Source organism: Helianthus annuus, chromosome 11, assembly GCF_002127325.2.
Source record: "Helianthus annuus cultivar XRQ/B chromosome 11, HanXRQr2.0-SUNRISE, whole genome shotgun sequence".
Classification (NCBI taxonomy): Eukaryota; Viridiplantae; Streptophyta; class Magnoliopsida; order Asterales; family Asteraceae; genus Helianthus; species Helianthus annuus.
In genome coordinates, this window is record NC_035443.2 from 186508853 (window position 1) to 186569800 (window position 60948).

At 36.6% G+C, this 60948-nt stretch overlaps 2 protein-coding genes across 2 annotated transcripts; both read left to right on the forward strand.

Annotated features, from left to right (window-relative positions):
• Positions 1–4657: 4657 nt before the first annotated feature.
• Positions 4658–7755, forward strand: LOC118484215 (receptor-like protein kinase HERK 1). The gene is made up of 2 exons (XM_035980218.1): positions 4658–4819; positions 6747–7755. Exon 2 carries the CDS (start codon positions 6751–6753, stop codon positions 7753–7755), a length of 1005 nt encoding a protein of 334 aa, XP_035836111.1. The 5' UTR covers positions 4658–4819; positions 6747–6750.
• Positions 7756–8242: 487 nt separating this feature from the next.
• On the forward strand, positions 8243–45665 carry LOC118484216. Its single transcript, XM_035980219.1, has 8 exons — positions 8243–8251; positions 8805–9821; positions 10820–10891; positions 12490–12561; positions 14633–14707; positions 26545–26616; positions 43241–44227; positions 44741–45665. Exons 1-8 carry the CDS (start codon positions 8243–8245, stop codon positions 45647–45649), a joined length of 3213 nt encoding a protein of 1070 aa, XP_035836112.1. The 3' UTR covers positions 45650–45665.
• The last annotated feature ends 15283 nt before the right edge of the window (positions 45666–60948 follow it).

Below are 60948 nucleotides of genomic sequence, written 5' to 3' on the forward strand. Positions count from 1 at the left end.
GGTTTAATTGGATAGCCAAACAGAATAAGTCAGTTTAAACAGATGAACACGTTCGATTATACATACATCTACTTTGGATCGATTCGATTATACCAAAAAAAAAACCACCGTAAAACACCATAGCTACTTAACAGTGGCAATAACTCATCTTCCCATTTTAAAATTACTTATGTGACGAAAGTACCTACCTATATGCTAACGAAGGAGAAAATTAATTGATTTTTTTGGCAACCGATTTGCGTTTGTATACACACACCATTATATAATAGACGTCCCTTTCAAAGAAAATTGTTAGAAAACTCCACTGATAATCCCCACTTACATCAAAGGAAGAAATAAAACAAAATGTAAGCGTCACTACATAACATTATAAAACTTTGCATAAATTATTTTGTATTAATAAATAAATTCATACCTAATTACACTAACAAATATGAAAAAGTGATTAAATTGTTTTTATTAACTCATACATGATATAATATATCTCTGTTAGAAAACAAAAAGAAACACATATATTTTAAGAAACACATTTCCTTGTCGCATGACTCATCTTTCCACTTTGGAATTATGTATTAGACCAAAGAAATTACGTATATAATTGTAAAAGTGAAAATCACGGCAATTGGTGAGATAGAGTGATTGGAGAAAGAAGGCTAAACTTCTATTGGTTTCACATTGTTATTTCTAAAATGGTTAAATTTGATTATTAAAGGCACACAAAAGGACGCAAGAAGAAAATTTCTACTTTTAGAGATCTAGAGAGCACAACTTGGCATGGATATGCTAAGGGACGCAAATTGCCGTTTACACTAGTTAAACACTCTAACTAATTAACGCAAATGTAGAATACTAAAACATAAATTTAATATCTACTCATCATCGTCGTTGAAGTATGAAAACTTCCCTCAAACTTACGGATACAAGTACCTGTCAAAGCCCCTAACAAGATAAAATAATACTTTATTTTGAAACCAGTTTTCAGTAATGTTTATATCAGAATATTCACAAAAAAAAAAATTAAACGACATTGTGTATTTAATTTTTTTTAAAGAGCTAAAGAGCACAAGTTATTGAAGAAAAATAAAATCAACTAATAACTAAAGTTTTGAAACCATTCAAAATTTCTTTCTACATGACTACACTCACAGTACTCACGCTATTGTGGTGTGATGTCCACTCTATAGCTATGAGGCCACATCATTTCCCATGGGTGTCGTGATGACCGCGCTAAATACCCTAACATACAACCTATATTGGAAAAAAAATCAACCAAATCAATGACAATAAATAGTTTTTTCAACCATCATGTACTAAATCGACCCAACTGTTAGGGTGTAAGGGGTGCTCACCTAAGAGGTGAGTCCCCTCTCTTACGCCCAACCAATCCTCGTGTGTCACGTCAACTCCCCTCTTAAACTCCCCTAACACCCTAAATTGATGGCGGCACTCCCCTCTTAGGTGAATTGGTTTTTTTTTTTTTAAAAAAAAAAGGAAAGAAAAGCATTGATTGGTCGCCGCCTTTCTCTCTCCTCCCTCTCTCTTTGGTGAGCCGCCACCGGTTTTCTTCCTCTCTCTACATCACCGCATGGATGGCGGTGCTTTTGCCGAGCGGGAAAAGGGGTCCCCGATATGAAATCGGTGGACACCCCGGACACCCTTACTACTAGCCATTCAATTGTTTATGTTCTATGCATCTCATTTCGCTTCTACCTAAGGCTGCTCAGAATATAGGACAAGATAGGAATGATGAAGTGGAGCTTGGGTACCGAGTGCAACATCGTCCAGTCCCATAGTGTATAATAGCAAACAAAACCATCATGGTTCTGGATGGCCATCATGTTCATCCTTAATCTCTTTCTTTCTCTTGATTTATATATTTTAATTATTAAATCCTTAATCTCTTTCTTTCTCTTGATTTATATATTTTAATTATTAAAAGAATGGTTTTAGAATGTGTGGGATTTTGAGTACCCATTTCCATGATTTAAGGATGAAAAAAATGGTTTAGTGGACCTAATGTTGACAAAAGATGGTGATGGTGATTTTGTTATTCCTAACAAGTAACACTTATTTGCAAGAGATTAAAGAAAAGGACAATTTCTATAGCCTACACCAACTTTGAATTAAGACTATGTGTTATGGTTTTAATATTTTTCTGTCTATGTTACTGTTACGTATACAAGAGTTCTCATTCACTTGTTTTCACTTTTAGTGTGTAACGGTTTCATAAATTTTCACTATCTTAACACATTAAGAAAATATTTAAGTTATATAAAAATATTGCTTTTAAAAAAAGAAATGTGTTACAAGGTGTGATGTGAATTTTTGTGATTGGAGCATGAAATTAACTCCTGATGTGGATTTTTGGTGTAGTAACCATGAAGCTTCACGTTTGAATTCACAAACCTTAGGGACGGTGTTTGGGCGTGAGTGAGGGTTAACTATAGGTTCAATATTTTTGTCTTACCAATTTGACTCTTTTTTTCAAATAGAACGATATCTATAAATAATTAAAATTAAATCCATATTATATTATATTATATATAAACTACTAGGTTAGTTCCCCGTGTGTTACACGGGTTGAACAATTTAAACTGTATAATAACAGGGTCGGCCCAAGCCCAAGTATTTTGAGGCTTGGGTCTCATGCCACCAAATGTATAGGGCCTCAAGATTAAAAAAAAAAAAAATATATACTATATGGGTATGAGCCTTGTTATTAAAAGGTTGTAGCCCAGTTGGCGCGCATGTCATCTGTGTACCTTAAGAGGGTGGGTTTGAATCTCCTTTAGGCCGATCGACCGTCGTTTATTCTTTTTGGATAAGATAAAAAATAGGCAAGAAGGGCCCCGATTTTGAAACTTTCTTTAGGCCTCTAAAATGGTTGAGCCGACCCTGTATAATAAATATTTCTTGTAAATGCAAATCAAAGACGGAAACACTTATATATATTTGATAAATAATGAAACTAATAATAATAGTAAAAAAATCACATACATGTGTATACTCATTTAAGTAATCGATATACATTTGATGTTATCCTATATTTTTTGTATTCAATTAACATTTTTCTATTTAGTATTATTTACAATTATTAGAAGATATATATGAAAGAAAAGCGGGAAAACTTAAAAAATATGTGTCTTCAATAAATGACACGTGTCACTATATATTGAGTATAGATGTTACTGAATTTTTTTAAGAATAATTTTTAAGTTTGACATATATATTCAAGCTTATAAGTATATAATATAGTCATGAATTTTTAATAAATCCAAAAAAATTATGTGATTAATGGCAAAGTGTGTTTTAACTAAATCCTAGAATTTAAAACATAAAAGACCAGGTGCAAAAAAGCGTGAAACCCTTTAAAACTTCAATAAAAGGGTTATAGTTATCAGATAAACATTTTTCTATTTAATATATTATTTCAATTATTAAAATATTTTTCTATTTAATATTATCTACAAATTAAAAGATAAATTGTTAAAAGATAAATATGAAAGAAAGGCGGGAAAACCAAAAAATAGACGCCTCTAATGAATGACACGTGTCACACATTGGTTTACTTTATTAGGTGTGAAACCCTTTAAAACTTCAATAAAAGGGTTATAGTTATCAGATAAACATTTTTCTATTTAATATATTATTTACAATTATTAAAATATTTTTCTATTTAATATTATCTACAAATTAAAAGATAAATTGTTAGAAGATAAATATGAAAGAAAGGCGGGAAAATCAAAAAATAGAGGCCTCCAATGAATGACACGTGTCACATATTGGTTTACTTTATTATATGTATAGATAAAACAAAAGTTCCATCCAACTAAATACACAACAATCCTTCAAGTTTTCAACTTAACCAAACCAGTCCCTGCCTCTAAATTTTAGACTAGGGATGAGTACGGTACCCGTTCGGTACCGAAAGTATCAGGTACCGAAAACGAAAAAAGTGGGTACCGGTACCGAATATACCGGTACCGAAAACGGAAAAAGTGAGTACCGGTACCGAATATACCGGTTCGGTACCTGTATTTACCAGTGTTTTACTCGTAAACGATATAAATTCACGTTTTGACGTAATTTTTTTTAAACGAGTTTGGTCAAATATAATACGTTTCATGCTTATTTTTGCGTACGTTTTCGGTTGGTCTATGTCTTGACGTAAACTGTGTGTGTTCGGAAACGAGTCTATTCAAATATAATACATTTTCATTTGGAGGTATAAATTTGAGTTATTGTACGTTTTGACGTCACTAAGTCTTGATGCAAAGGTAGTGGCGATGTAGTGGTTAGGTGGAACGCTTACTAAATGAACCAACTCGGGTTTAATTCCCTTTTTTTGTAACCTTAATGTTTTAGATCGGATATGTCGAAACACACGTTTTTAGATGGTTAATGTATCACATAACGTGTCTCAAGCTATAAACAACTAAGTCGTCGCCGCAGTAACGCCAGCGTTTGAAACAATCTAGTAAAAAGAAAAACATAAAAATTAAAATTGTATTATTATATTAAATTTGGAAAATTGCAGGAAGGTACCTGCAACACTCCAATACTCGTGATGTGATGTCCTATTTAGTACCATCATTTCCTCTACTTTTTCATTGACCAACTTTGCCTTTTCCCCATCATTCCTTTCATCCTCTCACATCCTTAACCTGCCACTTGATCACTTGCTTGCCGCTGCAGTTACAACAGATCCGGCTGTCGCTGCTGCTACTATATATTATCTCCTTCTCTTTCACCACCGCTCGCTCGCTGCTACTCTTCAGATCTGCTGCTCCGTTTCATATCCGTTTCTACTCATCACCAGGTTTGACCCATTTTGACAAAATGTTTGTTGCTGAGCTGGTTTTGGTAAATCAACTACACAAGATTACAACGCTTTTGAAATCTTAAAGAGAATGACATCATCAACTTTTTGAAATCTTAAAGAGATTTCATTGATAGTCTGCTTGCTCGTATTTATAAGTTACATTCTCATTCATTTGTAAGGGTGAGAGGGGCCCTCTCTCTTACGCATCACCAATCAGCTAGTGCCACGTCAACTCCTCTCTTAAACTCCCTTAACACCCCATTTTGATGGCGACACTCCTCTATTAGGGAACTTGGTTTTTTTTTATTTGTTGTAAAATTATACATGTTTATAAAATAAAAAAATATTAATAAAAATAAAAATTAAATAATAGACATTTCATTAAATTAAATAAAAACAACCTAGAAAAATAAAAATTACATTCAAACTAAAAAAATAAAAATTACATTCAAACTAGAAAAATATAAAAACAAACTACTCGTCGTCGGAACTTACTTCAAGTTGAGGTAGATCTAAACTTCCGAGATGCTCAACGAGATCGTGTTTTAGTCTCAAATTCGTTTCTTCGTCAATGAGCTCGCTATAAGCTGTATCATCGAAGACGGGTTCGACTGGAGGATCTTGAATATGTACCGGTGCTATCGCCCTTCCGTCGTCTTTTATAATCATGTTATGTAAAATAAGGCACGTATACACGATGGACCTTATGTTTTTCACCGTTTTCGAACGCATTGTACGATTTAGTATTCCCCACTTCGCCTTTAACACACCAAACGCCCGTTCCACATCTTTTCTTGCGGCCTCGTGTTGCCTCTTGAACTTTTTTTCATTCGGGATGTTGCAGCACGTTGATGTCGTTTTGTGAACCCGCCGGGCCACAAAAAGCATGCCAAATCCACAAATCTTGAGACGCCACCGCTTCTAACATAACCGTCGGGTATTGATGATCGCCTCTCATATATTGTCCACGCAATTCTGTGGGGCACATTCTCCAGACGAATTGTGTACAATCTAGACTACCCAACATACCAGGTAGGTGATGCCTATCCTCATGAGCCTGATACAATAGCGTAACGTCGTGGCTCGTTGGTCTACGTAAGAATTCACCGGCATACATTTTACAGACCGTCTCGCAGAAATATTCAAGGCACTCACGAGAGGTCCTTTCAGACATATTTAAATACTCGTCGTTTTCGTCTGGTGGGTTACCGGTTGCAAGTTGTTTAATCGCCGAAGTAACCTTTTGCAACGGCGTGAAACTTTTCTTCATTCTCCCGTCTAAGCCCTCTTGAAACCACTCGTCATACGCTTCCACGTCACTAACATATTTTAGGAACAAAGACTTGGACATACGAAATCTCTGACGAAAAGTATCGGCATTAAATTTTGGATTTTCAACAAAATAATCGGCCATGAGTGTCTCATGGCCCCCCTCACGATCTCGACGGACTATTTTTTTAGTAGACGATGCCGTGTCTAGTAGCTCCGCTTGTTGGATGAGATTTTGGAAGAAAATTAAGCTACCATCCCTTGCTTGACGATGCATCTTCATCGTCGGGAAAGTCGGGTAGGGGAGAAAAAAACGGAAACTTGGAATCCATTTTATGTTCTATTTGATAGATTTTTTAGAGTGAGTTTGAGAGTGGTGGGTGTGGTAAAAAATTTGATTAAGTTGGTTATATTTATATTGTTAAATTTTTTTTTTTAAATATGACCGTTGCCCAACGGTCCTTCATTGATATTCGTGCAATCAAAGCGGTGACTCCCCCCGATTCCCTTCCCCGAATCGGGTCCCCGCCTTGATGGCGGCGGTGTTCCCGATCGGTGGATAGGGTCACCGAACCACTCCCCGCTTGATGCCCCGGATACCCTAAGTTGTAACCCCCTCACTGATTTTTCACTCTTTTTTTTACTTTATAAACAGAATCATGACAACATCAATTCCCAAGTTTGCTCACTTACAAATCCCACTTGAAGACGTAGTAAACGCCACCAACAACTTTGCTGATGATAACATCATCGGACGCGGTGGATTGGGACATGTATACAAAGGACAACTCCAGCGGTCCGGGGAGTTGATCACCATTTCTGCGCTGAGGTTAGATCGTAAGCACGGTGGAGGAGTCGTCGAGTTCTGGACCGAAGTTTCAATGCTTTCAGATCTCAAGCATCCAAATATAGTCTCTATTGTCGGATTTTGTGATGAACAACATGAGAAGATCATTGTGACCACTTATGAGGCCAAAAATGGAAGTCTCAAGGAGCATCTAAGCAACCCGAACCTCACATGGACGCAAAGATTGAAGATATGTGTAGGCGTGGCTCGTGCGTTGAGTTACCTCCATTATGACGAGGGGCGTGGCTATGGTGTTATACATCTTAACATCAACAGTTCGACAATTTTATTAGACAAGAACTGGGAACCCAAGTTATCCGGTTTTAAAGTTTCTATCAAACAATCACTTAACCGAATGGACCAGGTCGTCCTTTCTGAACCTATTGGCACAATAGGGTATTTGGACCCAGAAATTGAAAAGTCCAAAGGGGTGACCTGCAAGTCGGATATCTACGCATTCGGTGTTGTTTTATTCGAGATATTGTGTGGGAGGAGAGCATATATTAGGAACGATGCTAATAGGTTACTAGCTCCATTGGTCATGCAACATTATGAAAACGACACGTTGCCAGATATAATCCATCCCGATCTAAAGAATCAAATGTCCGGATACCAAATATCCGTAAGATCACTCAGAACATACTCAGAAACGGCATATTCTTGCTTAAAGGAAGAGCGATCACATCGCCCACATATGCTCAGTATTGTTAATAAACTTGAGAAAGCATTGGAGAAAGCATTGAAGTTTCAACCACGACCTGAAAATTTTGAAAGACCTTTTTTGGCTTTTTTGTTTTTCTTTACGCCTTTAAGTTAATTTTCCTTTGTTGTTAATTTGTTTGCTTCAAAGATTATCACTTTAAGATGAAAAAAACTGATATTGCCGTGTAATATTTGTTAATTTTTAACAATGTAATATTGTTAATTATACTGTAAAATTCACTGATAGTTACAACTAAAATAAAATTAATTAAAAGAATTGCTATATAACAGTTGTTTATTAAATAAAAAATGTTTTTATTGTAGCTATAAAATTGCCTATGATCTGCGATTCTAGACGTGAGTGGCCTTTTACCTATAGGTGCGCCAGGTGGGGTCTGCCTATGTTGGATGTTCAAAATAATATTGCTAAATATACTTTAAATTTCATTGTTGTTAGTTACACTAAATGAAACTTTAATTAAAATTATCTCAAAATCACCATATATCAATTGTTTATTAAATGTTTTTATATTGTATGTTTTAATTTCGAGTACTGATATTTTTAAATCTTTGTATTGTTTCTTTGTGATATAATTATTAAGATGTCTTTGGTACCCATATATATCACAGCCATTATCTTACCACCGCCACTACCCACAAAATTATTTTTAACGAAAATAATAAGAAAATTGTACTTTTGTTCTATTAACTTTGACAATTACCCTTATTCTCCTTTACGTTTAGCATTTCTTACGTATCCATCCTTTCAGTAGATGGACTTTAGAAGGGGATGTTAAATGTAGAAACGATGAAAAAAATCCGTAAGTTGCACCCATTCATCCCAAATACACTACTTTATCTAATTCATTCCCCCTTTTAGAATTTTATACTCGATCAAAAAACCTCTGAATCCCAAATACCAAATACCAAACTAAAGAAAAAGAAACATCATCCATGGAATCACTCAATTCATGACCCCACATTTTCTTGTTTTCATAGAGCCTTCAGGATCCAATCCAAACTGGGGTTCTCTCATTACGCTTCTCAGTTACATAGAGCCTTCAAGATCAATTTTATTAACCACAATTCGTTCTCATGTATCTAACTAGGTATATATAATTTCATAATTTGTAATTCTCTTTTCCCTTTGTCACATGTTTGCAGGGAAATAACTTGGAACACTTGAAGATTGAGCTTGATGATATAAAGTTTGCCACCCATAATTTTTCAGACACATATAAAACTGGCTCTGGCGATTTCTATACTTGGTACAAAGTAGAACTCGGCCATTTTGAAAAAGAAAACCCTTCCTCCATAGAAGGGATAAGTAAAAGTAAACTATTTAAGAGACGCAACTCAATTGTTATAAAGCGCTTCCTTCCTAAAGTTGATGAGCTCGAAGAAGAATTATTTTTCACAGAACTTGAAGTGCTTGCCAGTGCTAAGCATCACAACATAGTCACTCTAATAGGATTTTGTGTTGAAGGTTTTGAGAGGATACTTGTCACCGAGAAATTTTCTAATGAATCACTTGGTCATTATTTGGGTAACGCAAAAAAAATGCATAATTTGACTTGGGAAAAACGTTTGAAAATCTGCATTGACGGTGCGCACGCACTGAATTACCTTCATTATGAGATGGCAAATACAAAAATGATGATACACAGTGATATAGATCCTTTTAGATTTGGGTTGGATGAGAATTGGAGGGCAAAGATCGAAGACTTTGAGTTGGCAGTATTCCTGCCTCCAAATCAAAAAGATGAAGCTCTATGTAAAAGATCATATTTTAAGTCAACGTGGCACGTGGATCCAGAATATGCGAAGACTGGTAAGCTAAAAAGAGAGTCGGATGTGTATAGCTTTGGAGTAGTTATGTTTGAAATTCTATGCGGAAGAGAAGCTGATGACCAAATTTACCTTACGGAGAGTGAGAAAGGGCTCGTTGATGTTGCAAGTCAAAACTTCTCCAATGGAACAATAGAGGACATGGTTGATCCTACACTAAAGGAAGAAACCGGTAAAAAGAGTTATAGTCCAATTAGAGGAGCCGATAAGGATTCATTGTACACATTTTTAAAAGTCGCAAACCGGTGTGTGGCGGAGACTCAAGACCAACGCCCAACAATGAAAGTTGTTCTCACCGAACTTGAGAAAGCATTGGTCTTTCAAGTAAGTCAGGTATGTTTGTGTGTGTGTGTATAATCATGGGGTGCATATTATCTTAATGCATAAGAAATAAGTAATAAGCATATACAATGCTACAATTTCTTTTGGCTAAATTATTACACAAACAGAATGGGTCCTGAAAATATCCAAATAAGACAAAATTGAAGAGAAGAACCCTGTCATTTAAACACAAAACCTTTCAAAGATTAAAGCCAACCTATGATAATACTATTGAAACTTAAGCTAAACTTGTTACAAAGACATCAAAGTTATCCACAACTGAAATTGTATGTCCATACTTTTTGTTAAATTAAGTAAATTTCTACTTTATAAGAACCCAATCTCTAGTGCTTCCATTTAATGAATTGGTTAGCGAGGCTGCCCCTTGGTTGAGGCTTATGGGACTTAGATGGGGACCTCCTTTGATGAAGGTCTTGCTGCCCTTGCTGATTGGCAGCCCCTTGGGGGTAAATAATAATGTGCTTTTGTCACTTCCTCACCTTTTTATTTGGATTTGAAATATTGCATGTTCTATAACTTTATATGCATTGTTCAACGCAAAAAAAAAAAAAAAAAAAAAAAAAAAAAAAAAAAAAAAACTAATTCAGTTTACATCCATATCCTGGATGAATTCTCGCCACCAATCGTTTTCGTGTATAGAAGTTACAATGGAATGCCCACTTTCTTTGATATTCATTATTTTGTTACCAAATTTGACTTGTATATGGTATTAATTCTATATTATGTTAATTTCCTTTTCATATTTATTATTTGGTTACCAAATTTAACTGGTAATTTATGTCTAGTTAAATTTATATGATGGTTTTTATTTTTAAGGTATCGTCTTTAGACATCAATCTCATTGATATCTTATCATCTACTATATTATCAATTATTTCATTGTTTTATAGTTTTCCTTAGCAAATATCTTTCACAGCCAATTTGTAGTTTTATCAGAAATTTATAGTTTTGAGCATTAATTTTATTTTCTCAAATACTATTTCTTAAAGGAGGAGCAAGTACAGGAGCCAAATAAGGACCAAGTTGTCGACGAACTTCAGATAACAACTTTTCAAGTTCCTGTAAGACTTTCCTTTTTTTTTACTTCATCTTTTTGGTTAGTAATTTTTTTATGAATGAAACTAAATTATAATTTGATAGAGGTAATCTGTCATTGTAAACTAGTAAGGTGCAACCCGCGCTGTACCACGGGGAAAACATGAAAAAGGATTTAAAGTATATAGTATATTCGGCACATTTTTGCCATCCCTATGACGCTTAACCCTAAAAATTAACTGGGTTTGTAATAAAGGACTTAACCTGAAACAAAAAGCACATGTATGTAAAGGTCAGCGGGTGAAATCTTAAACGTCAAAGATACCTATGAAATCACCCATTACATAAGATATTCTATTCCCTCAAATTCGTTCCATCCACCACCCTTGGGGTCTGTTTTGGTATGAGGTAATGGAATGGACGAGGGAATGCATGGATCATTATCATTTAATGTCTTGTTTGGTTATCATGTGTGAATGGAATGAATTATTATTATGTATTGTTTGGTAGGCAAGAAAAACATCCGCGGTGAGTGGTGGTCGGTGGTAGTGATTGTGGGTGGTTATAGGTGGTGGTGGTGGGCGGCGGCGGCGTCGATGGGTGGTGGTGGCGACGACGAGTGGCGGTGCGGCGACGACGACGAGTGGCGGTGGCGGTGGTTGGTAGTGGCGTCAACGATGGTTGGTGGTGGCGTTGACGATGGTGGTGGTTGGCGGCGACGGTGGTGGCTGTCGGAGTGGCGGCGAAGGCGGTGGCGGGTTGCGGCGAAGGTGGTGGGTTGTGGTGCTGTTGATGAATGGTGCAAGAGGGGATGGAATGGAAAAAAAAACATGGGGGTTGATGGAATGATTTTGAGGGAATGAAATGCCTTTTGGAATGGGTGATTCCATTCCATTGACCAACCAAACATCCTTTTCTTCATTCCGTCGTAATCATCTATTTCATTCCGCCTCTCATTCTTGCATACCAAACAACATAGTCTAGCCATAGTGGGGTTAGTGCCCTCTAGTTGGGAGGGTGTGAGATTTCTTTCTCAACTGTTAAAGACTTAAAGATACTCACTGTTCAAAAAAAAAAAAAAAAAAAACTTTCAGCATTAACACTTGTAGTCTCTTAACTTTTAATCGAGTTTTACGTGTTTAATTTTTTGTACATGTGTGTATAAATTTAAGTTGATTTAGGTTTCGACGTTACTTTCTCCTGGAAATAAGTTTGGTCAAATATAATATGTTCTTATGCTTATTATTATATACATTTTAGGTTGGTATACGATTTGACGTATGTTTTTTTTTTTTTTTTGGAAATGAATTTGGTCAAATATAATACGTTTTCATGCTTATTTTTATGTATGTTTTTATTTGGTCAACGTCTTAACGTTAATTTTTTGAAACGTCGCGGCAACGTGTAGAGCACTTTACTAGCTATATTACCTAAATAAACATGGTAGATGGTTTTTATGGTAATATCTTTATACACCAACTGTCAACACCTTATCATCTATTATAGTATCAATTTCGTCATGTTTTTTAGCAAGTAGTTTTTCAACGCCAATTTATAACTTTTTATCACGAATTTACTAGTTTGAGTAGCAAATCTATTTTCTCTCTCATGTTATTTTTTAAAGGAGAAACAAGTACAAAACACAGATAATGACCAAGTTGTCAACCAACTTGAGATAGCACCTCAAGAACTTCATGTAAGTCCTTCCTTTTTTATTTATATTTTCACTTCACCTTTTTTGAATTATGAGTAGATACCTATGAAAAGATAAACTTAGTGATAAGAAATAGTTAATAATGAATCCATGTGCATCCTAAATTCGAAATGTGTGGATGGCACTACGCCACACAACGAGAAAATCATCACATCATATCACGTGCGTGAATGTAATAACATAAAAAAGTGGAGATGACATGAACTTCTCACACCTTCCGGATGATGTCTTGTAATTGGTGCCACAGCAGAATGCCTCCACACGGAGACAACTCAATAGTCCTCTCCTATCCTAAGTAGTTAATACGGTAAATATCAGATATTGGTGAGGATCAATATTTGAGATATCGGTTATTATGGTGGGATATTGGTAATTTTAGTATCATGCTAAATTTATAAATATAGCAATTTAACACTAACAATTCAGTATGCTCTCATACCATTAAGTAATTAACCTTTTCCAACTTGCAAAATGTTAACAATTGTAGCAAGTAGTAACTGACTAAGACTTAAAACATTAAAATTTAACAATAATAACTAACAATTAAGACTCAAAACACTAATATCAACAATAAGAAGAAAGACGAATGGTAGAAATAAGATGAAAGGTACTGATATCAGAAAAATCGGTGATATATCGGTCAAATAACGATATTGCCAATATTATCGATACTGATATTCGGACCAATATTTTGCACTGATATTTCGGCAGGAGACCGATAACCGATATATATTAGTGATATATCGAGATATTAACTACATAACTTGTATCTACAAATGAACATATAATCCAACTCCCACACCACGAAGTTGATAGCACAGACACGATTTTAGAAAGTTTCCAAAGGTATATTTTAATTAAATATATTTCTCAAAAGCTTATTTAGTTGTTTTGTCTCAAATAAAAGGAAGACACCATAACCAATTTCAAAAGCAACATAAGATGTAACAAAAGAGAGTAAAGGTAATAGTAAAAGTAGTGTGAACATCCATAACCCAATATCACACTCTCATTATGTGCGAAAACCATGGTGATCACTTCATGTTAGGAAAAGAACAAGATTATAAAAAGAAAATTACTATTAAAATTGAAATATTTAAAATTATATTGTTTTTCAAACTCGACCAAACAAAGTAAAAAAAAAGAAACAACTCAAAATAAATAAAACTCATTAATAAATAAATAAAACTCAAAATAAATATTGTTTTTCAAACTTGTTCCAATAACTCAAAATATGATTGATATCTAGGCATCCTATATGATGTTGTCATGAATCCTGAGCGTGGTTGCCTGAAACATGTAGAATTAAGAATGGTTACCTAGCTAATGAACTATAGCTCAATTGGTATTGGAAGGGAAGTGAAGATTTTGGTTTGAGGCTATAGCTCAATTGGATTTTACCGCAGTGAGCTTTTGGAAGGCATGTTTTCCCCGGAACCGTGATAGTGGACAACCTAGAGCTTGTCTGCGGTCGCAGGCGTATGAGGTTGCATTTTGGCAATGGGTTACCTCGGGTAGCCGAGCATTTATTTCGTTGGCCGTTTAAAGAAAGCTTGGTTACCTAAAAACTCATTAATTGATATCTAGCCATCCTATATAATTAAGGTTTATTATTATGCTGTTCAACAATTGGGACGGTTCGCCCATGCATGTTCCATAACTTTATATGAATTTTTCTTTAAAAAACTAATTTTCATTTTATGTCCTGGACGAATTCACACCATTCAATTTCTTTGATAGAATGTATATGAATATTCCAATTCAATTGGACAAGGCATACGATATTTATGGTATTTATGGTATTATCTTTGATGGTATTTATGGTATTATCTTTTTACTGTTAAATTCATTTGATGGTATTTATGGTATTTATGGTATTATCTTTTTACGTCAAATGTCAACACAATATCATCTATTATATTATCAATTTCTTCATTGTTTGTAGTTTCTTTTGCAAGTAGTTTTTCAACACCAATTTATAGGTTTTATCACGAATTTTACCGGTTTTAGTAGATAATCTTTTCTCTCTCATGTTATTTCTTATTTCTTGAAGGAGAAGCGAGTACAAAATACGGATAATGACCAAGTTGTTGACCAACTTGTGATAGCACCTCCAGAACTACTTCCTGTAAGTCCTTCCTTTTGTTTTGTTTTTTTACATCTTTATTTTCACTTCACCTTTTGTTTAAATTATGAGTAGATATTTATAAAATGGTAAACTTAGTGATAAAAAAGTAGTTATTATAAAATTATGTGAATTCTAATATATAACTATTATATTACATAAATAAGTATGGTAGATTGTTATTAAGGACTTTACTTGATCAAATTCGGAATTATATACTACATACAAATTGAATTGGCAACACCAGAGTGCTTTTTTTTAAATCAAATTCAGCCACGTACAAACTAATTATTTTTGGTTTCAGAATAAACAGCCAAATTGAATCCACGTGCATCCAAAATTCAAAACGGGTGGATGGCACTACGCCACACACCGAGAAAATCGTCACATCACATCATATCGTATCTTTCTTAAGATGCCGCGTCCTGAATAAGAACAGGCGGTATGGGGCCCGTCCCCGGTACGGCGAGGCCTGGCGCAACCGCCCCCTCCCGGTCTGTCCCGTCGCCAATGTCGGAAGCTTGCCGCGTGAGACGTCCCTACTCTCTTTTCTTCTTTATACACACACATATACATACATACACACATATGTATATTGAGGCTTATTCCTCATACCCTAGGTCCGGCCCCTTTAGGCTCATCTTCACACCTGCTTACGTAGACGCCTACGTAACGGATCATCCTTTGAGGACTACACTCCTTCACATCCCATAGTCTAATCTAAACGCTCTCGCGCGAGAGTGTAATAACATAAAAAGTGGACATGACATGAACTTCTCAAAATTTCATGGTTGGCGTCTTGTAATTGATGCCACAACAGAATGTCTAGCATGCCTCTACACAGAGCTAACTTGACAGTCGTATACGAGTGAACATATAATCCAACCCCACATCAAGAAGAAAGTCAGATGATAGCACACACCATTTTAGAAAGTTTCCACGGGTATATTTTAATTAAATATATTTCTCAAAAGTTACTATATGTTGTAATGTAGCCTTCCTGCTAACAAGAGAACCAAACAACTTAAAAGCATATCTAGTCATTGACTTTCCCTTATTCAGATCTTTAGCAAAATCTGAATAACCCAAAACCTGTTCATCAAAACTATCTCTTCCAAACACCACACCTTTATCTTGTGTACCTCTGAGATACCTAAGTATCCACTTGACTGCCTCCTAGTGTATTTTCCCAGGATTTGAAACATACCTGCTGACCATGCTAACTGCAAATCCCAGATCAGGTCTTGTGCAAATCATAAGGTACATTAGGCTTCCAACTACATTTGCATAAGGATACTTCTCCATAATTTTCTTTTCATCTTCAGTTTGAGGAGAGTCTCTTATCAAAGCTTAAAATGTTGAGCCAATGGTGTTGAAACAGGTTTACTATCTTCCATAGCAAAGCTTTCCAACACCCTTTTAATATATGACCTTTGAGTCAAATACAACAATCCCTGATCTCTATCTCTGAGAATCTCCATACCCAGAATCCTTTTAGCCGGCCCCAGTTCCTTCATATCAAACTCTTGGTTCAACAAATTCTTTGTATCTTTGATTACCTGTTGGTTCTCACAAGCCATCAATATATCATCTACATATAACAATAGATACACACACTTTCCCTGCTCATACTCTCCAATGTACACACAACTGTCATACTTACTTCTATTGAAGCCATGAGAGACAATATAGTCATCAAATCTAAGATGCCATTGCCTAGGTGATTGTTTTAAACCATACAAAGACCTCAGCAACAAACATACCTTATCTTCATGTCCTTCAACTTCAAACCCTTGAGGCTGCTTCATGTATATCTAATTGCTCCAGCTCAAAATTTTTGTATGCAGTTAATGCCAATATTACCCTTATAGAGGTATGCTTTACCACATGAGAAAAACTTTCATTGTAATCCACACCAGCTCTCTGTGTGAAACCTTTAGCCACCAACCTTGCCTTGTATCTTGGCAATTCTCTTGGCATCCATTCTTTAACCTTCTAAATCCACTTACAGGATACAAGCTTCTGATCCTTTGGCTTATCCACTAACTCACAGGTTTCATTTTTATACAAGGACTTTATTTCTTCTTTCATTGTCACTTGCCATTTGTCTTTCTCAACAGAATTAATGGCTTCATTATAAGACAGTGGTTCATTTATACTATCATGTTCAATAACACTAAAGACAAATGCAGAAATATCCTCTTGTGTTCTAAACCTTACAGGTTTCACTATTTGTCTTCTTGTCCTGTCTTTAGCAATGCATTGCCATGATGACTGATCACTTGTATTCTCTGATGAAATATGACCACCTTGACCCACATTAGTCTGTTCAGAACTACTTTCAACATGTTCACTTGCTTCAGGTTCACTTGCCATAGGCTCTACCTCAACCTGAACTCTCTTGACTCTTTTATCAGATCCATTGATCACATCCTTGTATAACATTTCTTCTATGACTTTAACATTTCTGCTGTTAATAACATTTCCGAGCCTTGTTCTCTAGCTTACCATTATTTACATATGAATAAGCTAAAGAACCAAATACCTTCAAGTCTTCAAAATCTGTTACAGATAGACCTAACCACTTCCCCATAGGCACCATGATTTCAATGGCTGAAGATGGTGACCTATTAATGACATGTGCAGCAGTCTTTAAAGCTTCAGCCCAAAAACTTTTAGGTAGCCCAGATTGATGAACCATACGCCTAACTCTTTCAAGTAGGGTCCTGTTCACCCTTTCTACAAGACCATTTTGTTGTGGGGTTCCAGGTATTGTTAGATGCCTAGCAATACCTTTGTTTCTACAAAAACTGTGAAACTCATTACTGCAGAATTCCAGACCATTGTCTGTTCTTAGTTTCTTTACCTTTCTTTCAGATTGTGTCTCTACAAGAACTTTCCACTCCTTGAATTTTTCAAATGCTTCATGCTTGTGTTTTAAAAGATACACCCAGCCCTCCTTGAGTAGTCATCAATCAAGGATAAGAAATACAAAGCTCCTCCTAAAGACATGGTTCCTGTTGGCCCCCATAGATCTGCATGAACATAATCTAGGACCTCTTTTGTGTCACAACCCCCGTCCCCTTACACAAAGACAGGGACGGGCGGCCGCGGCCAGTTTCGGTGGTATCCTATTATTGTCTAATTTGGCAGCGGAATTTTCATTAGGACCGTAGTTAGGAAATATTTTATCAGAGTAAAATACCACATTTTCATATTAAACACACGGGATAAACCCAAGTTTGCAGTACACTCAGTTTCATAGGAATAAATCCTATTTTTATTTAATAAAAACATCTATTTTATTTTAGGTAACTTTATTGCCACTTTTCCAAGCCTTCAGTGCTGTCCAGCTGGCTTCTATTTGGCTTTTACATATTGTTACCTGAAACGCGTTTAAAAACATTTTGTCAGTGGGAAATACTGGTGAGTGAATCCAGTTTAATCAAGTTTAAATAAGAACCATTGTACAGTATTGAGGGCGGTCTCGCAATTACATTTATTTCTAAGTTATACCAATTACCACCCACGGTACTGTCAAACCTGACTTGTGGAAATGTTACTCCTTGACCAGGTGGTAACAAATCTTGTATACAAAACCCCAACATACCGACGATAATTGTATCCTTACAAATACTCAATAACTGCTTAATATATAATTAATTAAGTGAGGTTTTGTAAAAACAGTTTGTAAAAAGGAGATTACTCACATTGCTGTCTTAGATTTTCTGTAAGGGTTTCCTGGGAATTATGGTGTTAAGGTTAGTATTAGGTGAGCAAGTGGTGACCGTGGTATGCGCCTACACACCGCAAGTGGGACTAGGAGAACAAGAGAAAAAAGAGTTCTGGGATTGTCTAGATGTAGTAGTAAGGGCCATACCTAGGGAAGAGAAAATTTTTGTGGGAGGAGATTTTAACGGGCACATTGGTAAGGACAGTGATGGCTTTGAGTTAGTACATGGGGGTTTTGGTTTTGGCGATAGGAATGACCCTGGTAGAGACCTTCTAGACTTCGCTGCAGCTCATGACCTAGGTATTATAAACTCGTTCTTTAGGAAGAGGGAATCTCATTTGATCGCTTTTAATAGTGGAGGACGTAACATGCAAATCGACTATCTGCTAATGAGGCAGGAAGATCGACGGATGTGGAGGGACTGCAAGGTTATACCAAGGGAGACTGCAGCGGCTCAACACCATTTGTTAGCAGATATAGCCATAAAACCAAGGCTAACTATGGGGGAGAGGAAAACCCGACCTAGGATCCGTTGGGGAGACCTGAAAGGAGAAAAAATTACGGTGTTTAAAGATAAAGTTCACACGATGACATCGATGCAACTAGGTGACGACGCAAACCGGATGTGGGAGGATATGGCGACAACGATCACTACGGTGGCAAATGAGACGCTAGGGGTAACAACAGGAAAGACTAGTGGGCATAAGGAGTCCTGGTGGTGGAATGGAGAAGTGCATGCCAAAATAAAGGCTAAGCAACAGAGTTTTAGAGATCTTTTGAGGTGCACAGTTGAGGAGGAGCGGCTGAGGGTGAGGGAGATATACAAGAAGGCAAAAAGGGAAGCGAAAAAGGCGGTGACCGAGGCAAAAGACACAGCATATAAACAAATGTATGAACGTTTGGAAAGAAAGAGGGGGAGCATGATATGTTCAAGATCTCAAAAGCTAGGGAGCGAGGAAGACAAGACCTAGGAGTAGTAAAGTTTATCAAGGGAGAGGATGGATGTGTTTTAGTCAAGGCACATGACATTAAGTTGAGGTGGCAAACCTACTTCCGTAATCTTTTCAACGACGGTAGGGCATACCAACAAGATAGCAGCAATCCCAGGACCCAAAACCGACAACAGAATAATTGCTACAGCAGGAGGATCACACATGAAGAGGTGAGGATGGCACTTAGGAAGATGGGAAGAGGCAAGGCAGTAGGTTTGGACAACATACCGATTGAGGTGTGGAAGTGTTTGGGGGAAGAAGGAGTCCAATGGTTAACACTTTTGTTCAATAGTATTTTCAAGACTGGAAAAATGCCAGATCAGTGGAGGAGTAGTGTCGTGGTGCCTCTATACAAGAATAAAGGAGATGCTCAATGTTGTGGGAACTACAGAGGAATCAAACTGCTAAGTCACACTATGAAGCTCTGGGAGAGGGTAATTGAAACTAGAATTAGAAGAGAAACGCAGGTATCAGTAAACCAATTTGGATTCATGAAAGGGAGGTCAACTACAGAAGCGATACATATTCTAAGGACATTGATGGAAAAATATAGAGCGAAGAAGCAAGATTTACATATGGTGTTCATTCAGCTTGAAAAGGCATATGACACTGTCCCACGGCAACTAATTTGGGATAGTTTGGAGGGTCGAGGGCTACCTAGGAAGTATATAGACATAATTAAGGACACTTACGATAGAACAGAAACTAGTGTTCGCACGCCTGTAGGGGATACAAACTTCTTTCCTGTGGAGGTAGGACTCCACCAAGGGTCTGCATTGAGCCCTTTTCTTTTTGCGGTGGTCTTGGATGAGTTATCCAAGTTGATTCAGGAGACAGTTCCGTGGTGCATGCTTTTTGCAGACGATATTGTGTTGATTGCAGAAACCAAACAGTGCCTGAACGCGAGGGTAGAGGAGTGGCGAGTCGCTTTAGAGGGCAAGGGCCTAAGGATTAGTCGATCTAAGACTGAGTATCTCCACTGTGATTTCAGTAGTGTAGCCGATGACAGTGACATCCAAATCACCATTGAGGATCAATTGGTCCCACAGGCAACTAAATTTAAATATTTGGGCTCGTTTGTACAGAGGGATGGTGACATAGATAGTGATGTTACCCATCGCATACAGGCTGGCTGGTGTAGATGGAGGGCAGCCAGGGGAGTATTGTGCGATAGGAGGTTCCCAACTAAACTAAAGGGGAAATTTTACAGGGTAGCAGTTAGGCCAGCTATGCTATATGGAACAGACTGTTGGGCTATCAAGAAGACGCAGGCACGCAAGATGGAGGTAGCAGAGATGAGGATGCTGAGGTGGATGTGTGGACACACGAGGTTGGATCGGATAAGAAATGAGGTTTTTAGGGAGAGATTAGGAATGGCTAGTATATCGGACAAGATTAGGGAGGGGAGATTGAGATGGTTTGGGCATGTGAAGCGGAGGCAAACGACAGCACCAGTTAGAGTAGTGGAAACTCTTACTGTAGAGGGGAGGAGAGGAAGCGGCAGACCGAAACTGACATGGGAAGAGCAGATTAGGCATGATTTACTAGAGTTGCATCTTTCTGAGGACATGGTCCAAGATAGGACTTTGTGGAGGGGTAGAATTAGGGTTAAGGACTTCTAGAGGATATTGCAGTAAGGTCTTAGGTGTTTTTTAGGGACGTAGGTTTTTCTTTTTCTTTAAGTGACTTTACCAGTGATTGACTTCTTATGTATATGCCCGAATGATATTGTATGCTATTATACATTATTTACATTATACTGTGTCACTCAGATCCCTTTCTTAGTATAGGTGACTTCTTTTATCTATATTCTATTTTTCTATATTCTTTGACTTGATGTGTTGGTTTGTTGTTCGTTTTGGAGCTGAGGGTCTCTTCTGGAAGCAGCCTCTCTATCCCTAGGGATAGAGGCAAGGTCTGTCTACATCCCACCCTCCCCAGACCCTATGAGTAGCTTTGCTATTTGTGGGATATACTGGGTATGGTTGTTGTTGTTGTTGTATCTATAAATTACACAAATGCACACGTGCTAGTATAATAACTCATTTTAAAATTAGTAATACCCTCCCCGAGATGGCATTCCAACGACTACGTCGGGAAGAACCACGACAGCCGTTACGGAACCCTAGATCAATCGGGCAGAGTATCTAATATGTATCCAGGGTAGGGTTATGATACTTACAACGTAGCAGAACCTCGTTATTTAGGGGGTATTATACCGAGTATAGCTTCTACTACTTCAGAATTTGATTAGAAAGAAAAGAAATGAGCGAGTCAACTGAAAATCCAAGGCCTCCTTTATATAGGGTCTGATTTGGACCTTCTCGCGGCCCGCATAAGGGTAGCCAAGGGGCTACGCGGCCCGCGTCAAAGATGGTCAACGGCGTAGGTGATCCGGGTCACCTAGTAGGTTCAACACGAGTCGGACACGTGACAGCACCGGGTTTTGCCACACTTTCGATCTCTAGCGGCCCGCGTAAGATCCTAAGGGTTCTACGTGGCCCGCGACAAGGCCAAAAATTGATTTTTAATTATTTTTAATAATATTTAAGGTATTCGGGGTCCGTTTTCACGTATGGGGTGTTTTTAGGAACATATTGGGATACTCTAAATATTTTTAGGGTGTCGGGAAATATTACGAGGGTGTCGGTTTAGGGTTGTTATATTTTGACCTATGAACCCCCCTTGAGAACTTAACCTTATCTGCCTTTCCCATTATACAATTCTCACATAAACCAAATTCATAGTCTACCAAGTCTTTTATCACACCTTGCTTTATTAACTCCTTCATTCCTTGACTACCCATATGGCCTAACCTTTTGTGCCATAACATGGCAGTACTTTCTTTCTTTTCTGCTACTGCAACTTCACCACACATAGCATGACCATCTAAGACATAGATGTCATTGGCCCTTCTTGTACCAGTTAAAACTACCATAGACCCTTTTATAACTCTGGCCTTTCCATGCTTAAGACTAACAGTATAGCCATTACTTTCACAGGTACCCAAAGAAATTAAATTCTTGGTCAATTTAGGAATATACCTGGCATTGGACAACTCTACTTCAGTGCCATTGGTAAGTTTAAGAACAATTGTGCCATGCCCTTCTATCATACATGCCCTGTCATCTCCTAGCTTTACTGAGCCAAGATTTTCTTTCTTGAACTCCTTAAATAAACTTGTGTTTGGAGTCATACGATAAGATCCTCGAGAATCCATGATCCAATCATCTTTAGGACCATGATCTGTGACTACTAGTACATCTGCACTATCATATCCATCTAAAGATTCTTCAGAAGTCTGATGATGGCCTTGAGTCTTTGTTGAACTTGAAGATGAATCAAACTTCTTTTGCTTCTTGTTTCTTTGTGGGCAATCTCTTTTCAAGTGTTTCTCAGAACTACATATGAAACACTTTCTTTTAAACTTTGACTTTGATCTCTCTTGCCCCTTTTGTTTGAATGACCTCTGTTCAGTTCTTCCCCTTACAACCAGACCTTCACCAACATCTTCTTGTTCATCAGACTTCTTCTTCAATTCTTTAGAATTTAAGGCAGCTAAACATCTACCATGGATAACGAATCCCTCCCATACATAAGAGTATCCACAAAATGTTCATATGAACTCGGTAATGAAGTCAAGAATATGATTACTTGATCTGCATCATCTATACCTACCTCAATGTTTTCTAAATCAATAATGGGTTTATTAAACTCATCTGTATGATCTTCAAGGGACTTACCAGAAGCCAAATTGAATGTATATTTCTTTAGATACAACCAATTAGCCAGTGACTTCGTCATGTACAGGCTTTCTAGCTTGGTCCAGATTCAGGCAACTGTAGTCTCCTTTGAAACCTCCCTGAGTACTCTATCTCCGAGACTCAACACAATCTCGCTGTGAGCCTTTTCCAATTATCTCCTTCTTCTCCTTGTCTGTCAGATCTCCTGGAAGCTTATCTTCCCCTTTTAGGGCATCTACAACCCCATTATGAACTAATAGGGCCTTCATCTTCATCCTCCACAGGCCAAAATCGTTTTTACCGTCAAACTAATCAAGAACAAGCTTTGTTGTTGATCCCATCATGAATAATCAAAATTTCTGATCAATCTTCAATGAAATTCTCTCAAAATCGAGCCACCGTGGCCCTGATACCAATTGTTGAACAATAACACAAGAATCTCACCAACGATTAACACTCAATTCATTATTCAAACAAACGATTCAAGAAGAATTACAGACTCAATACCTAACCCTAATCCCCAATCTACCTTTTATACAGATTAGCAACAGCTAATAACTGCCTAAACAGACATCTTAACGAACATCTTTCTAGATTGACACTTATGACACCTGCGCATTATTAAACATTCTAAATAAGAACATGACTTATGCAGAAGTTACACAACAGACCCTCTACTTACAAAAACAGTCTAAAAGAAGTTAGACTTTCTCCAACTTATCCCAACAATTATGTTGGCCGTTCAAAAAAAAAGATCAATTAAACTATATATATATATATATATATATATGTATGAATAAAAAAGAGGTTATAAATGAACTATATATGAATACAAAAAGGATAAGTCCTTACTAATATATAACAACGTTAAGAGTATAAGTCAACGAAAATGTAATTGTTTTTAACATCAAAACGAAGCCATTTTATTCAATACCACCAAACATACAGCCACATGATCCACCCTAGCAAGTAGTTAAACTGGCCAAAAATAGAAACAAAAAACAGAGTAGTTGCAACCCATAACTTGTAACACCAAAACCTTTCCGTTTCTACCCAACCATATCCTCCAAATTGTCATTAAGAAAACTGCATACATGGCTTCCTTTTTGTTCTTCGACCCTTTCGCCGACTTGCATAAGTCCAGCATTTGATTCAACGACACAAACTGGAATGGAACTGGAACCTCCAGCCATACACATATACGTGACCACATTATTCTGGCCCAAATGCACTCAGCAATGATATGATATGGTCCACCGATTCCAACCCCAAATCATCTCTTGCATCTCCCATCTCCCACAATTATACATCTTCTTGCAAGAGCATTGTATGTAGGAATACTTTTACTAACCATTCTCCACACAAAACAATTTACCTTCAGGAATGCTATTGAGCTCCACCTGAAGTTTCAATATAGAGAACTCCCCAGCCATGTTTCCAAACTCCCAACCTTTTATATTCTGATTCATCAACATATCTCTTAGCCAAGCCGCTTGGTTAATCTCTTTGATCATGTCGAATAGCCTTCTCAACGCAATGTCCCAAAGTATTCCATGTTCGGTCCTTCTATAACTTTTATTAACTCTGACTGATTTTACCTTACGTATAGAAAACACATCGGGAAATTAGTCATTTAGCTTGCAGCCTGGAATCCAGTTAGGAAGCTAGAATCTAGCTGACTCTGCCTTCCCCACTTAGCATACATACTTTATTTCCAGATCGATGCCCCTGTTGCAAAATTCTCTATTTATTGACCCAATAGCATTCCATACACCAGGCAGAGTTTTCTTACTAGGAACCAGCCCCCCGAGCTCCTTCCTTTCATATTACATCAATAACATTAACCCAAAGCGGTTCCCGGATGATTTGTAGCCCCACCACCATTTTGAGAGGAGGCCTAAGTTCATATATTCAAAGTAAATGTAATCGTCGTACTATTTTTTTTCGCAAAATCAAATCAAGATATGATACAAACATACATACCTTTTCATGCTACCCTTCACGCTGGTGCGAACAACACTTCTTTAGCTTTTCAACATTCAAATGGCACAATTACTCAAAAAAGAAAGTAACTAAATGATGGATCTTCCAACTTCATGCTAGATTTGAGCAAAATTCATGAAGTGTACAACCAAAATAAAATAATATATGGATAAGAACCCTTAAACCAAAATCGACGATGTATAAATTAGAATCACGTATTGTTGGGTGAATTGGTGTGGAGGCTCGATCAAGGGAGGGCGGCCAACCCTAGCTTTGAGTCGGCCCACACATCTTTATTTGGCAGTTAAATTAGGATTTCAATTTAGTCAGCCCTAGTTATCTCTATGTGGGCTTGGGCCTAACTTGGGTTTCCAAGCCCTAGATTAGTCTCTATATATTGATATCATTGTACTTGTAATTCCTTGAGCACCTGAATGATAAAGAACGATAGTTGCAGCACAGTGGACGTAGGTCAGCCGACCGAACCACTTTAAATCTTCGTGTCGTTTATAGCTTTCGTATGTGTGTGTTCAGTTTCGTGTGTGTATTCAATCCTAGTGATACTAACAACTGGCATCAGAGCCAAAGCTCTTGATCGGGATTACACGAGAACCACCACCTTCAGTTCTTTCGCCGTCAGCCACCTAGTCAACCATCGCCGCCACCCTAGCGACGCTAGGGTTCTGCCGCCGTTGCAGAAGAAGTTTTGGGTTCTGTTTTTTCAAAAGCTTTAACAACCGGTCATGAAACCGTTTTCATTTGAAGATTGGCCCCTTTCTTGAAGCTTATGGGATTTCGATGGATGAATCCCAAGCCCTTGTCGATTGGGTGCCCCCTTAGGTTTAAAAATAGTGGGTTTTTGTTACTTGCTCACCTTTTCATTTTGATTCAAAATGTGTTCATATTCCATAACATTATATAGATTTTCCATAGAAAACTACTAATCTTCAATTTACACCCGTATCCTGGACGAATTATCGCCACCAATCATTTTCGTGTGTACAAGCTAGAAATGAAACGTCTCGTGTATACAAGCTACAAATGAAACGTCCAATTTCTCTGATAGAATCTATATGCATAGCATTTTAATCAGACAAGGCATATGATATTGTTTCTATCATCTCTTAATTTCCTTGTCCGTACTCATTAATTTTCTACCAAATTTGACGTGTAATTTACTGTTAAATTCATTTGATGGTTTTAACTATATATTATCTTTGAACACCAATTTTGTCAACATCTTATGATCTATTATATTAGCAATTTCTTCATTGTTTTATAGTTTGTTACTTACTTAGTACATAGTTTTTCATCACCAATTTGTAGTTATTATTTCAAATTTACAGTTTTGAGCAGTAACTTATTTTTCTCTGAAATGATGTCTTAAAGGAGGAGCAAGTACAACAATCGGGTAAGGATCAAGTTGACGACAAACTTGAGAAAGCAAGGCATGAAATTCTTGTAAGACACTAAGACCTTTCTATCTTTCTTACTTCATTTTTTTTGTTAGTGAAATGTTTAGAAAAGATAAAATCCATAAATTGAAATACATTAGATAAAATTTGAATATGATAAATTTGGAACAATCACGTTTATCATTTACCAGATAAAAAACAATAGAGATACTCAATTATTATAAACTGGGTTAGAAACTTGTGTATTATAGAGGGTTGAGTTAATGAGATATTAAATAGTTATTAATAAACCTTAAAAATAAAATAAATAGTCGAGAAAATAAGTATTAAGAAAATAAGAGAGACTCTGAGATGGAGTTAACCCAGTAGACTAAAATGAAAACATTAAAAACCTTTGGACTAAACTTAACCAGCAAAATAACATAAACCAGAAAAACTAAAATAACGTTTAACACTAAAATTTAAAAGTCCAAAATATTTTTTCTAATCAACCCCACTAATCCTTATTTAAATAACAAAATAAATAAAGTTATACACCTGACAAGTCGTCACACCGGAAAAGATGATTTGAAAATGGTTGTAACTATTGCTATCACCGTTTTGCCAAATACTATTTGTTTATTTAACTCCAACCTTTTGTCTGGTTGACCGGACCAAAACGCTGCGCTATGGCCACAGCTCGACACTGCAGGATATGCATGTAAGACAAAATAGTCTTTTTTAATGTGCATATAGGCATTTGGGTGTGCCAATAGGTACACCCCTCTTAAATTCATGAGAGGTAGCTTATTTGAAAGGTGGCTTTCCTTAAGTAGAATACTGCCAGCAACTTGCTGTAAGATATGTATGCAAATAAAGAGATAAGGTTGGTCAACTTAAGTCAAACAAGCAATGTTTTTATATTATTGAGTAAACTCTCAAAATGGTCTCTAAAGTTTGGTGACTTTTGTCACTTTAGTCTAAAACTCAAATCTTTTGAATTTGGGTCCTAGTGGTTTTAATTTTGTTGTCATTTTCATCCAAAATCTAGTAAGATTTTTCAGTTAAATCTAGTTTTTTTTGTTGTCTTTTTTCTCCCTTTTAATGAAGGGCAAAATGGTTAGATTTTTTTAATTCGTTATAATAAAATGTTAAAATGTCATTTTGCCATTCACTAAAAGGGGAGAAAAAGACAAAAAAAAAAAAAAACTGGATGTTAACTGAAATATCTTACCAGATTTTGATTTTGGATGAAAATGGCAAAAAAATTGAAACCATAGGGACCTGAATTCAAAAGGTTGGAGTTTTGGACAAAAGTGACCAAACCTCAGGGACATTTTGACTTTTTCTTAGGATTCAGAAAGCAAACATGTTTGCTAAATAAATCAATTGATATTAAATGAAAATGGTAATAAAATTGAAATTTAGAGACACAGATTCAAAAGGTTTAAGTTTTGTACTAAAGTGACAAAAATGACTAAACCTCAGAGACCATTTTAGCAGTTTACTCCTTTGAATTAATAGCACTAATAATTATATTTTATATAAATTATATGTAGAAAGAATGTAACAAATAATAATAAATATAAGACATGAAAACACGTATTACAAATATCCCCACCAAATTATGAATTTTGTCCTTGAAATTGTTCCGTTCGCTTCGCTGAATGGACGAGGATACTTTGCTTTTATTTCTTTAGTCAATTCCCATGTTCTTTCTAGTCCTTTTTGACCTTGCCATTGCACTAACACCATTGGTATAACTTTCCTTCTTAATTTTCACACTTGTGTATCCAAAATCTTTACCGGTTGTTCTGTAAAATAGAGTTTCTCATTGACTTGAACATCTTTTAGTGGAATAGCTTGAGTTGGGTCAGCCAAACACTTGTGTAAATTAGACACGTGAAAGGTATCATGAATTCCTTTCGATGTCTCGAGTAATTTTAACTTGTATGCTACACTCTGACTTTAGAAATAATTTTATAAAGACCAATGTATCTTGGGCCGATTTTCCTCTTTTCCTAAATCTCACAATGCCTTTCCATGGAGAAACCCTTTAACATAACATAGTCTCCAACTTTAAATTCTAAAAGTCTTCTCCATCTATTAGCATAACTTTTCTGACGATCTTAAGCTTCTTTTAATCGTTGCTTAATTTGTACTATCTTATTAGTTGTTTCTTGTATAATTTCTGGGCCATACAACTGACTTTCTCCTACTTCGGTCCAACAGAGTAGGGTTCTACACTTTCTACCACATAAAGCTTCAAATGGCGCTACTTTGATCTAGCGTGGTAAATATTATTGTAAGAAAATTCAATTAATGGTAGGTGAGTATCTTAACTACCACCAAAGTCAATTACACACCCGGCTTCAATTGATTCAAGTGCCTAATTCTTTCTAGAAACAAGTCCAAAACCTTGATGTGAATCGAATATCTCTATTATTGACAGTGGCACACCGTGTCGGTTAACAATTTCATTTATATACATTCTAGCTAAACCTTTCTAAAGAGTAACTTTCATTGATGGGTAGAAAATGTGCTAATTTGGTTAGCCTATCTACTATAACCCATATTGTATCATGCCCTTTCAGTTTCTTTGGAAGTTTAGTGACAAAATCCATGGTTATTGTCACACCCCAACTGATGGCGGAAACATCGGGATGAGACGAACAAATTGCTCAAAACATCATAACACTATGTGGCAATATAAATTAAAAATTGGATTTCATAAATTGCTAAAGTATAATACAAGAAATCAACGTAATTGTTTCAAATGTACAACATCAAAATAGTTTAATCTAGGTGTGTTTCTAAGTCCACTTAAATCTTGTTTCATCTTGTAACATCACTTCATCAATTAACCTGCAACATGTATTAAAATAGTGTTCAATGCAAAAGCAAAGGCGAGTATACAAGTTTGACTTCATAGCATAATAGAATAAAAACTCATATCCAACATGTTACATAATGAATAAATTTACTAGCAATGCAATTTTTGGCGTACAATATGATCAAACCCATGAATACAACGCATAAAATAGCCTAATCCCAATAGTTTAGCGGGGTGGTAATGTTTAACTTAACAATACCCAATAGAATAGAATAGCGGGCGGGATGTTAATCCTATAGCGCTATAATTGTTAAGGTGGGCTAGCAAAGTTAATGAGCATACAACGTTCCAAATCGTTCATAGAGCATACAAGCATAGCAAATATTCACAATAGTTTCATGTGTCGTTCACAGATAGAGTATGTTTTGTTTAAGCATAAAAGTTGTTTTGAATAGGCATACATGTTGCATCCCAAAGTGTAAAGGGGAAAAAGGGATCGAGTATACTCACAATATTGCAAATTCTTCCGATTATCCGATTATTGACGAGTGAAAGGGATATGGAAGAAGGAACACCAAGGTCACCGTGAACTGCTGTCGTCCGTCATCGTCGATCACGGATGTGGACGGCCGGACCCGAGAACGAGGTGAGAACGAGGGGGGTGCCGTTTTCAGCCATCCACATCCACCATCACCGCCGCCGCGAGCAGCGGCGCCACTCTTTTGTTCGTCGCGGTTTAGGGAGGGAACGAGAGGAAGCAGAGGGGTGTTTCACCAGAGAAAGGAAAGGGCTGGTGAGTTGTGGATTGAAGGATGTTGGTGCTTGCCGGAAATCCGACCGGAGAAGATGAGGGGTCGAGGGGGTGAGCTCAGATGGTTGTTTTGTGTGTGTAACTTAGAGAAAGGTGGAGGGTGTTGTGTGTGATTTGTTGCAAATGCTCAGTATGTGTGCTTTGGAAAGAGGTGAGTTCTCTATGTTTGTTTGATTCAGTTGTAGAGAATCAAAGGAAAAGGAAGGAGGATAGGGTCTAGACACAAAAGAGAGGGAGAGAAGTTGCTGAACGGTTGTTACAAATTTATTTAGGGTTTTACTAGCCATATATACTTAGGGTTTAATTAGTGGGTTTGGGCTTGGGCCCAAGGCCGACAAGCCCAATCCCCGTGTTTAGTGGCCTGAATTCTCTTTTGAACTCGTTTTTAAAATATGAGCACTCCGTAATGTCGTAAAATGATGGTTTAGTATTTTTAAAACACATAAAAAATTTGGTCGGTTGCGTAAAAAGCGATGTTTTCCGTTTTTAATCCATTCTTCGATATGATTTTCGACCGCGATTCTAAACACAGAAAAACAATCAAGTCATTTCTAAAATGAAAAAAAAAACGGAAAGAGCGGAGCGTTACAGTCTCCCCTACATTAGGAAATTTCGTCCCGAAATTTATTCAGAAGGAAGACTTGAAAGGGTTTTGGCAAACAGGAGGGGATTGCTTAAAATTGAGGCTTTGGAGTTGATACAACATAGGATAATTGAGGTATAAGGGTGAACGATTGATCTAATAAACGAGTATGAGTATAAGAGTAACATAAGTATCGGGTAGACGAAAGTAGTGTGCAAAAAATGAAGTCTCGTCGTGGATAATCGGATATAATGCATTTGTAAGATGTTTATAGTTTGTATTAGGTCCAAAAAGGTCTGCAAAACACTGAATTTCTCACGACATGTTTTACGAGAGTTTGGTAACATGGTGAAAACACTTATATATAGGAAGTACCAACGGCGTATCCACCATGTTTTGACCACATTACGTCTGTTTCGTATTCGGTGTCATGTTACGTTTCGTGTCTTACCATACGCAGTAGCACATTCTATGGTTCTCATACGTCCATTACTATAATCCCGTGTGCACCCGCGATTATACCAATCGTCGCATGATTCGCATAGCTTGTACTAGTTGCGTATGAATCAAGGTATACATAAATTTTGAAAATAACATTGCGTGTGTAAAGAAATGTAGCCTGTAAGCATGTTTGCGTTCCAAATAGTATAAGACCAACGGAAGCGAATCCCTTGGGTTTCGCTCGCGTACAGCCGCATGTGTATAAATTTTGAGTAAAACGAAAAGCATGATCATGGTATAAGTTTTAACATGAATATGCATGTGAGCATAACACAAAAGCACGAATAAGAGTATGATTACAAGTATAAGCATAACGTGTATGAAAAAAAAATGAGTATAAACGGGAGTACAATTTGAGCATATACGAATGAACGTGAGCATAAACATAAATCGTATAAATGGGGGCATATATATGAGTATGTGTATAACATAAGTCGTATAAATGCGAGTATAACCATGAATATAAGCGTAAACATAATTGTATTTGCATGAATAAAATGCACGGGTGTGAATATGAGTTTAAGCATAGTTGAATAAGTATGAGTATAAGTAGGATGTGTGAGTATAAACATGAATATGAATATTAGTGTAAACGTAATTGCACAAATGTGTGTGTAAGTATAATTGTATTAATATGAACAGAAACTTGGATATAAGTGTAGTATAAATGTGTAATTTGGGAACATGAGTATAATATAAAACGTATGAATATGGATATGATTATGAAAATAAACATAAATGTGTAAATATAAATATAAGTGTAGACATAAGATGTATAAATACGAATACGGATTTGAGTGTAATATGTAATGATTTTGTTTATGGTATGAATCGTAATTTACGAATTTAAACATGTAAAAGCCAAGAAGTTTTGAGTATGAAGGTAAAAATGAGTGTATAAGTGAAATTGTCGTGAGATATAAACTAAAACACGTAAAATGATATACACATATAGTTGTTTGAGCAAAACATGAAGTTAAAACAGATTGAGTTATCAGGAAATATAGACTCTAGCTTGTGAATGTAAAGGGAGTATAACACGTCTATTGGTTATGTGGAAAGTACTTTGTAAAGGAATGGAAATGCTACTACGGTTTTAAAAGAGTTTACATAAGTTGAAAATTTGTCGATTCTTATGAAGTTTCCTTGCCCACGTGTTTTGAATTTAATTTACGTATCGAGTGAGGTTTTGAAAAGGTTCTAGAGAGTAATAAGTTTGCATCGTTTTAAGTAACTTTGTGTTAGAAATTTTGAAACTTACAGCTTCTTGTGAAAAAGTTGATCCCTAGAGAAAGGAATTTGGTACATGAACTTAGTGATTGTTGAAAAATGTTTCTTTGGTTTTGAAAAGGAATTTTAGTAAATCATTGAATAATATTGATAGTAATTTATAGGTGTGTGCGAAAAAGTTGATTTGATTCTTAATTGAGAATAACAATCTCTAGTTTAATGGTGTGAGAGGAGCGTGTTTCAATGTTTACGTTGATTGGTGAATTTGTGGGCAACGGATTTATTAAACCGACTAGGTTGACAAGTAGTATTTCGTGAAATTTTGAAAATCGAGGGACACGCGTTTATGGTAACATTAAAATTTTTGTGTATGCGAGTGATGTGAAGATAGGTTATAGAATAAGAGGTACGTTTAAATAAATGAAACATTTTGAAATACATGATAAATGATTTAGGTATAAGCATGATCATGTTTACATAATATAGCCTATTAAAAGAAAGTGTGGTAACGATCACCTAGGTAAGGGAATCACCCCAAATCCGTTGGTGAGGTCTTTGTAAGATGAGAAAAGAAGCGGAGTTAATCGTCAAGGTAAGGATATCAGTCATATCTCGATGATATGTCTCTACTCGTTTACAAAGCATAAATAAAATTACGTGAAATCATGCATGCTAATAACATATAATCGTATGAAAAGTAAGAGTATGATGTTGCGCAAAAACGAAATCTTGAAAAATTGTTCAAAATTGACAAAAGATCGAAAATAATAAAGCGTGTAAGCTCAAATAAACTTGGATGGTTCCAAATTGAACATTGACTAACCAAAGTGGTCGAAAGGTCTTTTGAAATTAACAACATGCTTTGGCCTAATAGGTGAAATACTCTCGCCGACAAGTCGGTTAACGGTATTTACCCTTCCGGTTACTACATGTCCCAAATCAATTGAAATTTCGAGACTTGGCGGGATTTATGAAAATCAAAGAGTGGAACCAGTCGACAAGGTGCGGGTTTCACCCCTAACTTGGTGATTTAGTATCCTAAGTGTGGTTGGTACTCGTCGGGTCAAAATTTGATTTCAACACTTTGACGAGGGTCCACCAGAATTCAAAATTTGAATTTCTCCATCAAGGTGAGGATTTCACTCCTAAATTGGTGGTGAATTTCGTGTAAGAAAAGAAAGGTAGAAGGATCGAGAGTCATTCACCAAATTGTGGGTTTCACGCCTATTTTGGTGAAGTCGTCTCGTTTGTGTATTATGAGTGTTTTTGGATTTAGAAATATCGAGTAAAATGCGTGAGGGAAGTGTATGTCAAAGGAATACGCAAACAAGTATAAACACGTAAGAGGGCATATCAATAATGGTACATAAATAATGAAATGATAAATCAAGTATTAACACATAGATAAATAGGTCAAGAATAATACGTAAAGGATCGAACAACGAATCAAGTATTAACACATATTAAGACAAGCATTAATGCATAAGAATAACATGTCGAATATTACCAACGAGTGATATACATGTTTAAAAGAGCATAAATAAGAAACAAATAAAGTATCATGTAATAGTTCAAGCAAAACATACGAATAAGGCTCTAAAACTATAGACTAGGTAAAAGCATTCCTACTTTTCCTAATTCCCTATAGTTATGGCTCTGATACCAATCTGTCACACCCCAACTGATAGCGGAAACATCGGGATGAGACGAACAAATTGCTCAAAACATCATAACACTATGTGGCAATATAAATTAAAAATTGGATTTCATAAATTGCTAAAGTATAATACAAGAAATCAACATAACTGTTTCAAATGTACAACAACAAAATAGTTTAATCTAGGTGTGTTTATAAGTCCACCTAAATCTTGTTTCATCTTGTAACATCACTTCATCAATTAACCTGCAACATGTATTAAAATAGTGTTCAATGAAAAAGCAAAGGCGAGTATACAAGTTTGACTTCATAGCATAATAGAATAAAAACTCATATCCAACATGTTACATAATGAATAAATTTACTAGCAATGCAATTTTTGCCGTACAATATGATCAAACCCATGAATACAACCCATCCAATAGCCTAATCCCAATAGTTTAGCGGGGTGGTATGTTTAACTTAACAATACCTAATAGAATAACGGGTGGGGCGTTAATCCTATAGCGCTATAATTGTTAAGGTGGGCTAGCAAAGTTAATGAGCATATAACGTTCCAAATCGTTCATAGAGCATACAAGCATAGCAAAAATTCACAATAGTTTCATGTCTAGTTCATAGATAGAGTATGTTTTGTTTAAGCATAAAAGTTGTTTTGAATAGGCATACATGTTGCATTCCAAAGTGTAAAGGGGAAAAAGGGATCGAGTATACTCACAATATTGCAAATTCTTCCGATTATCCGATTGTTGACGAGTGAAAGGGATATGGAAGATGGAACACCGACGTCACCGTGAACTGCTGTCGTCCGTCATCGTCGGTCACGGATGTGGACGGTCGGACCCGAGAACGAGGTGAGAACGAGGGGGTGCCGTTTTCAGCCATCCACATCCACCATCACCGCGAGCGGCGGCGCCACTCTTTTGTTCGTCGCGGTTGTAGTGAGGGAACGAGAGGAAGCAAAAGGGTGTTTCACCAGAGAAAGGAAAGGGCTGGTGAGTTGTGGATTGGAGGATGTTGGTGCTTGCCGAAAATCCGACCGGAGAAGATGAGGGGTCGAGGGGGTGAGCTCAGATGGTTGTTTTGTGTGTGTAACTTAGAGAAAGGAGGAGGGTGTTGTGTGTGATTTGTTGCAAATGCTCAGTATGTGTGCTTTGGAAAGAGGTGAGTTCTCTATGTTTTTTTGATTCAGTTGTAGAGAATCAAAGGGAAAGGAAGGAGGATACGGTCTAGACACAAAAGAGAGGGAGAGAAGTTGCTGAACGGCTGTCACAAATTTATTTAGGGTTTTACTAGCTATATATACTTAGGGTTTAATTAGTGGGTTTGGGCTTGGGCCCAAGGCTGACAAGCCCAATCCCCGTGTTTAGTGGCCTGAATTCTCTTTTGAACTCGTTTTTAAAATATGAGCACTCCGTAACGTCGTAAGATGATGGTTTAGTATTTTTAAAACACATAAAAAATTTGGTCGGTTGCGTAAAAAGCGCTGTTTTCCGTTTTTAATCCATTCTTCGATCTGATTTTCGACCGCGATTCTAAAAACAGAAAAACAATCAAGTCATTTCTAAAATGAAAAAAAAAACGGAAAGAGCGGAGCGTTACAGTTATTCTATCCTACTTCCATACTGTTAGTTCTTTTTGTTGCAATAATCCAACAGGCTTTTGATGTTTAACTTTTATTTGAAGGCAAGTCAAACACAACTCTATGTATTGAGCAATAGATCTTTTCATTCTAGAACACCAATAATGACTTTTCAGGTTCTTGTACATCTTATCTGATCCTGGATGTATTGTATATTTGGACCTATGGGCTTCGTCTAACAACTTATTTTGGATATCACCAATCTTTGGTATCCAAATTCTTTTATCAAACCTTAGAATTCCATCTTCCCCTTTGTCATCAACTTAAATTTCCCTTCATATGTTCTTTCTTGAGATGGTCATCTTTTAAAGCTTTAATTTGAATCTGATTTAAACAATTGATTTTAATATCCAATCTTAAGGCTTTTACCATTGGTTTGATTCTCTCCTTCGTGCGTAATGCATCATCGACTACATTAGCTTTGCCTGGATGGGATTCTAAATCCCTTGAAATTATACCAACAAAACACACTTAATTTTACAATTTTAGTCCTTAATTAATTCCATCCACCTTCTTTGTCTCATGTTTAACATTTTCTGGTCGAATATGTGTTATCGTCTATATATATCACACATTTGGTACCATATAAATAGTGTCTCCATATCTTAAGAGCAAACACTATGGCACCAAGTTCGTGGTCGTATGTGTAATTCTTTTCATGAATTTTTAGTTGTCGTGATGCATATGCTATTACCTTTTCCGTTTGCATCAACACACACAACCTAGACCAATATAAGATGCATAACAGTAAATTACAAAATCTTCATATCCTTCAAGTAGTGATAGGATCGCAATAGTGCTTAGCTTCTATTTGAGGGTATTGAAGGATTCTTCTTGCTTGGGACCCAATGGAATTTTGCTATTTTATGTGTTAAGCCTGTCAATGGAGTAGCAATCTTTGAGAAGCCTTGAATAAATCTTCACTAGTATCCCGCTAGCCCAAGAAAACTCCCAATCTCCATAGGCGTCTTTGAAGCTTCCCATTTGGATCTTGCTTCAATCTTTGTTGGATTAACTTGTATCCCCTTTTTGTTTATTATGTGCCCTAGGAATTGAACTTTTTTCTTTTGAGAATTCACACTTAGAAAATCTGGCATATAGTTTCTCTTTTCTTAAGATTTCTAGAATTATCGTTAGATGCTTAGCATGATCTTCTTGAGTTTTAGAATAGATAAGTATGTCATCTATAAAGACAATGACAAACCTATCTGGATACATTCTATAGACACTATTTATTAGGTTCTTGAATGGCCGTATCTAGTTCTAAAAGCAGTCTTAGGTACATTTTCTTCTTGAACCTTTAGCTGATGATATCCTAATCTAAGATCGATTTTAGAAAAATGACTCGCTACCTGAAGTTGATCAAACAAATCATCTATTCTGGGCAATGGATATTTGTTTTTAATGGTGATCTTATTCAGCTTGCGGTAATCAATGCACATACGCATCGTTCCGTCTTTCTTCTTAACAAACAGTACTCTAGCTTCGCAGGGTGATGACTTGGACGTAGAAAGCATTTATCTAATAGTTCCTGGAGTTGCTTCATTAACTCCTTCATTTCCCAAGGTGCTAAATGGTACGATGATTTAGCTACCGGCTTAGCTCCCGGTCTTAAATCAACTTTAAATTTTATATGTCGATCTGGTGGAAGACCAGACAACTCTTCTGGAAACACGTCTAGAGAGAGTGGTGTAGCGATGGCGGTGGTGGTGTGATGGTGATGGTGGTTCGATGGAGGTGCTGCCAAACCAGATTGTAAAGAGAGTTTGTAGAGAGAGAGAGAGAGAGAGAGAGAGAGAGTTTGTAGAGACAGAGAGAGTTTGTGAGTTTTATTTCTATTTATTTATTTAAGCGTATGTGGTAAAAGGACCAAAATATCCTTATGTGGGTCCACTTGTTCAGATTTAACCATGAAAACTAAGTTATAGCTAAAGGACGTAACGTGTAAAAGGACCAAAATATCCTTATATTTCTACATATACCCATTATATAATTTTGTACTACACAGTCGAAATTTATCCTACACACCTCGAAATATATCCTACACAACTCGTAATTTATCCTACAACTAGTAATTTATTCTACACTTTAAATTAGGTTGTTTTTTTAATTTGGAAAAAGTATATATATTTTGAAAATGAATTACAAATTTAATTTAGTTAGTTATTAAAGGGGAATAATACAAATTAATGATTTTTGTAAGTTACCTATATATCCTTGTATTAAAATTAAATGCAAATATTAAATGAAGTAAAATGAAGCATTCTTATTGGTTGAAACTTTTTTCTTTTTTCTTCTTACAAAAAATTATTCTCATATGAACCCTTCATTATATTATAAACCTTTTTTAAACAATGAAGATAAACATTATTTAAAATATTTATACATGAGGATCTTAGTTATTGAAATATATATATATATATATATTTTTTTTAAATCGTTATCATGATGTAGGTCTGAAAAGAAAGTTATCCACTTAATCAATCACAACCGCTAATAAAGTTTAGAAATGTTAATCAAGATCAAGAATTACAAAAGAAAAAGTTGGATATTAAAGTGTTTAGAGCATTCATATTGGTAAAAAAGAATTGGATATTTAAGTGTTTAGAGCATTCATATTGGAACCTCTATATCTATCTATATAATTTAATTAAAAACACATTTTACTGGTATATTTAGTCGGGATAGGCGGGAAAACTCTATGAAGATCATCACATGACGCTTCATATGTCCTCAATTTTATTTACTTTATTATATAATATAGATAGATATATAGTTTTTATAACATTTTTTTCCATATAATTGCTTACAAATACAACGTCCTAATACCACCCAAGTTATTGCTAAACCAGAGAAAGAATTGGAACTTTGATTAACACATAAAATTCTAATAAGACCCTCAATGTTTTTCCTTTCATTGTTCTATTATATCAATTCAACTTATCCGGTTTAACTCCCAACTTGGTTATAAATATATGAGTAAATTTCAAATTTTGTCCTTTATCTATATACCTAATTTCAAACGATGTTCTTTATCTTTAAAATTGACGAGTTTTATACTTATTGTTATAAGATATTACATGGTATGTCCATCACCCCTAACAAGTATTTTGAGTAAATTGCCATTTTAGTCCCTGAGTTTTGTCCAAATTTGCCATTTTAGTCCAAATAGTTTTTTTTGCCTCTGGGTCCCTGACTTTTCCCTTTTGTTGCCATTTTGGTTACATACACTAACTCCATCCAAAAACTCCATCTTTAACCAGGGTTATTTTGGGGATTTTCATTTTAAATGTTTTCTATTGCCATTTTGATCCAATTCCAAAACATCAAAAAAATTCCAAAAAATCAAAAAAATTCCAAAAAAATCTAAAAAATAATAAAATTCTAATAAATCATAAAAATTCTAAAAAAATACAAAAAATCCGTTTCGGCGCGAACCGTTTCGAGCTGAACGGTTTCGACGCGAACCGTTTCGACCCGTACCGATTCGACCCGAACCGTTTCGAGTTGAGCCGTTTAGACCCGTATCGTTTCGACCCGAACCGTTTCGAGCTGAATCGTTTCGACCCGAACCGTTTCGAGCTGAATCGTTTCGACCCGAACCGTTTCGAGCTGAATCGTTTCGACCCGAACCGTTTCGACACCTACCGTTTCGACCCGAACCGTTTCGAGCTGAGCCATTTTGACGCGAACCGTTTCGACCCGTACCGTTTCGAGCCGAACCGTTTCGAGCTGAATCGTTTCGACGCGAACCGTTTCGAGCTGAATCGTTTCGACCCAAACCGTTTCGACACGTACCGTTTCGACCCGAACCGTTTCGAGCTGAGCCGTTTTGACGCGTACCGTTTCGACCCGTACTGTTTCGAGCTGAACCGTTTCGACCCGTACCGTTTCGAGCTGATCCGTTACGAGCTGAACCGTTTCGAGCGGAACCGTTTCGAGCTGAACCGTTTCGAACCGAACCGTTTCTAGCTCAACCGTTTCGAGCCGTACCGTTTCGAGCTGAACCGTTTCGAACCGAACCGTTTCAAGCTGAACCGTTTCGAACCGAACCGTTTCGAGCTGAACCGTTTCGAGCTGAACCGTTTCGAGCTGAACTGTTTCGACGCGAACCGTTTCGACCCGTACCGTTTCGAGCCGAACCGTTTCGACCCGTACCGTTTCGAGCTGAACCGTTTCGACCCGTGCCGTTTCGAGGCACGGTTCGCGTCGAAACGATTCAGCTCGAAACGGTTCGGCTCGAAACGGTCGGCTCGAAACGGTTCGGCTCGAAACGGTTCGGCTCGAAACGGTTCGGCTCGAAACGGTACGGGTCGAAACGGTTCGGGTCGAAACGATTCAGCTCGAAATAGTACGGGTCGAAACGGTTCAGCTCGAAACGGTACGGGTCGAAACGGTTCGTGTCGAAACGGTTTAGCTCGAAACGGTTCGAGTCGAAACGGTACGGGTACGGGTCGAAACGGCTCAGCTCGAAACGGTGCGGGTCAAAACGGTTCGCGTCGAAACGGTTCAGCTCGAAACGGTTCGGGTTCGAAATGGTTCGCGCCGAAAAGGATTTTTTGTATTTTTTTAGAATTTTTAGAATTTTATTATTTTTTGGAATTTTTTTGATTTTTTGGAGTTGGATCAAAATGGCATTTGAAAACATTTAAAATGAAAATCCCCAAAATACCCCTGGTTAAAGATGGAGTTTTTGGATGAAGTTAGTGTATGTGATCAAAATGGCAACAAAAGGGAAAAGTTAGGGACTCAGAGGCAAAAAATTTGGACTAAAATGGCAAATTTAAACAAAACTCAGGGACTAAAATGGCAATTTACTCAAGTATTTTTTTTCTATGTTAAATCAGGTAACACAAGGGTATATTAGTCTTTCTATCCGTTAATATAAAAATATTTTAAATAAATAAAACAAAATTGAATTTAAAAAATTAATATAATAGTATATATATACGCACACATAGTATACACCTACTTCTCTCTCTACTCATCTCTTTCATTAGTTCTACACCATCAAGCACCACTGCCACAATTAGCCACCACCAACCACCATCGCCACCATCATCCACCACCACCTCCACCTGTCACCACCAAGAACCCTAATTCCCAAATTTCCAGATCACCATTATTGCCTCTTCTATACATATATGCATACACAACCAACCATTACCGCCTCTTCCAAAGTCAGATATGCGGTTAAGTTTGGGATTAGTCGTAGATCTAAATCACGTTGGTGTGGGATAGGCGGTGGATTAGCGGTGAGGTTGGTCGCAGATCAAAATGGCGATGGTGTAGGATGGGGGTTTGAATCCTAGGGTGGGATTTGGTTAAAATCTATTGTAACTGATAGCGATTTTGTAAGTATATATCATCTAGGGCAAACAATATAAGGACTTCACATATTTACGTTGCTAAAACAGAAAATATTGACAATGAGTTTGACATGTATAATGTTTGAACCCCAATTTGTAAGATAAAAAACAAAAACCCTTGTATTATTTTCACAGAGTAATAGTGCCATCGATTAAGCTTTTGGTATATGGATTTGCAGAGATGGATATGGTTCATGAGAGAGAGAAAGAGAGTTGAGAGAGTGAAAGAGAGAGAGAGGTGTTTCTTAATAAAATGGATAGGTTTTTAAGTTATTCATATAATTTGTCCTTCAAAAGGTGAAATGATAAAATTGTCCTTATGTGCAAATTACATGATCAAAATTAACGTAACAGAAAAAAATTAACTAGGTTAGGGTTAAGGACATACCGTGCAAGATTTTGAAATAATAAATACAAAACTCGTCAATTATATAGAAAAATGATACCGCCTGAAATTAGGTATGTAGATAAAGAACATAATTTGCAATTCACTCTAAATATATTTAATAGAAATAAAATATAACCTAATTTATTAAGGATATCCATGAAATCATAGAAGTTTATATACGGTCTACCATAAAGTTACGTGACAAAGGGATGAGCTCGGTTCCAAATATGCTGATACCGAAAGTACCAATCCTGAAAATCTTAAAAAACAAAAAGTTTTCGGTACGGAACGGTGTTTGAAGGAAATCAACCAAAAATACCAGTACCGAACCGAAAGCACCAATCCTCAAAAACGCAAAAAGTCGGTAATTGGCGCAAAAAATTGTTCAGTACGGTACATTGACCAGCACCTGTTCGGTTTCGGTACTTGATACTATTTGCTGACACCTAAAATAACAGAAAAGAATAAATAGTTAAATAGTTTAGAGTTCGCATACATGATGTAAATAGTTAACAAATACTATTTGCTTATCCCAAAAAAATCACCTCGTATATGAAATTAATTGAATGTTTCAAGCTTTAATGCCTTCGAGTTTAAAAAATAACGTAACTAATGGAAAATTCAACTCTTAGACTTATTGGTGAAAGGTGGAGGGGGGGGGGGGGGTGTTCAAATAAGTCTCACACTACAAAGGTTGCGGGATTATTGGGACCTTATGTGATATGTGGTATTGGGTATCATCAAAGAGCCCCCCGCCCGCCATCCACACCAAGCCCCTGCCCCATGCCCGCTATCCCCACCAAGCGCGCCCACCCATCGCGATGTTTGCGACCCTCTTGTGGCTAATGTGACACCATTGGCGCCCCCAATGGAGCCCCATAACACATATTACCTTGAAATCAAAAACGAAAAAAAAGGTATATTAAACTAACATGTAAGTTCTCTTATTCTTATTAAGTTAAGTTGTCTTACAAAATGCTTGCTGCTATACGTTATCATCTAATTATTTATAACATCTAATTTTTCATTTGATTTATGAAACAAGCTAAATACGTTAAATAATTTCAAGTGTTACAACAGATACTTCCTAAACTTCCCTTTACAGTTTATGATTTAATTTTATTTAAATTACATAAAGATTAACATATATAATCCTCTTTCTTACCAACAATTAACTTAATTAGTTGGTCTAGTAACTGATTTCACTTCAATAACACTAAGGCAACACATATTATTAACAACAATATATAATTTTAGCAAATCTATTCTTAGGCCTATTATAGGCAACGAACAATTAATTTGACCAAGCTTAACCCAGAAGATTTATATTGTTCTCATATTATCACTCAATATATGGGCTTTATTTACTTATTGAGCTAACTATAAATGATTTGTGGGCTTGTAAAAACGTGGTGGGCTGGACCATTGTAAGGCAACCAAATGTGAAACTAGGGCACATGAAATAGAAGCAAAGCAGGGGTCGTCTGGTTTCCAGAGTCGAGTGACGGACATTTGCTTACCTCAAATCTGGCTGGAACTTTCACTGTCATGCGAAGAGGGTGGAATTAGATGGATATTAGCTTCATCTGAAGAGATATTAACTATTCAATTTCTTTCAGTTCCCTTCTCGTTTTTCTATCTTAGCTGTAACTCTCTTGTCACGTATTTAATTTGCAGGTGGGGAAGAACTTGGAACACTTGAAGATTCCTCTCACTCATATTCAATCAGCAACCCATTATTTCTCAAACCAATACAGAATTGCAAATTTCACAGATGGCCATGCTTTCTACAGAGCAGAACTCGAGCATTATGATAAAGAGAATCCATCATCCAAGAGACACAAAACTGTACTTATCAAACGTTACCCCCCTTCTGGAAATAAGTTTTTTGGAGAAAAAGAGTTTCTCACAGAAATAGAAATTCTTTCCGGTGGAATTAAGCATCCCAACATAGTCAATTTGCTTGGATTTTGTTTTGAAGAGTCTGAGATGATCCTTGTCAATCAAGAAGACGAAGCTCTCTATCTCGGTGAGTATTTGGGAAACTTCAAAGACAAGCGTGTTTTGACTTGGGAGAAACGTTTGAAAATTTGCATTGATGTTGCACACGCATTGAAGTACATTCACTATGAGATGGAAGACCAAAAGACAATAATACACCGTGATATACGCAGTTACCACATTGGGTTGGATGAGAATTTGGAGGCAAAGATTGTTAGCTTTAGGTGGTCCGTATTCTTGCCTCCAAATCAAGAAGACGAAGCTCTCTATCTCGACTGGATTGGCGGAGACAACTACATAGATCCAGAATATAAGAAGACAGACAAGGTAAAAAGAGAATCAGATGTTTATGGTTTTGGCGTAGTCTTGTTTGAAATTCTATGTGGGAGATTAGCCTTTGACCCAATTTACCTTAAGGAGAGTGACATAGGGCTGGCCCATGTAGCAAGACAAAGCTTCAGCACAAGATCACTAGAAGAGATGATAGATCCTCTAATAAAGGAAGAAATTGGTGAAAACAAATTTGTTCTAAATAGAGGACCCAACAAGGATTCTTTGCACACGTTTATTTCAATTGCACACCAATGTGTGGCGGAAACTCAAGACCAACGCCCAACAATGAAAGTCGTAGTCAAGGAACTTGAGAAAGCATTATTCTTTCAGGTAAGTCACTATTCTAAATTCAGTTTATCAATGCCTAGAAGTAATATGTGTGATGGTTCACTGTTATATAGAAAACAAATTAGAATGCCTTATGAGGTTGGGTTCAAAATATATAAAATTCATTGTTAAAAATCCTTTCCAACTTATAATGTATAGGATCAACCTATCAAGTTTACATTTTAGACATTGTGGGAATTCATCAATCCTATCTTTTAGACTATTAAGTTAGGACCTTGCTAGAATTGCTTATACGTAAGTATAATAATAAATAAAAGTTCAATCCAAAACCTTTAGAAAACACAATACACTGCATATTTATAAGGGACATTTATCATCATATTAAAATCATGTTGTTCAGTGTTTGTGATCAATGATGTGACCCAATTATCAATTTACTCATCATTTATAGTTTTTCATAATATTTAGAAAAAGATAATACCAATTTAGTTTTCTATTACCACTTTATTGAAGTTATTAATATATTTATTTTATTTGGTGTGTCATGTTTGACAGAACAACAACAAGGATAACCCCAAAATGTCACTTGAAGACATAAAACGGGTGACACAAAACTTTCATGATGACAATTTCATCGGTGGGGGAGGATTTGGTAAAGTTTATAAAGGAAACCTTCAAGATGGAGATGGATTTAAAACCATTGTTGCAAAGCGATTGGATACAAGGTTTGGTCAAGGAGAACAACAATTCTTTAGTGAGCTCCAAATTCTTTTGGATTATAAACATGAGAATGTCGTTCGTCTTGTAGGCTACTGTGATGAAAATGATGAAAAAGTCCTTATCTATGAGTATTTGTCCAGGGGAAGTCTTGATAGGTATTTGAATGATACTTCTCTTACATGGGTGAAACGACTTAATATATGCATTGATGTTGCAAGAGCGTTGGATTTCCTACACAGAGGAGTAGGAAAACAAGCAAAGGTGATACATAGGGACATCAAAACTGAAAACATCCTGTTAAACAATGATTGGAAAGCAAAACTGGCTGATTTTGGGCTTTCGCTAATATGTTCAATAAATCAGGAAACAGACTATATCATCGATCATGCGTGTGGCACAAAAGGATATGTGGACCCACTTTATAGACAATCGGGATTCCTAACCATAGAATCCGATATTTACTCGTTTGGTGTTGTTTTATTTGAGATTTTGTGCGGGAGATCAACGTTTGCAATCCACAAACATGAGGGTTACTATCTACCGGATTTCATTAAAAACAACTTTGAAGAAGGAAAACATGCTGAGGTGGTGTTCGAACAAATAAGGGAACAAATCGTGCCACAATCGTTGACTACATTTCAAGAGATTGCCTACCAATGCCTACATCTTGAACGAGAAAAAAGACCGACAACAAAAGAAGTTTTGGTAGAACTTAAGAAGGCATTGGAATTTCAAGTAAGTTAATGATCATAGTTATTATGTAATCTAGCCATGTTTGTTTAATGCATAAACCAAAGCTTTAACTTGTGTTCATTTAATACAATAAAAATTATGTCTGGTAACTTTTTATACCATTATCCGAATCGAATTAGAAAGCCCAGACACAGTTTCCTGGGGCTGCCAATCCTATTCTGTCATTTTCTAATCTCGATTTTAATTTTCGTTTGGCTTTCCCATTGCCCCAGTTGAATTCGGATGTTTCCATAACTGAGACACAAGTAGTTGAGCTATCCAGTGAATTGCACGATATGAACATGACTGGCAAATCTGAAAATTCTGAAATACGTAAGAAGGAAAAGATGTTACTTGACCAAACCGATGACTAAGCTGAATCTGACTGTTGTAAGTCTGCTTTGTTATAAATATTTAAAATGATTTTATCATGTGGAATTGTGGAGTTTTAAGCTGCTGACAACCTTGATATGTGAGTTCAGGAAGATTCTTAGGAAGACTGCTACACCTTCTCGGCTGAATATCTCATGAACAAATGCACGTATATGAAAGGAGGCTTAGTTGCAGGTACTTTTGGTTGGTGTATTAGGTGGGGTGGGTTGAATAACAGATTCGCATTCATATGGGTCTTGTTTCGTATAGGTTTAAACAGGCAAGTTGGATTGAGTTGTTCTGTTTCTTTTTTTTTTTTCTTTTTTTGCATATAACTTAATTTGTTTGTATAAATGAATGTCATGTTGATGCTTTTTTAGATATAATGAATTTTCATTTAGTAAAAAAGGCATCAAATTTCGTTGTTGGCCCCGAAATAGAACTGGACGCCCCTGAACTTTCTCATAATAATCTAGATTTTATCAGTGAATGTTTTGCCTGATAAATGTAGTTAAGAAATATGTAATCACGTGTAGATATCAGAAGGTGATTGAGCTTCAAGCACAAGTACTTTTAGAACTTGAAAGTCAACCAGGTCCTGCACATATAATTAGTGTATTCTTGTGAATTTGAAACCTGTAATAGTTACGAAAGAACGGTGAGCTTCAGCCAATGTAAGAATACACATATCAGAAAATATACTGCTAAAATATAATTAATCTAGGCTATGCGTGTTATTATTATTAGATACTATAGGTTAACGGAATTATATAACCAAGTGCTTCCTCCAAAGCATATAGTTGAGAATAAAAAACAACACCAGTGTTTACCTACAAAAACATAATGGGATTTTTAAGGTTTGTTTTCATTGAATCAGCTTCCCTTGGTACAATTATCATGAAAACGTCTCAGAAGCCAGTTCTGGCCCGAACCAAAAGAAACCCTTAGTTTAAATAACCGGTTCCAACTTGAACTCATCGCGGCCCCAACTCGTTCTGACCCGTCACCGCACCTCACACGACCGTCCGTTTTCCTAGATTTAATTTTATCCACATGCTTTCAATTTCATCAGGATCCTTTGTGGGTTTTTATTCAAGAGTAAATTGCCATTTTAGTCCCTGTGGTTTGACCAAAATTCCCACTTTAGTCCAAATAGTTTTTTTCGTGCCATTTTAGTCCAAATAGTTTTTTTTCCTGCTATTTTAGTCCCTGACTTTTGTCATTTTTTTGCCATTTTCATCTAACCCACTAACTCCATTCAAAAAATTTAGTTAACTTAGGTAAATTTTGGTCAAACCACATTTTTCTTTCTCTTTTTTCAAGTGCGATGGTATGTGGATGGTGGTGTGCCGGTTTACAGCGAAGATGATGGCGGTGGTTGCTGGTTTATGATGATGGCACCCACGTCTCCATTACCAAAAAAGTCAATATAGTCAACAGCAGGTCAGCAGCAAAAGATGTTTTGATAATATGCTACAAGCACCCACGTCTCCATTACCACTACGTGCAACTTTATTCCATTTTTATCTAAGCATGTTTAATGCAGTTGATTTCAAAGCTTTCATAGTTGTACTTTCAGCATCTTCTGTAGTACTTTAATTAGTTTCAGTTCTTAAAGGTGTTTTACTAGGACATGAGCGGTCAAGATCTCCTATATGTGCTAAGCAAAGTTGTGATGACATGCTAAACTTCCAAGCAAGGCCCTATAGCGAAGTGATGAGGGCAATGAAGGAGGTGAAGATTGGTGAATGGAAGAATGCAGTGAAGTTGTTCGACGTAAAGCCCAACAAAACTAATAACATCATATCTTGTCATTGGAGGGTTTTTGAAAACTCGGGAATTGGATCAACCGCACAGAAAGGTGTTTGTTGCAGACGACTGGGTCAACACAACCTGGTGTTTTGACCAGCTAACAACTTAAATGTTCAGCTTGCTCCACAGTGCACATCCGTTTTACTCGGTCAAGCTACACCAATTTTGCAACAACGTAACCGACCCGTTAATGCTAAACTCGGTTTCGACCCATACCCATTCACCCAACTTTGACCCGATCAAGATTATACCCAACAGTGTTGACCCGTTTAGCTAAAGGTATTCACATAGTTGACACAAGACTAACCCGAACCAGTTTAGACTTTAAACTAGTCACTAACCCACCTATTTTGTAATGGATTCGTATTTTGTTGTTTTGAGTCAAGAAATTGCTGGCATTAATCTGAAAAACTAAAATGCAAATTTTGTTGAAAAAAGTGACCGAAAGTCGGCAACTAAGTAGCCCAAAACTGAGTGATTCAGTTCATTTCAAGTCAAAATGAGTGGCTGCTGAAAAAAATAGTTTTCCATCACTTCTTTATTTCTCTTCCTTCATATGCATTGTTGACATTGGTCATCGTTGGGAACTACATTTGACTTCCCACAGTTCACTTTTGTTTTTTTTTTTTTTTTTGGACGGCAAAAAATACTTTATTCAATCACCATAACAGTACATACAAAATTGCACCAGCAAGGTGCTAGCACAAAGTTACAGAACACCAATTTGCCCAGCTTAAGCCTTGTTCTTTCGCCCTGTGCTTCATCCACATAAATGGCATCGCCTGCGTTTCCCCGAAAATCCGATCGATTGATGCCCGCTTGCCTGAGAATATTAACTCATTACGTGTTTTCCATATCGCCCAACATGACGCTATAAAAATCAGTCTTAGCAGACTACTTTTGTGACCCGAAACATCGCCAGCCTTGTATAAATTGAGCAGATCCCTTACATTAGAAATTGGATTCCAAGGGACCTTGCACCAGGTGCACACCTTATGTCTCACCACTGTAGCAACGTAGCAAGATACCAAAAGATGGTCCGCGTCTTCCTCCGCTTCACCGCAAAATCTGCCTAACGTCGAGCCACAATGAACATTACGTCTTTGCAAACCTTTAAGTGTCGCCAATCGGTTTTGTTCAGCCCGACATGCAAAAATATGTTGACTTTCTTCGGGGCCCATTTAACCCAATCGAAGGGGGCAAACGAGACCGAAAACCTGCACATCAAATCTCTACACCACAAAACCAAGAACATACAATCTGAAACCCTTTCCCACACCCAGCGGTCCTTATTATTGGTATGTAAAACAGATCCCAAAACAGTGTTGAGCTGGCCAAACTGATCCACTTCCACAACAGTCAAAGGCGCCCGCTTCCAATCCCAATGAGACTTTCTCACAGTTGACTTTTGTTATCTTTTCTTTTTGGTGCCGCTGGTGTCATAAATGATGTAGGCTAGAAAATGTCAGATGTTGCTACATTTGACTTTCCACAGTTGACTTTTGACTTTTTTTGTCAATTGTAAAGTTTCGCCATCAGTGGAAGCTATTGTGAGCACTGAAAATGGCCGTTGTTGACTTTTTGTTGTATAAGTTGATGTTTTGAGCACTTTTTCCAACTTGTGTGCACCAAGATCCTCCCTCCTTTTCACTCATAACTGAATCAGCTTCTTCAACAATGTATTTGGAATTTTGGATGCACCAATATCCTATTTTTCAGTCAAAACCGTGTCAGGTTCGTTCAGGCTTTCCTACAACTTCTTCGGTGTGATCGATTGATTGTGTTTCTCAATCTGGGGCCCCCCAAGATCCTCCTTTTCAATCAAAATTGCAACGTGTTCATCACAGCTTCTTCGAACCTGTTCTCTTGAGCCTGTTCTCTAATTCGGGTACTTCAAGATCCTTTTTTCGGTCAAAACTGCAACAGGTTCCTTGACAGCTTCACGAATCTGTTCGCTTGGTGCACCAAGATCCACATTTTCATTTAAAACTGAAACGGTTTTATCAATTTTCATGCTTGATGTCTTCACTGACACCACCTGAATCAGAAATGATCTCCTGCCTGATTTTATCACCAACAAAATCAACAAACGATAGTTTTTGTGATATATAAAACCAAGAAATAAAAACTGGGGCTGGTGTGTGTGGTCCGATCTTGGACATCCATACAAGCCCTATAACGAAGTGATGAGGGCAATGAAGGACGTGAAGATTGGTGAATGGAAGAATGCAGTGAAGTTGTTCTACGTAATGGCCAACAAAAATAACACCATGTCTTGTCAATGGAGGGTTTCTGCAAACTGAGGAATTGGAACGACCATGCAGCAAGGTGTTTGTTGCAGACGACTGGGTCAACACAACCTGGTGTTGACCCGTTTAGCTAAACGTATTCACATAGTTGACACAAGTTGTAAAATGGTATAGATCTAACACTAACAGAATAATCACACAAGATGTAGCGACAAAAAACGTGACAAAATCTATTATTAACCCAAACCAAAAAAGTACCCAACCAAACCCTAGATCTCAAATATCTGAGATCTGTGTAATACAAAGTACAGATTCAACAGATTACATAATCTGTTGAATATTAACGAAGAAATACAAACAAAAAATACAAAAGAAACAAACAGAGATCAACAAGATCTCAAATACAACTATGATCTCTTTAACAGAGATCTATAAAACTGATGAAACTCTTCAACAGCTTGAAGACAGCTTGATGATCAGATCTTCACACGAACAACCCAGATCACCGATGAACTAAGCGAATACGGAGAGATGTGATGAAACCCTAAGAAATATCTAGAACAACTGAACTGATCTTTCTCTCACATCCATTATATATCAAGGCAAATAGAATGTTTCATATAAGCCCCTGAACTTCTCATAAGATCTCACATGGCCCTTGGCCCACAACAACCTGAACAACAAACCAACAACTTTGCAACAACTTGAACCGGACCCAAAGGCCCAACAGATATACAAAGCCCAATAAGAATAAATAACAATACATCAGCCCAATATGAATAACAATATGAATAATATGTTAATGACATGAATTAGATATAGAATCATTACTTTTAACACCCCCCCCCCCATAATTCATGCACTAAACATATTATACATACCCAATTTTTCACATAAAGACTCATGTTGAGCAACACTTAAATCTTTAGTAAAAATGTCTGCAATCTGATTTTCAGATGCAATTTTTTGTGGGTCAACAATGCCACTTGCAATTTTTTCTCTCAAAAAATGCAAGTCCAACTCAAAATGTTTAGTTCTTTCATGGAACACAGGATTTTGTGAAATTGAGATAGCAGATTTGCTATCACAAAACAGTGAAACAGGTAATGTACAATTAATTCCTAATTCAGACAAAACATTTTTAATCCACATCACTTCACAAGTAGCAGAACACATTGCCCTGTACTCAGCCTCAGCTGTAGACCTTGAAACAAACCCTTGTTTCTTGCTTTTCCAAGACACAAGAGTATTTCCAAGAAATATGCCAAAACCAGTAACTGACTTCCTGGTTGACAAACACTTAGCCCAATCTGAATCAACAAAACCTGATATATCAAAATTACCTGTTTTCCTGAACATAACACCTTTTCCTGGACATTGCTTTAAGTATCTTAACAGTCTTAAAGCAATGTCTAAATGTGACTGACATGGTTTGTGCATGTATTGACTCAAGAACTGCACTGCATAACTTATGTCAGGACGAGTTAAAGACAAATATATCAGCTTACCTATTAACTTTTGAAAACCAGTGATATTTTCTAAATAACTTTTGTCCTTCTCAATTTTGTTAGTAATAACATGAGACAATTCAATAGGAGTCCCAACAGGTTTACATCCAAGATATCCAAACTCATTTAAAAGCTCAAGACAATATTTTCGTTGGGACAAACAAACAGAGTCACCTGAATATAAAACTTCAATACCCAGGAAATATTTAAGCACACCCAAGTCTTTTATTAAGAAACTCTCACTTAAACACCTTTTAACCCTAGCAACTTCAGTAGAACTGTTACCAGTAACTACTATATCATCAACATAAACTAAAAGAATAACAAGAATATCACCTTTGTTCATAATGAACAAAGAGTGATCACATAAACTTTGGGTAAAACCCATATCAAGCAACACAAAAGACAGTTTTACATTCCATTTCCTAGGTGCTTGTTTAAGTCCATAAAGGGACTTAACAAGCTTACACACCTTATTTTTATCTTCATTGAAATAACCTAAAGGTAATGTCATATACACATCTTCAGATAAAGAACCATACAAGAAGGCATTGTTTATATCAAGCTGATACAAAGGCCACCCATTATTTACAGCTATTATCAAAACAATTCTAACAGTTACCATTTTAACTACTGGAGAAAAGGTTTCTCCAAAATCAATTCCCTCCTTTTGGTTGAAACCCTTTGCAACCAGCCTGGCCTTATATCTCTCAACCTCCCCATTGGCCTTATATTTTATTTTGTATACCCATTTACAGCCTATGGGTTTCCTACCTTTAGGTAAATCAACAACAACCCATGTATTATTTCTATTAAGAGCTTCCATCTCTTGATTCATAGCTTCTATCCACCTAGGATCTCTAATAGCCTCATTATAAGAGTTAGGCTCAACAGACTTGTTTAAAGAAGAAACTAAACACAAATTGTCAACAGATAAACAAGCATAGTTAACAACCTTTTCAATTCCATATTTTACTTTTCCTTCAACAACAAACTCATTAAACCTTTGTGGAAAAACAACTTTCCTAGAAGATTTCCTAACTGACTGTCCCTCAGATAGGTTGGTCTCATCATGAACTACAGTGTCCTCTGCCCTGCCAACATTACCTACACTACTACTACCCAACTGCCCACTTTCAGAATTAACATTCTCAACATTTTGGGCAGTGGCAGATGTAGAAGGTGACACTGGCTGCTGATCATCATTGCAGTGATCTTGAGCACCAGTTGTACCCTCTTCATCATTGGGAACATTAGGAACTTCAGGTATATTTGTTTCAGTTAAGTCAAAAAAATTTATATGGTTTAAATCTGTTGTATTTATTAATTCTTGACTTTTAACCAAATTAGATTTGAAAGGGTACACATTCTCATAAAATTTTACATCTCTAGAAAAAAAATACTTTTCTATTATCTAAACTCAGTAATTTGTAACCCTTTTTCATGTTTGAATAACCAACAAATACACACTTATCAGCATGAATTTATCAGTTTCAGACAAGACAGTACTAAAACAAAGACATCCAAAGTTCCTTAAGTGATCAAATGAGGGCTTAAAACCATAAACTACTTCATAAGGACTCTTACCACCTAACACAGAAGAGGGTAACCTGTTAATCAAATAAACAGCAGTCAATACACAATCAGACCGGTACTTCAAAGGTAAACCACTTTGAAACATTAAAGTTCTAGCTGTGTTCAAAAGATGCCTATGTTTCCTTTCCACCACACCATTTTGTTGTGGTGTATAAGGACATGAAGTTTGATGTAATATTCCTTTGTTTTTACAAAACACATTCATTTGATTATTTACAAACTCAGTACCATTATCACTCCTAAACACCTTAATTTTTTTCTCAAACGAGTTAAAACAAGTTCATAAAAACTACACAGATTTTCAAAAACTTCTGTTTTACTTGTTAACATGTAGCACCAGACAGTTCTTGGAAAATCATCAACAATGGTTAGAAAATATTTATAGCCTTCATAACTTGAAACTTTATATGGTCCCCATACATCAAGATGAACTAAATCTCCTATAGATGTTGACTTATGTTCACTAAGAGGAAATGGCACTCTAACTTGTTTAGCCCTGTGACACACATCACACAGACCATGATCAACATTTTTAACACCAAACTTATCTTTTAACACAGCTAGCACTTGATCAGATGGATGACCCAATCTACTATGCCATAACCCAGACTTAACAAAACTATTAAAACAAACATTCACAGAATTACCATATTTTCCCACAAAATACAGACCACTATCTTGACTACCAGTCACCAGGATTCTCCTTGATTTGGAATCCTGTAATACACAACTATCTTCTTTAAACACAACAGTAATATTATTATCCTTAGCTAGCCTATGAACAGATAACAAGTTGACATGATAACCTGGGACATAGAAAACATCTTGTAGAATAACACCATTCATTAACTTGACATTTCCTATTTTCAAAACCTTAACATTTGTTCCATTAGGATGACCTACTGTAAGGTCAAAGTCAGAAACATCAATTGTGTTAAACATATCTTTATCACTGTTTACCATATGTTGACTAGCCCCAGAGTCAACTATCCAACTCATTATCCCTTCAAAAAACATAGAGCTAGAACAGCTAACACCACTATTAACAAAGCAGGACTCACCCCCTACATTTGTTGACTCCACTCCAGAACTAGCAACATTTGCAGACTTATCACCAACTAAGTTTAACAACTTAGCTATCTGTTCAAGTGTAAAAGGCAAACCAGAAGTAGACATACTAGAAGATGACCCAATAGCAGCATGAGATTTACCATTTACACTAGCTTTACCAGAAGTATTATTAGTTCTTTTTCTAAAATTAGGAGGATAACCAACTAGTTCAAAACATCTATCAACAGTGTGACCTAACATATTACAATGTGTACATTTTAAAGCAGGGTTAGGTCCTCTTTGATTAGATGTTTTTTTTCTTGATTCAAAAGACTGGTTTGACTTAGAAGCAAAAGAAACACTTTGACCTTTTGATCCACTACCACTTGACATTCTATGTGACTCCTCTCTAGACACAACAGAAAATGCAACCTTGACAGATGGAAAAACTTCTCTGGTTAACAGATTTGTTCTTACTGGTTGATAAACATCATCCAACCCCATAAGAAATTGCATTAGTTTTATTAGCATTGAGAAATCATTATAATCTTTTGCAGCCTTACATGAACATGTGGGCAGTTTGAGCATAGCATCAAATTGTTTCCACATAGTAGTAAGCCTGTTATAATATTCAGCCACAGTTGAACCATTTTGAGAAATACAGTTAATTTTTTTGAACAAATCATAAACCACAGAACCATCTATCTTGTCATAGGTTTCTTTTAAATCTTCCCAAACCTCTGAGGCAAGTGTAGAAAACACTTGACCCAAAAATAACTCCTCAGAAACAGAATTCAAAAGCCAAGTTAAAACAACTGAGTTACACCTATCCCACTGACTAGCAAGAACATGATCCTCTGTGGATCTTTCACATTTACCATCAACAAAACCAAACTTATTCTTGGCTTCTAAAGCTAATTTCATAGAAGTAGACCACACAGAATAGTTTTCAGTACCCTTCAACTTAACACTAACAATAGTAAGAGCACTAGAATCACTAGGATGAAGATACAAAGGATCTCCAATATCCAACTTACTAATCAAAGTCTGAGATGCGCCAGCGTTTGAATCTGGTTCTCCCATGACAACAATATTCTACAAATAACTAGCAATCAAAATCAACACAGAACAGATACACAGATAATGAATCAAGAACAAAAGACAACACACAACCCTAAGGCGAAGCTGTATCAGTGTCCAGATTCCAGGTTCATCACTTATAGTGCCTGGACAGGTCTTAATACAGGAGCCAATCTAGATAATCACCACCACAATCAAAACATAGACCACAAGAACCAACAAGAAACAAACCAAATGAGACAAATACCAATATCAAATAAAAGTGCCGGTCCTCACTACCCCGACTTCAACTAATCAACCAACAAAAACAGTAAACTACAGAGAAGGAAAGATCTCACAGTGGGTGCAAAGTCTTCACACAAGATGAAGACTGTAACCTTCTAGGGTTACACGTCAATCACCAACAACAATGAACAAACACTGGTTGGTTTGCTCTGAATCCTTCTAGGGTTTCAGAGACCAACGCAGTCTTCTCACAAATCCCAAGAACAGTGTCAAGATCCACACCGATTCACTCCCAAGATCAGATAACACAAACACCACAGATCTACAAGAACAAACAAAATATCAGAACAGATCAAACAAACAAGATCTAACAGCGGAAGTCTTAGATCTGTATACAAGAGCTTGAAAGCTCTGATACCATGTAAAATGGTATAGATCTAACACTAACAGAATAATCACACAAGATGTAGCGACAAAAAACGTGACAAAATCTATTATTAACCCAAACCAAAAAAGTACCCAACCAAACCCTAGATCTCTAATATCTGAGATCTGTGTAATACAAAGTACAGATTCAACAGATTAGATAATCTGTTGAATATGAACGAAGAAATACAAACAAAAAATACAAAAGAAACAAACAGAGATCAACAAGATCTCAAATACAACTATGATCTCTTTAACAGAGATCTATAAAACTGATGAAACTCTTCAACAGCTTGAAGACAGCTTGATGATCAGATCTTCACACGAACAACCCAGATCACCGATGAACTAAGCGAATACGGAGAGATGTGATGAAACCCTAAGAAATATCTAGAACAACTGAACTGATCTTTCTCTCACATCCATTATATATCAAGGCAAATAGAATGTTTCATATAAGCCCCTGAACTTCTCATAAGATCTCACATGGCCCTTGGCCCACAACAACCTGAACAACAAACCAACAACTTTGCAACAACTTGAACCGGACCCAAAGGCCCAACAGATATACAAAGCCCAATAAGAATAAATAACAATACATCAGCCCAATATGAATAACAATATGAATAATATGTTAATGACATGAATTAGATATAGAACCATTACTTTTAACACAAGTCTAACGCGAACCCGTTTAGGATTTAGACTAGTCACTAACCCGCATATTTCGTAATGGATTCGTGTTGTGTTGTGTCAACAAATTGCCGGTCCTAATCTGAAAAATTAAAATGCAAATTTTGTTGAAAAAAGTGAACCGAAGTTATCAACTAAATAATTGTTTAAACGTTGAGCAAAACAACAATCATCAGTGTCTAACAATTAAACAAATCTAGAACTTTCAACCCATTCACTGAAGAAAAATACAAATACAAATCTAGAACTTACAATTAAATATAAAGATGACGCCTCTAAAACAAATAAATAAGTTAAGATTAAGAAATTGAAGATGTACTTACAAACAGTATCCGTCATCATTGTTACTTCAAAGTTCATGAGATCATCTTTAGCATTTTCGAAAGAAACGCTACACGTCTCGGGTAAGTCCGATTCACAGTTATATCTACAACTAAAAACATAATGGAACAAAGCAAAAGAGTAATCACTTTATAACAATATATCACAATATACAGTTATGTTACAACTTCAAACAGCAAAAGGATACACAAAACACTATCTTGTACAGTCACTATCACATTGTCACTTCGGTTCCACCACGGGAGTAAGCGCTATCTTACACACCCAAACATCCCAAAACACTTTTTTTCATTGCGAATTATGTTATAAGAGGCACCACACTACCGGTTCCACAGGGATAAGCAATAAGCACAAAATGAATTAATATAAGAAACTGCAAAAACTACTGTTCCAATGACACATAGAGCTAGGAATCAATGGGTGGAGGGTCAAAGTCAACAACAGTTGGAATAGTCAAAATCATATTGCTGCTAGCCAACATCTGATCTATGTGGCAGGAAACCTTAATGTTGATATGGTAAATTCAGGTTAGAAGCAAAAGTCAACTAGGAAATCAAATTGGGCTTATTATTTGATTCACAAAAGTCTTGGTTATTCTTTTGTTAGGCCATCCGTAGTCATAACGCCCCTTTGTGGGCGTTATGCGACACGTGGCGCGCCACGTCAGCGTGTGGGCGTTATGGGGCCTTATGCATTTAAGCCCGTAGTCATAAAGCCCCCGCCTAATCATTACCCAATTAATTAATAAACCCTTAAACTATACATATATATGTATATATATATATGTATGTGTGAGTGGAGAGAAAAGAAACAACAAACATGGCGCCGCGAAATATATAACGGGAGGAGAAATTTTTTACCCCATAACGCCCCCCGTAGTGGTGTTCGGGGCGCTATGGGGGCGTTATGAAGGAAAAGGGCGCCATATACAGCCCCATTACACATGCTCTTAGACAAAATGCAAGGCATTGTGTCACCTGCCAGGTTGGCAATCCGGATTATAGGATGTTAATCCACCTCAGTGATCCATGTGATGCATTACGCTGTGGCGATCTATGTGCTGTTAAAGCAAAAAAGAGTCATCTATCAGTCGTCATCGGTGCCACCACAGCAGTAGCCATGCCGCCAACACAACCATCGCCACTAACCTCCATAAAAACAAACATAGCATGCGAACCCGCTCTGACCCAACCTGTTTTGACTCGAATCCATTTGACATGTTTTTCAAAGAGCTGCCCATTCAGAGACGAACCCAATTTGATACTTTACACAACCCAACCCAACCCAACCCAACCCAACCCAACACAACACAACACAACCCAACCCAACCCAACCCAACCCAACCTGCCCTGTTAGTTTTGACCTGTTACACAACCTGACCCAACCCACCATTTTCTAGTCATAAAAATGAAATAGACCATTAAATACACATAAAATCAGTGCGAACAACTTGGAAATAGCATCCTCCAACTATTTTCTTAGATAATCGACATGTGACAAATCATAAAATTACATAGAACTGATTGACAAATCATCAACAATAACTGTGATATAAAAAAAAACAAAGAAATAAAAAAGGTCGCAGAGGGCTGGTGTGTGTGGTCTGATCTTGGACATCCATACAGGCCCTATAGCCAAGTGATGAGGGCTGGGGAATTGGATCAACCATGCAGCAAGGTGTTTGTTGCAGACGACTGGGTCAACACAACCTGGTGTTGACCCGTTTAGCTAAACGTATTCACATAGTTGACACAAGACTAACGCGAACCCGTTTAGGCTTTAGACTAGTCACTAACCCGCATCTATACTATGTTTACATACCATATGACTCCTACAACATGTCAGAATCGTTCCCATAAAAATAATTGTTCATATGTTGACCAAAACAACAATCATTAGTGTCTAACAATTAAACAAATCTAGAACTTACATTAACCCATTCACTGAAGAGAAATACAAATACGAATTTTCTTTTGATCTCACATTTAAAGCAAACAAATAACACAAATTAAAATCAGTAAGATGGATCATCTAATATTCATCATCATCATCCTCCACATAGTATGCCTCCGGGTTAACCGGCTTAAACTTCTTTCCAACCATACTCACTCCGACATGCTCCTGTTGTTGATTATCATTATCCCCCTCAGCTTCATCCGATTCTCCCTTGTTACTCTGATCTCGTTCAACAATAGGGGTGAACGTGGGCGCTTTTGCTTCACTAGCAACTTTGCTGGCGACTTCATTTGCAGACATGTTATTGTGCACTTCACCTGAACGCCCCGGTGGTTGACTATAACTGGTTGAATTCAACCCACTGTCGCTAATCTGATTAGCTGACTTCATCGGTTGGCGTACATCTTCTTGTCCCGGAGGCACCAAGCTCTGACTAGTTGCGGTCAACTGAGGTTCGGAGTGTCCATTATGAACAGATGAGGCGATCGGAGCTGTTGGCTTGGATATGTAGCTGACGTGCTTCGTGGGATCGATGCTGGGCGAGCGTTCGAATGTTGCCGAGGGAGCTGGAGAGTAGCCGCTGTAACTCATTTTTAGCCGGAGAAGAAGGTTCTCCGGTAGAATAGGGTCTGATGAGTTTGGATGATATGAGTGTATATATTGTGAGTAAGCTATGAGAAGTCAAGGTCAACTTAACGTTTAGTCTTTTTATATTTGAAAAATTGAAGTAATTGTTACAAGAAGCTTCCTATTATATAGTGTAACGCGTAGTCTTTTTTATAGTTGAACACTAGAAGTATTATTAGAAACTTCCTAGTTCTTACATGTTCATATAATCATTTATGAAAAATAATAATAAGAGAAAACACGTTATAATTATAATTTGCATGAATATTTTATTTGATATGTAGTGGATACATCTTATAATTTATAAGAATTTTTACAATGTCTTTGATTTGTATCAAATTAACATTGTTTGGTTTGATTTTTGACGAATGTGTGATTTTGGTTTTAGTATATAAATTAAAACGATAAATGTGAGGGAAAGTGGGTTTGATGTGAAAGGAAGAGGGGAGATCAACATTAACATTAAAACAAAAATAAAACAATAAAGGAAGAGGAAGAGGAAGAGGGGAGATCAACATTAATATTAACACAAAAATAAAACAATAATAATATTATTTGATCAATGTGTGAAAAGAAAATAAACTCCATGTATGATGTTACTTGTAATTAACAACTAAAATTGATGGATAAATATATTCAGTTATTGCTTTCATTTTCTAAGATGAATTTAAATTACTTATTCAACAAACCAAACATGATCCACATTCATTCACTTAAAACAAGGTGTATGCTACAAAATCGTTATATCATAAGTTCCTGTTGATATTCTATGTAGGTAACACCTAATGGAGTTTACTCGGCTATAGAGATGTGTCTAATTGAACCGAATTCAACCAACTAAACCGATAAACGATTGAACGATTAAAACACTTATAATTCTGTGTACTCGATTGAATTTGGGTCGCTTATCTAGGTAAGCAAGAGTTGCGGTACTGATAACTGAACCAAAAACCGAATAACACTTGGATACGGTTTGGAACCGAACCGATTATTTGAAAAACATTTCAGAACATTTTTTGGTTGTGAATACGGTTTGGACTTAGGTTGTTTTCGGTTATGGGTAATTTTGCACACCCCTAACCATATCCATGTTTCCGCACTTAAAATGAATGTGCATGCCCTAAAGAGTAAGTTACGAGCTTCTTATGCTTCATTGTAATGCATAAGTTAAAAGTGGAAAGATAATCGTAACACGATTTAAAGAAATATAAACCCTTAAATCTTCGGTGAAAGTTTGCCTCTTAAATGTGGCTAAGTATGTAATCACATGCAGATATCAGAAGGTGATTGAGCTTCACGCACAAGTACCAGGGAAGAAAGTCAATCATGAAGAGTTTATGGATGGACGGAGATTAACACCAGTTAAATTCAACAC

Bases quoted from the DNA above. Each gene is read 5' to 3' on its own strand.
- LOC118484216 (XM_035980219.1), top strand. The intron at 10,892-12,489 runs GTAAGACTTTCC...TATTTTTTAAAG, and splicing joins TAACAACTTTTCAAGTTCCT to GAGAAACAAGTACAAAACAC. The intron at 14,708-26,544 runs GTAAGTCCTTCC...GATGTCTTAAAG, and splicing joins CACCTCCAGAACTACTTCCT to GAGGAGCAAGTACAACAATC.
- LOC118484215 (XM_035980218.1), top strand. From the start codon at position 6,751: ATGACAACATCAATTCCCAAGTTTGCTCACTTACAAATCCCACTTGAA.